Below are 72,089 nucleotides of genomic sequence, written 5' to 3'. Positions count from 1 at the left end.
AAAGCAGAAATAAGGACACAATTAGTAAAAATTAGTAGAGTTGCATGCACAGGTGCCAAAATGCACCACAGACCAAATGTAACTGGCAAGCACAAACCGTCCTGACGTTTCACTGGCGTGACTCACATTCGTAGTTTCCAAGTCTCTTCAATCAAGGCTTCTACCTTCTTCAGAAGTGCCTTCATTGTTGTTGTCTTTTAATTCCTAAAGGAACAACAGCTCATGGCTTGGTATTTGTCATATTAACTGTGGAATTAATTAAATTCTTTCTTAACAATGCACAGAGAACTCAACCCTGGCATTTAGGATCATTTCTGTATGAATCTGCAGAATAAAATTCTTAGCAGAGCGCAGATTTCTGCAGGAGAGACTGAGAGGTGGAATTATGTTACCACATTTGCTATGAAAGTAGTACAGCAGTGGCCATGAGAAATCATACGAACCACCTGTACTGTATCTTCAGCTCTAGCACAGTGTGTTCAGTGTGTCTCTCAGCTGCTTTACTTATAAAACGGATTGAAGAATAAATGCTCCAGGAACTCAGGATGACAGGCTATAGCTGATAGCAAAGGTTGAGTCATACAGAAATTCTCCACTGTTGGAATAAGTCCTCAAAACAGAATCCATGTTCTTTCAATCCAAGAGGCCATGCAGTATTTGAAGAACTTTGGTAGCACATACGTGGACATGGAGGCACTTCACATGGACTGCAACTAGGGACGTTGCCCTTGGACCACAGAAGATGGCTCCTGCATTGCTTCATGCACAACAAATGAATGTAACTAATCTTTTTATAAGACAACTCAGTCATTTCACTGGAGGCATGCTTTTCCAGTACTCATCAAGACTCGTCCTTTCACTCCATGATCTCTATTAAACAAACAAAAGGAGGAAGTGACCAGCCTAGGGCAATGCAGGAAACTTAATGGAATATGACAATTACCTCCAATTCAGCATTACTTCTTCTTGTCCTTAGCATCACCTTTCTCTGCCCTACTCATTTTAGTAAAATTGGTTTATTACTCTGCAAGGACTCATTGGATTTTAGGGAACATCGTCTGTTATTGATTGAATCTTTAATCTAGGCTTTTTGCAGGAAAAGACAGTTTCCAAGAGCACTATGGACTATGATGACCCTTTTTCTATCTCAGCAGGGCTCTTCACATATCGCAAGGAACCAGCTCAGTCATCCAGCCACAGTGGGCAGAACCACTGTAAATGCCTTCAAGTCTGAAAAGGGAGTTATTTTTTTTTTGTTGAGGGTACTTTTCCATCAGAAAGCATAAAGCACAGGCTTTTTGTAGACAATACTACTCCTCATCTCCCAGGAGACATTTGCTTTGCTACATCTCTACAATCGGTGGGAATCGGCAGAGATCCTTTGCCCCAGCCAGCTGACACCCACTGACTGGCATTCCCCCACTCAGCACACAACGGTAATCTGTGGTGCTCTTTCTCCATTCCAGTCCTCTTTCGTACCTCCTCAGCACCAGAAATAACTTTTCCTCCCTAAAATTCAGCTCTGCTTCATTTCCTCTATGTTTTACCTTTTCACCACTTTCATCACTTTTGCTACGCTGGCTGCAGTGTCGGTTCACCTGGAGTCAAGATACATCTGCAGCCTTCACACCTGCTGAGCTTCCACCCTAGGCTCTTCCTCCTCCGGGGACTAACATCCTCTAGCTTTCTGGTTTAGTATCACTGATACAAGGCCATCACTCTTATGTCCACATTCTGGTTTCAATCCCATTTATTTTTCCTACTTTATTAAAATGAGTCAAAGTAAATTAATGACATAAAAAATATTAACTTTCAGGGATGACCTATTTTTTAGCTGGACTGCACTACAGGTTTGATTCAATGAAAATAGTTTCAGGGTGGTTATAATTCAATAATGCATCAAATACTTTTCCTGAGTGCTTTCTTTCCACCACATACATACAGGGATCTAGCTATCCACTATGGATTAAAAGTTACTGTAAATTCACAAGACTGTAATTTAATTTCATAATTTTTAAAAGCATATTGGGCCCTAGATTAAATTTCAAGATACCCCTTCTGACTGGGTGTAAGAGACTGTGCTGCTGAGACCCACCATCGCCACAGCAGATGTTTTGTCTCAGCATTGCTATGGCAGGAAACGCATGCCATCCCCACAGGGAATGATCTATACATTGTTAAGGCAGGAAGATAACACCACTGGCACAGAAGGGATTTAAGGCAGGAGGGTAACACCACTGCCACCGCAGAGATTGGTCTATACATTGTTAAAGGAGGAAACCGACGGACACCATGGAGCAACGGGGGAGGCTGATCCTGCACAACCAAACCAAACCCTTGTGCATGTGCCCAGACTTGGGGTCAGGGGGGTCAGGGTGCCCAGAGGCCCCTGAGGAATGTTGGGCACGTACACCATTGCCGGGTGGAAGGTGTGGTTAAGCAGAACAGCTTATAGCAACTCCATAAAAAATGGAACCAACTAACATGGGACAGAACGTTCCCCCACCGGACTGGGAAACGAATCAGGCTGTTGGGACGCTGCAGCTCCGGGGTGGTAGCTATTGCCGTGAACTCTTTCTTCCCTTATTTCTTTCCTTCCTTTCTCTCACTTTAGCTCTCGCGCTCTCTCCCTTTGCATTTGCAGATTTATTGTTAGGCAAATAAAGTTCCTTGGCTCTTGACTCTGTGTCTGTCTGTGTGTGTGTGTGTGTGTGTGAGTGCGCATGCGTGTGTGTGTCTGTGTCTCTGTGTGTCTGTGTGTACCTGTGTGTGTGTGTGTGTGTGTCTGTGTCTGTGTATCTCTGTGTCTGTGTCTGTGTCTGTGTCTGTGTCTGTGTCTGTCTGTGTCTGTGTCTGTGTCTGTGTCTGTGTCTGTGTCTGTCTGTGTCTGTGTCTGTGTCTGTGTCTGTGTCTGTGTCTGTGTCTGTGTCTGTGTCTGTGTGTGTCTGTGTCTGTGTCTGTGTCTGTGTCTGTGTCTGTGTCTGTGTGTCTGTGTCTGTGTCTGTGTCTGTGTCTGTGTGTGTGCGCCTGAGATGTGCCTTGGTGCGAACTGAGTGCGGAGTCTGGATCCGCGGTTCTGTTTGTCCGTGAGGAAAACAGCCGAAGGACAAAGCGATAGAATTGAACAAGAGATGAGTCTCTAAAGAAGTTTACAAGTGTGACCTCCTGAGAGTGAAGGGCGGCGGCAGGGGTGGGAAGTGGTAAGAGAATTTACAGTGAGGCCCTCTCAGGATGAAATAACCCCTCTTTGGTGAAGTGTGTGCCCACACTTCTACAGATGTTCATGATGTTTCCCCCACTGAAGTATGGGGCGAAGATTTCTATAAACTGGATGACTTTTGGGAACCTATCACGCTCGCCCAGCTGCCTGAGGGTGAGAATGGGCAAAAAATCAGTGGTTCCAACCGCAGAGTATAGTGGGTAGGATCACAATATTGCAGAAGGAAGCTAAAGTTAGGCCTGGCAAGGGAAAGATCCATAATTTGTGCAGTTTTAGGGGCAAGTTTGCAGCAGCCATAGAAGATAGGAGCCAAAGATTGTGTCAAGATGATGCCGTGGTAGATTCCTTGAAAATGGCAGTTAAAACACCGCCAGAGCAGTCAGAAAAGACCAAACAGCTATTAGAGCAGGAGAGAAACCAGAATGCTTTGTTAAAAGACACATTAAGAGAAGAATTGTGGAAACAAAGTGACTCGTTTGGGGAGGTGGAGTTGAAGTTAACAGAGAAAGGGATTAGACAAATATATGCCCGGGGGAAAAAGAGGCAGCAGAAAACCCTCCTCACATGTATCCCCTAGTTAAGACTGAGTGTTTATATGAGACAGACAACGACACTTGTGCCCAAATTGTGCCCAAATGGTTATTAAAGAGGCTCCGTTTACAGCAACTGAGTTAGTAAAATTAAGGAAGGATTTTGCAAAGACTCCAAAAGAATCTGAAACAGAGTATGTTTGGAAAGCGTCCTTGTCAGGAGGGGATGGGATTTTGTTGTCAGAGAAGGAAGCAGAAGGATACTGGGGCCCAGGTGTGTTTCTAACTGCTGGCAACCATCAGGCCCCATGGTCATTAACGCAGAGGGCAGCGTATTGGGCCGGGGGAGTGAACCCTCTGGAAGGGGAGACCCCCTAGCCATAACAGGTACGGTGGATCAGCTGGTAGAAAGTGTACAAAAGGCAGCTTGTCTGCAGATGATGTATGACAGGAGGCTTGAATCTCACCAGGGCTCCCCCATGACGATGCCTGTGGACCCAGAAGGGATGACTCTTCTAATTCGAGGACTTCCTGATTCTTTAAAACCCATTGGGATCCAGCTACAGGGGAAAATACAAAATACCCCCATATCAGGCAGAGTTATGTGAGGGCAAATTGCTCAAGAGCTAATTAACTTTGGGACAAAATACGGTCCCGTTGGTAGGTCCTGGCAAAGACCTGAAATGAGAGCCGCAGAACTGCGGGAAAAGCTGAGGGACGCTTAGCACAGGCTCAGGGAAGGCAGAATTCTAAATCGGTCCGATGTACTGATCCTAGGGGAGGGAGACCCCTAAGCCGGCAGGAATGGTGGCAGCTGGGGCTCCAGAGAGGTATTCACTGGGATCTAATGGATGGGCTCCCGACCCAGAAACTGGAGAAATCTGTACAGACATGGTCAGGGCACAAAGTTAGTTTCAAGCCAACCCCTAGTGCCCCACCATCAATAGGCATCAGGGAAAAAGCTGATGAAGTGAAGAAACTATCCTCCATCCCCCGAAGGTGGGGGGGGAAGGGAGGGTGAATGTTTATTAGGCAACTCACCTTAAATTTGAGAGGAGATTTAATGATTACAGTGGCCGTTGGAACACAGAAAAAAACAATCTTGACACAGGAGCACAAATCACTGCACTGATGCAGAGTGAGGCAGAGCAATGTGGAATTTTGACTTTGTCTAAAACCCCAATTGTCCTAAATGCTTTAGGGAAAACTCAATCAGTACCTGTGGCCTTGGTAACATTATGGATGCCGGGGGAGGCAGACCCAGGTAACACCCAGGCTGCAAAAGGCCCTTTCCCGACAAATCTTTTGGGCATAGATGTACTGAAGGGCAGGCAGTGGTATGATACCCAGGGGAATTCATGGTCCTTTGGCACTCCTCAGATCAGAGAATTAGCTGAAACGTCCTGGGCAGAAGAGCGCCTGTTGCAAGCAGCACCTACCCTCCCCCCTTCCAGGCTGACTAATGTGACAGCCTGTCCCTTGCCATTAGGGGCCCGGAGGGGATAGCTCCTGTGACCGAGGATCTTAAACACCAGGGCATTTTAACATTCACCCACTCCCCATACAATTCCCCAGTGTGGCCAGTTGGTAAATCAAATGGGAAGTGGAGACTGACTGTAGATTATCGTCGACTTAATGCAGACACTGGTCCCTTGACAGCAGCAGTGCCTAAGGGAGCTGAGCTCATCTCACTCGTCCAGGAACAGGCTCATGCGGTGATGGCCACAGCTGATGCGAAAGAGATGTTTGTCATGGGTCCCCAGCAAGGGGAGGACCGTGATCGTTTTGCTTTCACATGGGAGGGACCGCAGTATAGCTTCACTCGCCTCCCTCAGGGATATAAACATTCTCCCACCTTAGCACGTCACGCTTCGGCACAAGAATTAGCCCAAATTCTCCCAGAACAGGGAGTTAAGAGTTTATCAATACACCGATGATGTTTTGATAGGAGGGGATGAAATTATTCCAGTACAGGTGACACAAGGAAAGATTGATTATACAGCACTTAGAGTCTCTGGGACTCCAGGTACCAGAGGGAAAGATACAAACTGCTGCAAATGAAGTGAAATTTTGAGGGATACGGTGGAGAGGAGGTTCCGCCTGTATTCCTCAGGACACCCTCTCAACACTAGAGCAGGTAAAAATTCCAGAAAATCAAAAGGAGCTGCAGCATGCCTCACGCTTATTGTTCTTTTGGAGAAGACACATCCCAGACTTTGCAATAATTGCACGACTCTTATATGGCCTGCTGCGAAAAGGAGCAGCTTGGGAATGGGCTCCAGCCCACGATGAAGCGTTACAGCTTTTGGTGTCCGAAGCCAACACCCACCACGCTTTGGGTCCTGTTCACCCCACTGACCTGTCCAGATTGAGTGGGGGTTTGCACACTCAGGATTGTCCGTTCATCTTTGGCAAAAAGGACCCGAAGGTCCTACCCACCCAATCAGATTTTACTCCAGGAGCTTTAGGGATGCTGAGAAACGGTACTGTAATTGGGAAAAAGGATTGTTTGTAGTGAGTGTTGCTCTCAGAGAAGCGGAGCGAACCATACGCCAACAGCCTCTAATTTTAAGGGGACCTTTTAAGGTAATTAAACCTGTGTTAGCAGGAACTGCACCCTGCACCCCCCCACGCCCCCACCCCCCCACCCCCTCCACCCGGGGTTAGGGTTAGGTTTTTGATTCAGACTATTAAGTACAAGACCAGGTGTTGTCCATGATCAAGTAGTCTAAAAACAGTAAAGCAGCAGCACTGGAGTCTACCCCAAAACAAACCCACTTGTTTAAAAAAGGTTTGATGAAGGAGTATGGCATTATACAGGAAGATGTAGCATTTCAAAGACAGTAATAATATTGGTGAGCTATGGATTTACGCTAATGTATTTATTCAAACAGTATAGTACAAAGTACAAGTAATTAAGCTAATGTTCCAGGAGGTGACACTGCTCTGGTCATTTTCAGCTGTTCACATTATAGAATTCTGATCATTATAATCAGTGATTATTTCTTTTACTTGAATGCCTTTTGTATTGTTGACTTCCATTTATTATGAATTTTCTAGTCTACCAGTGACTGAAAAAGTGTTAATTAGATTATGCTTTCTTTCAAGGAAAAATGAATTATCTGAGAAGAGGCCGATGCTTGTTCATAGTTTTAGCATTTTTGATTTTATTTAAGACTTTATAACAAATTACTAGATATGGCGGACTATATTCGGGTTGTGATTTGATACGCATGAGCAGAATATACTTTCATTTTATATTATATATTATATATTAGACTTCTCTTTTCCTGGGAAGGTAGATTGAAATTGTCATGGATAGAGATGAAGAAGAACTTGAGGAATTGCAATCCAAGTGGTGGTGTCAGCTTTTTGTAAATGCTAAGGTTTTTTTCAGACTAAGCAAAAGTATTTGGGAGGTTATATATCTATTTTCAGCATCCAGTGCTTAAAGTGAGTGGGGGACATAACCTTAAATGTAAACCTCCTCTTGCCAGTTCAATAGAATTACAGGTGAAATGGTTCTAATTTCACCTTTTTATACTACCCAATTTAATGAATACCAAGGTGGGGGAAGTATATCAAATTATTTCAGGTGAAAAGTGATACATGCACTTACTCATTTGGTTCTCTCCAGATTTGGAATTAAAAACTTTACCACTTATTACATGATTCAAAAATCTTTGTTGAAGGGAAATGCAACTGTTTCATACTCTTATGATTCTGACGCTTTTGATAATTTGAAAATGACTATTATAGAAATATTTAAAACTCCGTTTCCAAATCTGGCTAGTTTATGTTACCATCGACTTGTTCCTCTGTTATGTAATTAGTTCTGTGACTAAAAAAATAGCCTGAAATTTACTGTCCAGTGAAATGGATAAGTTCTGGATACCTATTAATTGTAGAACTTGAAGTGTAGCTATTTAGTTATTGGACTTGCCAGCGCTGGCGAGAAGAGCCGGCCACGCAGCCTCTTGCTGCTCAGCTGCTCAGCACGAACCGCATCTGACCGTGCAGTTTGTCTAATCCAGTCCAAAGGTCAGTTGTCCCAAACAGACCCTACTCAGCTGTGCAGCACTTGGAGTACACCAGGGTGCTCATGGCTCCAGGGACTCTGCCAGCGATGAAACCTGCTACTGCTGAGGCGGGGGAGCCCCCAGGCTTGGTGGAGGAGCGAGGAAGAATGGCACTGAGAAAAGAAAGGACAGGCACCTGGGAATTCTTGCTTCTTCCTTCTGCTCCCCCAGTTGCTCTCAGCCTAAGGGTGGCCGCTTCAGATGAGTTCCCTGAAGGCCATCTTCTTCAGTCCTGTTGGCCGTCAGTGTTTCTGGAGCTGTCGAGCAAGAGTGTTAGACTCTCTAGACACAGAATTCTAGAAAGCTCTCAAGAAACAAGCTCTGTTGTACTTCCAAAATAAGATGCACAACATTTTGTGGAATTCTGATACTGTTTTGTGTTTAAATTAGCATGTTATCAGTTTCCTCTTTTCCCCCCCCGTGATAACTGGAACCCATATTCTTTCCTGAAAGGTGGAATTTTAAGAGGTATCTTTTTAAGGTAATACGGACGATGTTGAAGTATTATATTAGTCACTGTTTGTCCACCAGGAAAAATGCTATCAGAAGAAATTATTCTTATTTAAATGAAGTTTTTTCATGCCGTCACAGCTCTATTTTCTGTATCAGCTGCCTTCATGTATAATAGTAAAAATAATACAGGCTTATAAGTATGATACTGTTAAAGCAGAATACCAAATTTTGATATACACTGTACATACCCAGCAACACTTCTGCAGAGTTGTACTGTGTAATATTAATAAGACTCATATGCTTATTTTTAATCAGTTTGCATGGAATAGGAAGCTAGTATAGCGAGCTTTGGTGAAAATGGCATAAATGCTAGAAGAGTTTAATGGGAATTTTTAAATAATCCTAGGTCCAAAGCCTAGTTTTTTGTTGGGTTTTTTTTTTCAGTCTTGGGGTTGATGGAGATTGGGTTATAGAAATACAGAATTTTTTTAGAATAGGATTATTTTAATACCAGCCTTTTTTATTTTCTCTTGTGCATTTTTTTAAAACAATTTTGCAGTATAGAGAAATACTAAAGTAATCATGACAATGAAAGTACCGTATTTCTTTCAAGGACTTTTTTTTTAATAGTCAGTGCTTCTCAGGGCAGGAATTGTGCATGTCTGCATTGCTGAATAGCATCTAGCATGGTAAGGCCTTAACTGGGGTCTGTGGTTACTCTTGCAGTCTAAATAAAAACTATGTAAAAAGCTCCAATGTAAAAACGGTTATACTGATGGATTGCGGCGAATGAAGAGACGGGACGCAGCTTGATGCAAGCAAATGTCAATTTATTGTACAGAAGCACGAGTTTCTATGCACTTTCAGAAGCTGCGCGTTTGAAACAGATTGGTTCCTGAAGCTAAGCCTTGCATACTAGGCAATCCCTGACTGGTGGTTAACTACCAGCAATTAACAGCAAGGTGTTACCTTTCCTTGGCGCCATCCTTGGCGCCATCCGTCTCCCACTCCCCTGTGCTCTGCAAACATGCCTCATCATGTTAATTGTTGTCTAGACAAGCTCGAGCACATTCCCCTCAGCTAACTGATTGCCGCGCATGGTCCTAGCTTCCAGCCCGCTCCCGCAGCATTGTACAGACAAAATGAAAAAAAAGCAAAACAACCAACCCTCAGCATGCACTCGCTGTGTGCGAATAGTGCGTGGCCAGGTACTACGACGCTAGGTAACTGGTCCAGACGCTTAGACAGAAATTATGCAAGATAGACACCTGCACAGAAGATCAGTTCCCTGCTTTATAGAACAGGATACAGCTCTGCTTCAGCATGGTGAGCTCGGGTATTGCCAGGTGTGTTAGCAGCACGTCCTGGTTTCAGCTGGGATGGCGTTAATTATCTTCTTAGGGGCTAGCGCAGTGCTGTCTTTTGGCTTTGATGTGAGGCACTGCAGTTCCTCAGGCCTCGTTAGCAAAAAGGCTGGAGGGGCGCAAGGGCTGGGGAGGGGAGACTGCCAGGTCCGCTGACCCGAACCAACCGAAGAGGTATTCCGTGCCATGGGACGGCACGCCTGCTCTCTATGTGCCTGGGGGCTGGCTGGGCAGGGGGCTTGTTGCCTGGGGACTGGCTGGGCATCAGCCGGTGGGCGGCCAGCAGTTGCGTTGTGCACCACGTGCTCCTTTCTTCCTTTCCCTCTCCCTTTTCATTATAACTATTATTGTCATTGTTCTTGCTATTCTTCCATTTTTATTCTGTTTCAATTACTAAATTGTTCTTACCTCAGCCTTTGAGTTTTGCGTTCCTTTCCAGCTCTCCCCATCCCTCTGGCTGAGGGGGGAGCGAGCGAGCGGCTGCGTGGCACTGGGTTACCAGCCGGGGTTAAACCACGACACCGCACCACTTGCAGGGTAGCTGGGGCTGTTTCCAACAAGCAGCAAGGAGCAGCCACCCACATTTGAGAGCAGGTTTTTCACTGGCAACCAGAAAAGAGACACGTCATCACTGCAGTGAATGACTGGACTGGGCTTTCCCTTGCTGCTGTGCTCGATGTTAACGCTGGTTTGCCCAGCAGCCGGTAACCTCCGCTTCTCGCTGGGAGCCAGCAGTAAAGCAGCATTTACCACTGGCTTTTCTAGGCACACAGAACGTGCAGCTTCTTTGTTTTTAGTCACAAGTGCTTTATCTCTATATCCAGGGAAGTGTGGCGAGGGGTACCTCTGAGGTAAAGGCAGGATGAAAACAGGACACAGGTGGTCAGCATGCTTACAGGATAGATACCAGAGTTAGGTTCCCTCTGCAGAGCATCAGCGGAACAGAGTGGCAGCGATCAGCAATGAATTATAAGCAAACGCCTGGATGTTTCAGAAGTCAGGACTCACTGGGAAGACATACTAGTGCTGCAGCAGCACTACTCAACCACTACTCTGCCACTGAGAAACTGAAAAACTCGTGTTTTGTAGCCACCATTCAACATGGTATTTTCAAGACAGCAAAACCTGGGAAACTCCTGACACATTTGCTCATGAGGAAAAAGCAACTGGCATAATAAGATTTTCTGAAACAGGATTGTTTATTCCATACAACTGATTGCAAAGATCTGCAACCTGCTTGGAGCTACTGACCCCAAAGGGTTTCTAATGTACCTGAGCAAAGAAATCAAGAAACACGCTTGCTTTCTCCTTTGGAAAGAGATCAGGAAGTTCCTGAACCTGAACTTGACTGTTAGGGCACAAGCCAGAGAAAGCCTTGCTAAAGCCAAGGTAAGCAGCACGCACTGCTCTTCCTCTGTCCACTCAGTTACTCACACATCGCTAGAAAGGTACCAGGTTAGTGCGGCATGATTTCACCCTGTGCAAACCCATGCTGACTCCTCCCTACCAACTTCTTGTCCCCAATCTTCGGAAACGGCTTCCAGAGTACGTGCTCCGCCACCTTCCCAGGCAGCACGGTGAGGCTGCAGTTCCCAGCTCCTCGGGCTTGCCCTTCTTGAAGATGGGACAGACATTCCCTGTCTTCCAGGCCTCAGAGCCTCCCCTAAGTGCCCTGCCCTCTCCTGCTTCATCAGGAGTGTCCCCACAGTGACACCGGGGACGGACTTTCAAGCGCAGGAATTGCCTGGCCTTCTCTGTACCCCCCTCACGCCTCACCATAACTGCCATCAATGCCGGTTATGGCAGATGCCAACACCGAATTTCTGCTCTGCTGCTCCACCAGCCAAGAGCTCTCCCCTCTCACTAAGAGCTGGCAGCAGAGAGCGGTGAAGAAACTTGAGCACAGGTCACGTCTGAGTTTATCACAGTGACTGACAACACAACGTGAACGTCAACATGTTCTGTCCCTGCTTCCTCTGTGGAGACACACTAGAAAGCAGCAAAAGCTGAACTTCTCTTTGACCACTCTGGTGCAGGCTGGAGAAATTTTGTTACGCCTTTTCCCTTTGCAGCTACAAATTGGCTGGCTCCCCATGGGATCAAAACCTGTGGGATTTCCCAGCCAGCAGAAGCCCACCTGCTACCTTCTGCCCAAACCACAAGGAGGATTGCTCTAAAATACAGGAAAAGTCTGGGAACTGATCATGAGCAATACCACAACATACACCATGCTGGCCTTTTGCCTGGCCTCCAGGACAGGCTGAAGGTGCAGCGGCGAACAGAGCTGAAAGGAGCAGAGCGCTCTGGAGAGCTGTACGGTTAGGGAAAGGGGTAGAAAGCGATGTCAAGAAGGGGAACGATAAAACAAAGACATATACTAGATGACAAAGTTTATTAAATTTCAAGTTGAAACAGAATATCTGAATTAAATACAGTGCATTAACTTCACAAATATGTATTCATATAAAAAGGAACAGCGTCACAGCAACATTCATTGCTTTCCTCACTGCCTGTTAACCCAAGTCCTTGAATTAGTGGGTAAAACCCCCAAATTTTTCCAGTCTTAATTGATCTCGGGACAACCACTCTTCCTTTCCCAGAACTGGGACTTTGTTCTATCATCTTCTGATCACTACTGACTTCTGTGCACAGGAAATGACAACGCAGATCTTCAGTAACAGGTAACTCCCTGAAATAAGTAAACCTGCTTCTTTTATTGACACAAATGTCCCAGAACACTGGCTACCATCTGGGCTACAGCCACCACATCATCAGCTGCTAGCAGCAACAAAAAGATTGGCTGCCCTATCATACAAGGTTTGGAAAGTACTGAGGAGACTGGAAGTTAGTATTTTAACATTCATTTTTCCCGCACATGAAGTGTTTCAGGTACAGCGCAGCTGCTGATGTAGTAACTGGGAATGTCTACAGCTGCAGCGGCCTTTAACACAAACCCCACGATGAATACCGTGAGGGGCCACGGGCACAAACGGAAACACAGAGGGCTGGGGCTGAACGTCAGGAAATGCCTCTTTCCGATCAGGGTGACTGGGCACTGGCACAGGCTGCCCATGGAGGCTCCATCCTGGGAGATACTCAAAAGCCAGCATGGTCCTGGGCAACCAGCTCTGGGCGGCCTTCCCTGAGCAGGGGAGCTAGAACGGATGACCTCCAGAGGTCCCTTCCAACCTCACCCGTTCCGTGGTCCTGTGATCCAAAACAAACATACCAAACCCACCACGTAGCTCTCTCTGCACTGCTACACACTCACAGTAATGTTAAACCTAAGGCGCATAAGGTGACAGCAACGTGAAGTGCCCCGTCCTCCAGCATGACCACTGGTAAAGATTTCACTTTATCGGCAGAAGCAGTCACGGCATCTGGACTGAAGCAGCAGGCTCAAATCACATCAAATGATGTCCTAAGCATTAAAGTAACACTGGAAACATTAAAAACACACAGGGTGAAAGGATTAAGCAGAACAAAGGGAATGCTTTTGTTAAAACACAGAACATCAGTGGAGAAAAAATAATGCTTCTACGTTGATAAGAAACATTTTGACAATCCTGTCAAGCTCAAGAATCAAGGTGAGTCATTCTGCTAGTCCGACAAAAATAGGTGTGCTTCTTATGGCGAGTGCAAAATAAAACACCTATGCATCAATAAGCCAACAGGCAAGTGCAATGTGCTTGACATCCATTTAATAGAATTCACATTCGGACTGCAATAAACACATTTGCACATCTGAACTGTGGGATGAGAAACTATAGACGCACTATGTAAACAAAATCCTTTCCGGAGCTTTTTTCCCAGCATTTTGTTCAAATCAGGTAATTTTTGGTTAAAACATCACGGTACTCCTGTACTGCCCTGCAAAGGGGATCCTGGTCAACGTGGATACTTTTTGAAGATCCATCAGAAAATACCACGGGAGAAGCTCCAGCAGATCCAGCTTCAAGTTCAGCAGTGGCTAGGGAGAAGAGAAACAAGATTCCGGTGTTGCTTTTACCCTAGACAGGGCCAAATCAGTCACTATAAAAACATTATGGATAACTGGAGAGACTACAGTCCAGAAAGAGATTTAAAAACTTCCAAGGGATCGTAACAATCAAAGGGCTAGGCACAAAGGGAGAAACAATCTTTTTCCACATTTGCCTACCAGTCAACAGTATTTCTAAAGCCAGCGAAAGAAATTCTATAGGCTACACATTGAACATCTTCAGGGAATCCACAAATGACTCCTGCTTACACCAGTGCTAAACTGAGCCCCCCTGCAGACCTCTCGAACCTCCAGTATCTGTTTTCCTTGAATGTTCAAAGCAGTGATTTATTGGAACTCTGCTCCTAAAAACCAGCTTCTGCCTTCTCTGTGACAAACTTAAAAAGAATCCGCCGGTGAAAACGCAAACACCTTTGCAATGCAGTCAGGCCAGGACAAGTCTCCTAGCCTGGCACTTTCTTTGAGGGGCGTCTTTGTAACTCACCCTGGCAAAACCCTCTTTCCTCCACAAAAACACATACTCAATTGACGCAAGCCCACCTTTACTGTTCTTCTCCAGCCACGTTTTTCAGACAAGGTCCTGAAACCAAGCGCACTCTATGACACCTAGCAGACGCACAGTCAGGTTCAAAATGCACACGGATGAAATGCAACGGCTTTGTGTCCATTCGGACACATGGAACGAGCTGTGAAGCTACAGCTGAACACTCTCTGTATTACCAAAAGCATGCAGGAACAGAAGGAAATTCTCGCAGGGGCTACCTGCTTTGAAATAGCACCAGTCACTGCAAAGCAAAGCAGTGACTCTGGAGGAACGACTACCCTGAAATAGGTGGAATTCCTCTTTGGACACCTGGCTTCATCATGCTATGTGTTAAAAGCATTCAACTCATCTTATGTTTGCCTAAGTGCTACTAAATAATTTTTTCCTAAAGAAAGGGTATCTTTCATCACTGATTCTATTTTCCTTGCTTATTCAAAAAAAGACTGCCACATCTAAGCTACAAATACAAGCAATGAATAAGAAACAGCAAAAATCAAGGTCCAACAGCAGAGAATGTGCACGGTATGATTTAGTGCGGAATGCAACTGATGCACATGGAAGAAGCAGTGATGGCTGAAGTCTATAAACATCTTCTCTCAGGGCTTCTTTTACGTTTGATGTTTGTGCTCAAGGATTCACTCTAGAAAAACGTGACTTCAGCTTAAGCCAAGAGCCACCCGTGTAGAGGAAGTGGGTTAGTTTTCTCTGCACTTGTCTTTTTCAGGCAACTGCATAACATTCTACACAATCTTTTGGTAAGCAGGAAGTTTTCACATTCAAGTCTAAACTGGAAAGCTAGCAGAAAAACCTCCCTGTGCTTAGCACAGGAACTTGACAGCTTTCAAGCCATTATGTTCAAGAGTTAGGAACACTCCTCTTTTTCCTTAAAAATGCCCCTAACATAGCGACACATTACCTTGTTTAAGTTCTTTAGCGATTCTTTCATCTAGTTCCTGCCGTACCTAGAATTATACAGAAAATATAGTTAATATTTTAACAGTTACGTTTTTCTAACGTTAAACTTCTAAAACATTCTTAAAACCCACACATAATGAGAGAAAACCTAAAAATATAATTCCAAATAGACACATCTTGGTTTGGGGTTTGATTTCTACTGAAGAGAAACTTTTGGTCAGTCGGGCTGCAGCTGCCTCATTGCTCAGCAACGTTAACAAAACAATTTGTAACTCGCCAGCTGGATTATTACTGGGCATTTAACAAAATACACAGGAAGAAAGCAAGAAAGCCTAGCGCAGTTATTGCGGTGAAGGTACGGCTGAAGTTTATCATCAAACACACGAACAGAACGTCAGCTACACGCCGAGATATGTACAGATGCCACCCACAGGGACAAATCAGCCAGTTGAGGCTGGCTTCTGCAACTTCACAGAGAGAAGGGCTGCACCAGCAGCTGCTGCAGGATTGACATACACCATTTGTATAGAAAAAAGCGTGTGCCAATATTCTTCTTTTCTCCACCTTAAGATGGGAAATTGAAAGAGCTCCTACAGATGATGCCAAAACTTTTATTGTTATTGCAAATACCATGACACACATTTATAAAAATATAAAAGCACACACAATTTTTTCTTGCAAACTGTGTACTAAGACAGACAACCGCAGCTACAGCTTCTACGCAGCGAGTGCTGTGGGGTTTATTATGTAGCTGGAATCAGCCTGGATCACTGCAAAGGAGCACTTACGCCTCTTCTCCCCTAGAAAGTGGGTATTGTTACCAATTAAGTTATTCTCACTTATGATTCTGCCTTCAGAAGCCTTCACAAGAAGGAATCACATCTCTTAAATTAAGAGTCACAGTCCAAGCGCTATATGCTGTTGTTTACATTTGATGATACTTGCTACTCCTACATTTTTCCCATCAAATTTGTGACACACAGGAGTGAATTTCCAAACGGATACCATACAGCTTCCAGGGCTACGATGGCCATGAAGATGCTGCAGGGCTTGGACCTTGTGAGCTCTATGGAGAGGCTGAGAGCTGCAACTGTTTCTTTACTGGAGAACAGGAAAGCTCAGGGGGACCTTATCTATGTGTATAAGTACCTGGTGGGGGGAGTACAGAAGATGGAGCCAGACTCTTCTCAGCGGTGCCAAGCAAAAGAACGGGAGGAGAATAGGCACAAATCCAGATAGAGGAAATTTTAACATAAGGATTTTTATAATTATTATTTCTTAAAAAATTGTAAGCATGGACAGCCACTGGAACGAGTTGCCCAGAAAAGGTTGTGGCGTGTCCATCCTTGGAGCTGTATAACACCTGGCTGGACAGAACAGTGAGAAACCTGCTACGGCTGACCCTGCTTTGAGCAGGGGTGACGCTGGACTAGATCATCGCTAGAGGCCCCTTCCCCTCACTCCTTCTGCGACTCTCTTGATTTTAGTACTGAATTCCTGGGGGAAGAACCATTTATTTTATGAAATGAGCAGACCCACCTAGCAGCGTAACAACAACAACAAGAACGGAAACACTGCACAGGGTACTCAACAGGACACAGAGAGCAAGAGCCTCAGGAAGGAAACCACTCTGCTTACCCTCACAAGAGGAGCAGTAACAGGCAGTAACTGCAAGGGTCAAAGGAGCGGGGCTGTAAACCAGCGAAGCGGAGGGAAGGGCTCTCTCTCCAGGAACACAGGGAAAGCTGGGACCAAATTCACCGGATCCTGCAGGAGAAGCACCCCTCCGTGATACTTCATTGAAATACTCTGTGCCAACAGAGCCGCATGAACAATGGAAAAGGACCCCCCAAATCTCTAATTGTTTTCCAGCAGGTACAAGCAGAAGCAAAATCCCGGACGAGACACAGGTAACAGAGAAAAGCAGGAAAACTAATGCCTAGACCAAAATACGGCCCAAAGCCAGGACCAATCCCAAGCAAATAAGTAGCAGTTGAGGTGTTAGAAGAAACCACTTTCCCTCGTTTCTGGAGTCTTCACAATGACTAAAAGGTCCACAGGACTCTCCGCAACATGTACGAATCAATCAAGAGAAGAAAAAGATCTTGTTTTCCTCTTATTCATTCCATCAACGTCTTTGTGATTCTCATCCGTGTCTGAGGGAAGAGAAACAGGCGGAAATAAAGCCAACACACTGATTTCTGACAAGGGAATGAACGAAGAGCCAGGCAAAATACACCTCCGAGGACCTTAACTTGCCTCCACTTTTCTCCTTCCCCCCAAACCCCTGGGAAAGGCATCACAGCCGAGTGTCCCAAACCTCCTGAGCAGGTACTTCTCACCTCACTGCACACCTCTTCAGGCGGTAACACACCAGGTGTTCATTTGCAGCAGGCACCTTCTCAACAGTTCTTTTTCAGAAAGTGGGGTTGACTTACTACTTATCCACACAGGCTGCTTTAGCGCAGAGTAAGCTGGGTCCTGTAAGACTCCGTGAGATGATGCTCAACTTCAGAACAGTACTGGTACTCCAGACACAACTGTTGTGACCACCAAGAACTTTTTGAATACCAGAACTGGCAAGGAGGGTAAACCAGCCTACTCCCAGAGCTCAAAGAAGTTCCATTGTAACAGATTAAATCCATAGTCTATCATCTCACAGATGGTTAACTACCACAGAAGCCATTGCATTACAAACACATAAAGCAGAGAAGTCCCCTGCAGCAGTCATTCTTTCCCTTGGACAAACTAAAGTTCAAAATATGCGCAGTGTTAGGAAAATGTGAATACATCAGTAAGTTTTAATCAAAACCTAAGAGCATAAATAGACAACATTTCCAGTATAAAAAAATACCACCCAATATTAAACAATGCTGGCTGCAAACCCTGCCATGTATCTGGCTGCAGAGAAGAGAGAGACGGGCAGGTTTTTGATGAAGGAGCTGAAGAAGAAAGAAAAATGGCCTTAAGTTCACAGGTCTTCAGCGAGAAACAAGAACGTGGCCTACATGTAAATGAAGAAAGTAAAAAAGCTAACAACAAAGACCGCTACAAGAGTGCAGAAAGCCAAATCAGAAACGGAACAGAAATTGAAAGATGAAGTAGGAAGCAGACATTTCCCTTCCCACATTAAACTGGTTTCATTTACCCACCGATTCACCCTGGTTGCAGAGTTCACTGCTCTTGTCTGTCAAGACACCCATGTTCATTTTCACCAGCCTTTGGCACAGCTCTTAGGATTTAAGCTTGACATTTGTTAAACCTAACAACAGGACTCCAGTCCCAAAACCTCCTTGCAGCACTTGCAGGAGACATTCCTTGCCTTAGGACTAAGGGAGCAGGTCTGAAATACTGAATTGCTAGTTGCTACGGTCACTGTCTAATGACATGCACAGAATTTGTCAAGTACTTGTAATTTATTCCACATCACTGAAGCTCTAATAAAAATAAAAACCACCAAAAAAACCTGAAGACATTTGCATGGGATTGGGATTCTGCTGGTTAATAAGCTTGTGCCAATATGAACTTTTTGGTATTTTTAAAGATCCTTTTGCACTTCAAGGTGATTCTTTTCTGTCGCGTATATATTTGATAAAGGGGAAGGGGCTATACTGTAATGGAACACATTTCTTTATGCTTTTTTAAGAATAACATGCTCTGTTTTTGCTGAACTTGCGACATGACCATCTTCAACATGTACGGCTCTATGTGTAATCACTGATAGTCATGCCTCATGTTTAGGAAAACGGTGCAATCTTTCAAGCCTTTGAACACCAAATTCCTTAGTTAAGTCTAAAGAAGAAACTGTGTCCACTTGCTAGTGGAGCACTCCTTCCTCTTGTCAGCATCATTTACCAGTGTTTCTTCCAGCAGCTGCAGGACCAATGAACACCATCATTCTGAATAATAGCAGTGTGAACTATTTTCACCTCTTTGCCCCTGAAGCTATTTCAAAGCTTCTGCACAAACGAAATGTACACAAACATCTTCCTCTTCAGAATGGCTGGCATGTTCCCTACTTCCAATAGCCCTTCTCACCTTGAGGAAGCTACTACAAGGAACACCAAATCTGCAGAGAGCTTTGACTAAAAAAAGCGGTGCAAAAGGACTGCCTGAGGCACACTGCAATTTCAGCTTCTTAACTCGCTGTCATCTAGAGCTTCAGTGGCAGAAGCATTTGTCATCTCCAGCCAAGGCAGCACTGCGCATCCTGAATTTAAAGGCAAGGCAAATTCTGTAGAAGGGAACCAGGTTAGTGGGAAAACAAAGCTGAGGCATAACTGAAGTAAACAGTGAAGTGAAGAAAAGGCTTGGAGTCAGAGAAATTCTTCTGCTTTGAAACAGTCTGGTGAACAGACAGAATACCAGGCGGCACAACCAGCAAAGCATTTCAAAGTAGACTAACACTATAATCTCTGATTTCTTCCCTCATGCTCCAACTTGCCTCCTGAATGGCACGGGACCCCTGTGGAAATGACTGCACAGACTGTGCATCTGGTGATTTTGCATTTGGAAACTGATTGAGATTTGCCACCCATTATTGTATGCAGAGGGATACATGCAGTTTTTCCCTTTTGTTACTTCCTGACTTCAAAGTCTTACGTTCCAATTCAATCCTCTTTTCTCAGATGCATGCTATGCACGTGACATACTGCACCCGACTGAGAAAAATTAAGCCCGCAGTTCTAAGCGAAATACTCACTTAGATGCACGCCCTCCAGCAACTACTGCACCTCTGAGAACTCAGTTCCTTTCTTCTGAAGGACTCCAGAGAAGATCAGGTTTTAAGACTTCCCTGAATACACTGAACGTCAGGTGACTTGAGGCTACAAGCAGCGCCACTACAATTAGTCTCAGTTGTTCCCCAACTGGTGATTACAGGAAGAAATATCATAAAGAGATGTGCAGCTGGATTTAGTAACAGGGAGGTTATTCTTTTTTTCCTGTTTCTTCTTCAAAAAAAGAAACCACAACTGTTAAACCCTTTTCTTTTAAACTAGGACAGCTTTTTTCCTAGAAGCGGGATGGTTTCCTCCTTTGCCTTTTTCTTCTTGTAACATCTCGCTCCCATCTCTCTCTCATTTTCCCCTGCCCTCACTTGCTCCCTGCTCCCTGTCCCTCTTGTTCCCTTGTCCTGGCTTTCTCCTTACTTCAGTTTTGCAGTGGATCCCTGAATTTTGCCTCCTTTCTGCTGCTTGCGTGCCGAATAATCCCTGCAGATGGTACAGTACTAATTGCCTCCCATGTTCTTTATGCAGCGTTATGTCCACCCCTCTGACACAAAAACCACATTCGCAACGATACAGAAAAGTTCATCTCTAACTGCCGCTGCTACGCACTACCTACACACCGCTTTGTCCATTTTTGTTTTGTTGTTTGGTTTGGTTTTTTCTTTTTCTTAAACCAGGCACAGTATGCAGACACGCTATTTAAATGGATTCTTTCCAGTGTAGGTGGGACCAGCGAACCGAGACAGACTTAAAAGTGAGCGAATGCTTCTCACATCCATTCAACAACAGAATATGCGAGGGACAGACACTGACTGAACAGGCAAGCTTGCCCATGCCTCAGTCCTATGCTAGGTGGGAAACTGATTACAACGACTGACATCTGGTTTCCAACTCTCATGATATCACGTTTACCATTCTGTGAGGGATGTGCTATCATGCTGACTGCTAATTACAGGGCATACTTTGACCAGAGGTACGCAGAGGTTGCAGCTTTTGTACAAAATCAGAAAGCTCTGTAGACTTCCTGAGGAGCAGTTACATATAACACCACATAGCAGGACCCCCCAAAACAAATGCCTCCTATGCACAGCATACGTCCCGCACTCCAGTGAGAAGTTACGTGTCCTGTTCATGCCATCCTACTTTTGAAGCATCCCTTTGTTGGTATTGCACTAAAACAAGTTCCGGTGAAGAAACTGCTAAAATGAAGATCAGGGAAGAAGGAAAAGGTGTCTCAAACAAAGATGTCTGATGGGATTTTGCACTCATCATGAAGTTAGCTGTTTTAAAAAAGGTCATCCACAGAATGGCTTGGGTTGGAAGGGACCTTAAAGATCATCCAGTTCCAGCCCCCCTGCCATGGGCAGGGACACCTTCCACTAGACCGGGTTGCTCCAAGCGCCACCCAGCCTGGCCTTGAGCACTGCCAGGGATGGGGCATCGGCACTAAATTTTACTGAAGAGCTTATTTGGCAGCTTCCTATGCCACAGTATTCTTTATCACAGTTTCTCTTGCAAAAGAATGTTGTTACGCAGTCCATCATTTAGATCTCAGTATTTTTTGGTCTTTGAGCACTTCTGGAAATTTGTATAACCCTGATGACCAAAAGTCTTCGTTTCTACCACCTAGTTGTGTACTGTTTTGATGAGCAATTTGGTTTGGCATATTAGAGCATATGGTTTGGAACTAGAAATGGATTCTAACTTTAGACTGAAAAGCACAACCTTGCTTACAGATACTCTTCAACACTAGTTGAGAACAGTATTTAAAAACGCTTACCTTAGCCACATAGGCTTCAACTCTGTTTCTTGATGGTAACGTATTCCCGGTCGGGGTTAGGAAGCTTCCTCCTAGATTTAGACTTCTATTCAGTGCCGGATTGTTGCTAATATGTCCCAGTTCAGTTGAATACAGAACTGGACCACTGACAGCGCTGCTTGCAATTAAAGGTTTGCTTCTATGGCACTCCTGAAGGAGCTCAGCGTTGGCTTCTGCTAGTCTCTCATTAGCTCTGAAACGTTCAGAAGCATACAAAGAATTATCTTTGGTAATAACACTTCCACAAAGTTACCCTCCAGGTCTTTGACTATTATCTGACTTCGGAAAGTGGAAGGGATTAAGAGAGTCCAAAAAAATCTCCATAACTGGATCTGGGGGTTTTCTGGAGAGCCTATTTCTAAGTAGTCACTCTACCTGCAAGAAGCAGCAAGAGTTAACCAATACTTTGGACTTCTCAGCATTAAGGCCTCAAAGCAGTCTGTGCACACCGTGGGTTTACATAGCTTTTTCTGAAAGGTACATCACCTGCGTAAGAACTCTGGGCTACCCTTCCCTTCCCAAAGAAAGCTGAAACCTATGACATGCTGCTAAAACGGAAGCCAAAAGATTTTTGTTGTTCTTCTTCATAGCATCAAATGCCGTTCTCTGAAGGGCCTATCCTTATTCAAGCAGTAAAGGACGTGACATTCTCTTTTCTGCCATACTTAGAAGAAGCAGCGGAGATTAGAGACTGGCAAAAAGGCTGCCTGTTAAAACAAACTCAACTTCAAAAATATCCTATTAACGCCCATGATCGGTGGTGTTACTGCTGGAACACTGAAGAGAAGCGAAGATAGTTCCAATGAACAGGGGGGAGCCTTAAGGTACTTTCATCACAAATATGCTACCTTATGCATAATGCTGACCAGATGTAGAAAAGGTATTTAATGAAGAAAACTGCTTGAGGAAAAAGTAGTATCTTATTATCACCCCAAAAGAGCAGGGACTTACCTTTCCAGTTTTTTTGCTAGGCACCTTCCATTTTTAACTTCCTCCAGATACAGGTCTTTGTACTTTTCCACTTCTGCCTGTGCGGATTCTTTTTGAAAAGTACTGTCTCGCTGGGTATTTTTTATCCTGTCTAATTCACGTTCGAGGTCTCCAATTCTGTGTTCTAGCTGGCTTGTCAGCAAAGCATGACGACTGGCTCTGATTTGTTCTAATCTGTCCTGGGAGGCTGCCTGCATCTGAAGTAGATACACACTTTCAACCACCGCAAAGAAAAAGAGAACTCTCCTCGCCAGTCAATTGCACGTACCCAGTTTCAAGGGCCCAGCTCTATTCAGCGAGGCAACTGTGCCTCCTCACTGCCATCAGCGACCAGGGCAGAACCCTGGAACTACCACACTGAATGATTCTTTTCATTCAGAAAGAACCCCCATCTTAGCACTATTACTCATCAAAGCTACTGATGAAGAAACACTATCTCTGTAGGACAGGGCATAGCATTCCTCAAAGAAATTATGGAGATGCCGCACCCCCAGCCCGCACCCTGCAGCTTTGGTGACTTCTTTTCTGAGCGTTGCCCCTTGTGCAATGACTAAGGAAGATGCGTATGCCTGGCTGTGACAACTCTAAGTTGCAATACCCATTCAAGGATAAACAATGAGAACAAGACCAGTGGACAGTGATACCCCTCCAAGAACTGCAAAATGAAAATCCACACCTTGGGCAAGTTTTTGATTCAGGGCCTGCAGGCACACTGCACGCACATGAAAGCATCTTGCCCAACCATATTCCCTTCTCCCACTGCCCTTCAGGAAAAACAGAAGTACAGCGTAACACATGGAATCAGGCACCACCACCACCCCTAAAAATGACAACCAAAACAGAAGTCTATAACAGACACACATAAGAAATTAACTTACCTGCAAAATCAGGTTGACTTCTTGCAGTTTTTGTCTTATTTCTTGTGCAGCTCGTTCTTCCACCTCTCTTTTGTATTGTTCTATTTGGCTGCGATCCACCATGTTAGTCTCCATATGGTGTTTGAGATTAGCCACCTCTTCTTTCAGCTGGCTTTTGCTCTTCTCCAGTTCTTCATGGTTCCCACGCATGGTGGACAACTCCTCTCGCAAATCATGATTTTGTGCTTCTAGCTGCATGCCTTTTTTAGACTTTATCTCCAGCTGCTGGGAAAGTTCATCAACCTGTACGCAGGAAAGGGGAAAAAAACCAGGGAACTCAGAGGGATCTAAAATTAGTCAAATCTGTGAAAATTGGTAAAGGAGTTGGCCATCAACACTGTATTTACCATCTGCTGATTCAGTGTTAAAACAAAAGTGAAACCAGGCTCTTCTTTTAAAACAAGAACAGCTTTCACATAATTTCTGACAGCATTCCTCAGGTTCCCATCCTTCCTCAGTTCTGCAGTGGGTCACGGACCGAGAGGTACCAAACCAGCGGCATGACACCCGCAGGGCTAGGCTGAAAAGCACTAGGGCTATTCTTCTGTGAGGTGTTCATACGATCATAGGAAATCAAACACACCCATACCCAGTTACATCACAGCCACATTCTGGTTTCATCAGAAAAAAACCATGTGTCACGCTTCAGAGGAATTGTCACATGCTGTCACACGGTCAAAGCTTCGTCACAGAACTGACAAGACAAGAAACGGATACCCTTTCCTTCCATTACGCTAATGGATCTGGAAATAGTGGTTCAGAACACCGCTTTTACAGCAGTGGTGGCAGAAGACAGTCTCTTTAGGTCAAAGCTACGGTTTGTTTTCAAAAGATTTCCAGGAAATATCAGACTTCCCATAGGTCCCAATGGTCAACTACAGCTTCTATCCCCTTCTTTCCCCCCCCAGAAACATCCATTGTCTATACCTATTAACCATAAAACATGATATCCCATCCTCTTTTGTTTTTAAAAAAGTGGGGGAAACCAGCAGAGTCAACACTTGAAAGAGTCTCTAAAACAAGTAGAAACTTTACACTTATTTAAAATTGCCCAAACGTAATTCCATTCCCTGTCATTCAAAATAACTCTTCCAACAGGAACACAAACATGCTGCTAACCTGTGAACTAAAAATGAGCCACTCTCAAGGCAGTTGACTCATTCTACAATATCATCTTCTAAAAAGGAGCATAATTTTGAAACACAGCTACTTTAGCAACAAATCTCAGTAATGAGCGGAGAAGCAGATAAAAGGTTCCATGCTACCAAACAGCCAGAGCAACCTCAAAAGCGTTTCTGGGTCTCCAAGACCAGGAAAGACGGACTGAGTCAGCTACTAGTAAGCAATAAGTTACTGCAGTCATTTTTTCTGCATCACCTCACACTGCATTGTGCCCTGGGAAGCAAAGACACCATTCCGAAAAGCAAACCCCCACCTGCCTCCTGCTCAACTCGTGCCCGAGACAGGCTTCAGGGGGTGACCTTGGGCAAGGCCAACTGCACAGAGCTGTTCCGAGTGATGGTGGCGTTACCCCCCTCTTCCGAGAGGGAATGCATCCGTCGGAGCCCGACGATGCTGCCACGGCCTCAAGCTGCAGCCAGGCCTGCGCTGGGCCTTCACTGCTCTCAGCCCTGACCCTCACCCATGGACGTGACGGCCCAGTAGAACTGCAGACCTGCCCATCCCTATGGACCGGCCTGGTGATCTGCACTCTTGGAGCACTCTGCTTACTGTCCCCAGAACTCTTCTGCTCTTCTTGGTGAGAGCCTGTGGGGCTGATCCCCGGCCTGTGTGGTCACAGACCCTGCCAGCCTTGCTGTGGCTCTTGCTTTGCCCTTCCTCTGCACGACAGCCTGCCCTTGACGTGCCCTCGCAGATACTGCTGTGTACGTAACACTTCCATCTTTACCCTTAAGAACTACATCAGTATCACAGCCGTCTACTACTGTGACCATAGAGGGAACATCAAAAACCAGTCAAATCAATTCAGAAACACAGCCAAGAAAACAAAAGTCAAAATCAACAACATGAAAAGAAGTACGAAGAAAGAACAGAGGTTCCAAAAGAAAAACCACCACCACCAAAATAACCCAAACAAAGCAAAGCTCACCTTTGTTCTTAATCTGTCAGCTTCATTGACCATTTCAGAATACCTGTTCTTCATTTCTGCCTGCAAATTAAGCTGGGACAGTCCCCCTCTCTCCTCATACACCCTTAGTTTCTTCGTAGCTCTGCTCAGCAGCCTCTTCAACCTGCACAGCAAATGAGTCACAAAAACAATGAAGCAAAGGAACAAAACTGGACTTTTTCACATACTCTCATGTAAACAGCACAGACACCGCTTGCTTCATCTTTAACGTGCTTGACACACCAGGAATTACCAGGAAAAACCACTATTCCTGTGCCACATACACTTGGGGAGTCCAGATTTCACCTGAAAAGAGGAATGAAAGACTCCCTTTTTCCCAGGAGAACCGCAGGGCAACCTGCAGCTGCAGTTGTTTTGGCAGCTAGTGAAAACTAGGGGCTGATATACAGAAGTACCTTGCAAGAACTAGCACGAGGCCGGCATCTGCTCACAGTTAGGTACACCTATTTTTACACTAAAGTTTAATAAAACATGACTTCTACGCAGGGATACCTCTTCACCATGCTAAAAAGCCATACCTCTTACAGTCTTTCTGCAGATCGAGGTTTCTTTTCATTTCTTGGTCCAGACGTAGTTCAACTGGGTGTTTCAACTCTACCAGCTGCTTTCCTTCCTTTCTTTCACTCTCGCACTTTCAAAAGAGAAAAGAAAGATGTATCACACACACAGAGCACAGGAAAAATACCTACGTACAGTCTGTGCATCTAGCGTTCTCCACAGAGAAGCTGCCGGACGTCTCTATCCGTTAGCCACGTTCCACAGAATGGCATGGGACAGAATTCCTGAGGATATTCCATCCCTTCAGGTTTCACATCAAACAGACCAATACGTAACTACAGAAACAGATGCCCTCGCTGAAGCAAAGGCCATCCTCTTCTAGACATAACAGGTGGAAAAGATGCTGGAGAACACTTTTGGCAGTGCCTCTGCTCACAGTAGGGATTACGTAGGAATGCACTTCATGGGACAACACTGACCCATCTAAAGCTTTCATGGGATCTCCCACCAACCAGCAGGCAGGGGCTTCTAGAGGAATCTGATCTTTTGGAGTTCTTCAACATTTTATGAACTAAGTAAGAAGAATCACCTTTCCTGATCAAAGCTTAGACTTGGATACCTTTTTTCTGTTCTCTGCTTAGATCTGAGGACTAACATCCCGTTGGCCAAAACCTTCCGCAATTCCGAGAGAAACATAACAAACCAGAACAAATCGGTATTCTTTGGTCCCATGCACATAACATACCAGGTGCACTGTAGAAACAAAATAATTTCAAGAACGGACAAACTTTAAATTGTTCTTTCTAAGCATATCCTTTACCTCTCTTTCTACTTTGTCAGTCTCATATTCGAAGACTTGTTTCCTTAAATCAGTACTCTTGGCATTTAAATCCTTGTTCTGCTCTTCTACGAGATAAATTTGCTTTTCCCTATCAGCTCTGAGTTTGTTCAGAGTATCATTCAACCGGTCCTGCACATCATTCACTACTTCTTCTTTCATGATCCTCTTGCTCTGTGCATCTTCCAGCTGCTGACGCAGGAAGAGGTTTTCACTCTGGAGCTGGGCCAATCGCTCCTGCAAGGACTCCTGTTTTATTACAAGTTCGCTTACTGGATCTTTCTCAAGTTGTTGAGCACGATCACATTCCTTTGCCTGACGCTGGGCTTGACTTAACTCTTTTTGTGTCATTTCTACAAGCAAAGTTTTTTCTCTGAGGGTTTGCTCCAACTGGTGAAGCTCATTTTCTAGCCTATTAGCTTTGCTTTCAGCTTTGCACAGCTGCTGAGACAAGCTCTTGTTGGTTTCTTGCGTGTCGGAGAGGTCATGATGGAGCTTGCCTTGCAAGCGATGCCATTCATCACGTTCTCTGTGAAATCTTTGTTCAGCATCCTTTTCTGATGACCAATGACGTTCAAGTTCTTGAACAGCAGCATTCAGGCGGGAATGAAATGATTTGATTTCTGCCTCTAGTCTGTCTTTACTTTCGTTTGTCTGCTCAAGTTTGGAAGTCAGCACTGCAGATTCTGTCTTTAGGAAGTCCAGCTGCGCATTGTACTGAAGAACCGTTTGTGTTAATGCTTCCTTGTTCAGTTTAAGTTCCTTTTTGAGAGCTTCATTTTTTTCTTTCAAGGTCTCATTTTCCTCTAAAGATTTTCCTTCTTCCTCCTGGTGCTTAAGTCTTACTTGATTGATTTCTAGCCTTAGCACAGCAATCTCATCTTGTAGTAACTGATTCTTGTACAACAGATCCTTTTCTCTCTCAGTGTTGGATTCCTGAATGACAGGGAACATGAATAAAGAGCCAATTGGGAAACGAATCTACAAAAAAAGCTTCAGCAATAAACTGCATTTTAACATTTCTAATACTGAAGCGTGACTTCAAAGATGAAGTTTCAGGCAATAAGCTACTCTGTGAACCCACGCGCATGTACAATGTACGTACACAACGGAAGTGTAACATCTCCTTAAAACCTAAGTGAACATCCCAAACACACAATACCCCCTTAAACCTACAACCAAATAATAAAATTATTTAAAACATCTCAAGTGTAAAGCTTTTAAAATGACAGTGCTTTCTTGTATGTGCATGCCTTTATAATATTGCCTTTAAGGTTGAATTACTTGTGCTACAGATCTGATAAAAACAAGGCTAGAAAGGGTATTTTCCTTCTCAAATGTCTTCTGAACACTTATCCTTTTGTGTTACTGGAAGTTAGCTATAAAACTCAATCACCCCCAGAATGCAATAGTCCTGGATATTTCCTCTTTATTGTATGTGTAACTTTTTTCCACTTGAACACATTCACCCTACATTTATTGGGCAGCACAGCCAGGAACAAACGAGGCTTCCAAGCACTGCACATTCTTAGGAAATTCAGTAAACTCTTTTCAAGATCTTTTTTAATACAGTGTTGATGGTTGCTTTTTCTCCTCCAGTTACTCTAACTCCTACAGAGAGTTGAATTCATTGTTGATATTCGATCATAAAATTTCAGTATGTGGAGGTGGAAAAGAAAGGCATACTTGAAGTAAGTAAGTTCAATAAGGGAATAACTAATTAAAAAAAAAAAGCAATGGAAACACAAACACTGTCAAACAACTTTCTTCCTGGTCAACCTTGACATAGGTAGCTAGGTGTCTCGTTGCTAGAAACCCTAAAAAGTGATAATAAAATGTCTGTGAAATGACAAATAACAGATAGGTTACGAAACGGGGTAAATAGTGTGTTCTATTAGTTTCCGACTTGCACAAGTCATTCAGGTCCATACAGGAGTGATGCTGCTTTCCAGAACTTTTAAAGACATAAGAGAAAACAGGAAAGGTATTTACACAGTTAAGTTCCACTGGTAAGTTGTAAATAATCCGTCAAGAAACACGGAAAGTTATATAAGATTTATGATGACTTTAAAACAAACATGGTGAAATCTGACTTATTAGAAAAAAAAATATCTGCTTACCTCTGAATTTTTTCCTATAGATCTTCTTGTCTCTTCTTCTAGTTCCATTTGTCTCCCAAGGTGGTTGTTCAAAATTCCTTCTTGAAGGGCTCTGGCACTCTTTTCCTGAGAGCGCTGTGTCTGTGTTTCATCATGTTCCTCTTCAACCTACAGTAATACAACTGCTTGCATCTCGAGAAAAATCAGAGCTAGCAATACACCTTCCCACTCTCCCCAGAATACTTGAAAAGATTTTTGATTCCCCACAGCTATGATAATCCACCTATAAAGAATAAATTTTAATTTTCTTCTGAAAATATAAGAAGAAGAAATACAGGATGTTTTGTAGTAATTCAGAAAAAAGTCAGGCTTTGCCCGAAATACAAATGAAACCTAAATTCTGAAAAAGAAAAAAAAGGATTAATAAACTGCAAAGCCAAAAAAAAAAAAAAAGAACAGACCAATTGTGAACCAACTGTTCTCTACTGCCCTCAAAATTTGGCAATAGTTATCCAATGCCTCTTCCATGAACAAAGCCCCTCCTTCTCTAGGCATACTGGAATACAAGTGAAAAGAAGCAGAAAAGAAAGTGTTTAATTCATTATTTAATATACCCGTTTCAAGAGCTTTCTCAGTGTTCTTATCTCCATTTCTAAATTCCTTGAGTGTAACTCAAGTTTCTGTTTCTCCTCCCTTTCTTTACAATATTGATCTTCTTTCCTTTGGAGTTTTTCTCTCACTTTCTCACAGAGCACTTCTACTCTGAGTCTCTTTGCTTCTTCTTGTTTCAAAGAACACCTGGGATTTAACAGAGTATTTGAGAAACAAAAGCACTGATATAAAAGTAGATGTTCCACATGATGAACTTGCAGAGACAACTCAAACCATAAAAAAACTTAAATGTTTCCAGATTCCGTATTTTTACTGTACTTTTCAACTTTTTAAAGAATTCTAACTTCATTCCATTGTCCATGATATCAGTTGTACAAGATACGGAAATAAACCATTGATTGATGTACCAGTTTTCTGTAAGGTTACACAGGGAAATGCACACTAGTGTGTACACTTCTATAATAAAAAAATAAATCCTCTTCATATTAAAGCCATTGTGTTGAAAAAGGAGTTTGTTGTCTCATCGGATCAAAGCATCATAAACTTTTACTATGGTTAATATACATTTTCTTGGTATACTGAGGCTACATATTACGGATTCAGTGACTAGAAGCAATACTGGTGAATCAGCACGCCACTTATCTATGGCAGACCCAACAATTTTTCAGCAAGCCTTCTGTAAGGCTGCCCACAGACAGAACAAGCAGCTTCTATTTACTCCAGAAGGATGTCAGTGTTCAAAACCAGATTCAGAAATGCATGGGGTTTAAGCTGGATACGATTAAAACCAGTTTTAAACCTCAGTGGATCTACCTCTGGGAGAAACTACAGCAATTTCATTTTGAAGCTGATTTATAAGGAAAGCCTTATGGAAGGTCAGCTTCTTTACCAACTGAAACAATCAGCAATGAGCACTGACATGGTAAAAAACGGTCCATGGTGTGCCCACGGTACCCAAACAAGAAAGCAGCTTTGTGTTTGATCCTTATTTTGACTATTTTTTCCCATATACTTGCAATGATGAAGAAAAAAATAAAAACCAAGTACCAACGTAAGGAAAGAACTGCCAATTGAAAGCCTGCTTTAGAAATTCTGCAAAACAAGAATCAACCACCACTAAAATTACTTGAAAGACTGACAGAAACATTTGTATTTGAATGGCGTATATTGCAAGGAAAAAGCTTTACATATAATTTCTAGCGTAATTTCACAAAAAGTGTAACTTTTGAAAGTATAAATTTAACGCTGCTTGGAGAATTCACTTAGAATGAAAATACTACTTCTTTATACTTGACAGATGCTTGAGGATTTTGAACACCTGCTGAAGTCAAACCCAGGCCAAGCTGGGACAGGCCTCGTCTTCCTCGTACTCCCCTCCCCCGCGCTGGGAGGCCCAACTCCCCCAGGCCCAGCTCCCGCAGCCTCCCCTCACAGGGCTGGTGCTCCTGCCCCCGCACCAGCCCGGCATCTCCCTGCCGACCTCACACGGGCTGGGCAAGATCTCCTGGGCTGGGCGGCCAAAAACCGGACCCCGGGCTCGAGACACAGCTCAGCAAGCCCTGAGGAGGGGTGGGCACTCACTGCCCCCAGTGCCCTGGCACTGCTGCCCCCCAGACAGCCCAGGCCGCTGCGGGCCGCCCCAGCTGCCAGCTCACGGTGGCTCCTGCTGAGCTCGCTCTCTGCCTGGGCCGCCTGGCCCTGCTGGGCCAGCTCCCCAGCCACGCCATCCCACCGGGGATCACCACGAGGAGATCTCCCCTCCCAGGCCAGGGCTCTGCAGCTGTCCTTGCTCAACTGCCTACGGTGCCTGCTGGCCACCCCTGTCTGACGTGATGTCAACAGCGATGAGAAACCTCACACCTCCGGGTCTAGCTCAGGAGTGTGGGGAAAGGGGCAATCCCAAACTTGACCTTTCCAACAAACAAACAGGTAAGCAAACAAATGCTCTAAGCTCTGGTTTGACTTGCACTGGGTGGAGTTACCAGAAATCCTAGTATTATAGGCCAACTGAAGCCGCGAGGACAAAATGAAAAAAAAACCCAAAACCCAACCATCTCTCAAATCTCTCTTATAAATCCGATTTCCCCATACACACTCTCTTGTCCTCTTCTCTTGCTAGAAAACAAAGTTAAAACATCATCCAGAACATTGTACATGGAGCTGATATCCGGCCATTTTTCCCCTCTCACATTATGTACTTCATAGCATAACTGGCCCACGGGATTCAAAAAACCCAAACCCAAAAGACTGGAAACTTCTCACCCTGTTGCCCGCACCATCAGAGCCTTTTGGAATAAAACCACTGACAAGATAATACATTATCAGACCACAAGTTTACATACTTAAGGCTTTGGATGTCACTTTTCCATTCTGCTTCTTGGTGAGCCAATATGGATTTCAAATCTTGAGTCTTCTCCGCTCTGAACCGTGACTCCCTCTTTTCATCTTCCAATTCCCTTACTTCGCGTGAGAGAGCTGTATACCGATTTGTCCCACATTCTATTCTCTGTTCATATTCAAGAAGTATGTTTTGCAGTTTCAACAAAATAGCAGAACCTGCTTTGAGATAGAAAAGACACAAAGCTGCACAAATACTGCCCAATGTATAAGCTGTTCAACGCTTTGCTGCATTAGGTGCAGGTGGCAGGTCTCGGTAGTGGGAAGGTCCCTCTGAGAAGCAGCCAGGGGTCGCCCCGTGCTGGACATGGACGGTTTCGATGGACCCACCGCAGGGCACAGCTGAGCCTCTCAGCCGTGCTGGCAGCACCTCAGGAAAAACAAATGCAGGAAAGGGCGAAACGGGCAGAGAAGGGGAAAAGCATGTGAAAACCAGCCCCGCAAACGAACACCCAGGTCAGCGAAGGAGGAGGGAGAGGTGCTGCTCCAGGTGCCAGAGCAGAGATTCCCCTGCAGCCCCGGAGAGAACCATGCTGGAGCAGATACCCACAGCGCAGTGCTGCGGAGGACCCCGTGCCAGAGCAGGCGGATCCTTCCCGAAGGACCTGCGACCCATGGAGGGCCCAGGCTGGAGGAGATTTTCCCCAAAGGACTGCAGCCTGGGGGAGGACTCACACTGGAGCAGGGAAAAGGGACGAGGAAGGAGCAGCAGAGAAACTGCTACGTCCCGACTGCCGACCGCAGCCTCCCCGCGCTGCCTGGGGAGGTGGCAGGGAAGGAGCGCAGCAGAGCTTGAGCAGGGGGGGTGCCGACGTGTCCTTCTCAGGTTTGGGGTCTTTGTTTCTCACTATCCAAATGTATTTTAATCGGTGGAGTCTGTTTTGCCAGTGACAGTCACTGGGAAGTGACAGCCCTGCCTTCACACTGACCCACAAGCTTTTTCGCCCCATTTTGTCAAGGAGGGGCAGTGGCAGCACTGGGGGGGGAGTTTGGCCTTCAGCCAAGGTTAACACTTGCCTAATGAAATTTTAGCATAGTTTAAGAGCCCTAGTAAGTGATGCTTATGTTTATATAATGCCTTGTGCATATATGCAAGCATCTTGATTCCTGTTATACATTTATTTATTTATTATTTTTAAGCAAAGCCATTATTTTGCTGTACTCTTTGTCATTAGCTGTTGAGGGGTGTGCTGGTTGTGGCTGGGATAGTGTTAATTTTCTTCACAGTCGCTGGTACGGGGCCATGTTTTGCAGTTGGGCCGCAAACAGGGTTGGTAGCACGGGGATGTGTTCCTTATGGCCCAGCAGCGCTCACACAGAGCCAAGGCCTTTTCTGCTCCTCACCCCACCCCACCAGCCAGCAGGCTGGGGGTACGCAAGGAGCCGGGCCGGGACACAGCTGGGACAGCTGACCCAAGGGATGTGCCATGCCACGCGGCATCATGCTCAGCATATAAAGCTGGGGGAGGACGAAGGAAGGGAGGGACATCCAGAGTGACGGCACTTTGTCTTCCCAAGTATTTGTTATGCGTGACGGAGCCCTGCTGTCCTGGAGATGGCTGAACACCCGCCTGCCCATGGGACGTGCTGGATGAATTCCTTGCTTTGCTTTGCTTGCGTGCGTGGCTTTTGCTTTTGCTATTAAACTGTCCTCATGCCGACCCATGAGTTTTCTCACTTTTCCCTTTCCGATGCTCTCCCCCACCCCACTGGGGTGGAACAAGTGAGTGGCTGTGTGGTGCTTAGGTGTTTAGGTGTGGCTGGGCTTAAACCACATCAAGGGGATATAAAGAAGAAAAAGCTCTTGCTGACTTTTGATGACCCCATTAGAAGGAGCTGAACTGTACTTTGCAAGAAACTGCTTCTCCAGCTCTGACTAGACAGAGAACCAATGATAACGTAAGGCACATCGGCTGGTAATGCAGGCAACATCTCAGGTTAGGTGACAGTTTCACAGCTTTTGAGGGGGATCTCTAGTCACAAAGAGATACTATATCAAAATATGAAATTAAAATACTTAGGAGTGCCTACAAAGAAATCATGTTTTAAGGGGAACTTGTAACAGCTGAAGACAGAGACTTGAAAACATACCCGTATGAACCACGCTAAGCTCTTCCAACACCAGCATAGTCTCCTTGTAGGCTGAAGCTTCTAACCGGACATCCTCTGAAGTTGGGTCAGATGAGTGAGTTAAACCAGGGCCATCAGTTACTTCCGTTGGTATGCTGACCTACAAAAAATACAGTACTTTCTGTAATTCCACTGTCTAGGATTACAGACCATTACAAATGCAGGAATGATTCATTCTCTCCTTCACAGCCCACAGATTTGTCTCAAATACAATAAAGCTGCATACCAGCAGCAATCCGTACATCTGGTTGATCACTACATAAACACTGCTCCCATCTACGTGATTAAAAGTTGACAGAAACTGTTTATCAAGAACTTAGTTTACAGTACCTTGCTCTTTTCACTCCCAGTTGTTGCTGCAGGTCTAGAAAACAGAAATATATTTCAGTACTGGAATGCTTACATTGCAGTATGAATAATACCTGAAGTTCGTTTGAAAACTTCATTTCAGAAGTGAATTAAATGAAAATCTAGTATAGTAACTTCGCTAGATATAGATCAAGACTGAAACAATTATTGTGTACTATTATGTCTATTGGAAGGCTATTTTTTCCGCAAGATATTAAGCAAATAGTTGAAATAACTCTTCTCTCAGCTTCACACAAAGTGACAGAAATCTTACAGCTACAGACATGGAGCTATACGGTTACGTGCATTCCCTGTTTAACACCAGGGGTTTAGCTCTCTTCAGTACCGAGAATCCTTCTCCTACAGGTCAAAGAACTGTAATTTTGGATTCTCTGGTGTCCTGGGTCTGGCTGGGATGCAGCTTATTTTCTTCACAGCAGCCCACACAGCGCTGTGTGTTAGATTTCTGACCAAAACGGCGTTGATAACACACCAGATTTTTAGCTAGGGCTGAACAGTGTCAACAACTTCTCTTTCTCACTTTGCCACAACCCACACAAGTAAGTTCAGGGTGGGCAAGAAGTCAGGAGGGTACACAGCTGCAAGAGAAAAGGTGGAGCGGGGAGCAGGGCAAAAAATCCCGAGACACCTGCAGTGAAAGAGTGATGTTGCTTTTCTGTAAGTCTCGCCTCACCCTTTTTAAACACATAAAATACTTCTATGCCTGTGCACACACTCATGTAATTAATCAGAATTTGTGCACAGTGACCTTATCATTAACTTGGCCAGCATGCTCAAAGCACTCTAAACAAAAGCAAAGTGTTTGTCAACACAAAGTGCACCAGGTAGTGTGGTCACAAGAAAGAACAAGAATCTTCATATGCATCAGGTTTACAAAAAACCTCAACACACAACAAAAACCCAAACTTGCCTCTAGCTCTTAGGTCAACTTACATCATTAAGTAAGTTTTTGTTTTCAGCATTCCTTATATGCATACCTTCCTTCATCCTCAGATGTTTCACTGGAAGTGCTCTCATCCCGTACTTGACCATGATTGCCACTGGAAGAGCTCATCTGCTGATGAGCCTTCTGCTTTGAAGGCTGCCTTCTACTTTTCTTTGCAACTTTGGCATTCAGGGCCATTTTACTGCATTAAACAGAAAGGGGGAAAAAAAAAAAATCACCAAGTGAGTAGGCTTACAAAAAATATCTCTGTGAAACAGACGTAAGATGATGTCCAGAAACGACTGAGACAAAAAATATCTACTATAAAAACACAGACTTGACTGCAAAGATCGTGGAAGATACCCAAGTACTTAAAACACCTGCCCCTAGGAGTGGGGGGGACACGTGGAATCTGAGCTAGATCCAGGTTAAGCTGGAATACCCGTAATATCCATGTTACAGAAAGCATCTAGAGCAGAGATTCCTTTGAAGGACAGATAGGAAGAAACTCCTGCTTTAGGTTTACATAAAAATACGTGTGCCTTCTTTAGGCTTTTGAGATTGGTTTGGTAATATCATCTTTTCCCCTCTCCCGACAAAGGGCATATTAACTTAATGAAAAGGAAAACACCAACTGCACGGAGATCACTAAAATCACCTAGAAAAGGGAGTAGCAGCAAACCCCAAGTTCCTACTTTTCTTTTCTAGGTGGCCTTTTCCTACAAAAATAACTGCTTTTTCCAGTCTTCAGTTCTGGTTTTGAAGATGCATTTTGCCTCAGTATTGACAAGGAAAACACAGCAATTTGGGTGGGGGGTTTATTTTTTTTCCCCTTTTCTTTTTTGTAGAGCAGGCAATAAATTTGAATATCGTGAGCGTCGTGTTTTCTAAAAAGACATTTTCTTCACTTTTTGAGAAGCAGTGGACTACTCACTATGGCTTTCACCACTGAGGAAACTACTTCAACTACTACAATATTAGAAAACCTAAGACACTTACGTAGTACTACAAATAAGAATTAGAGATTATTTCCTTAGCTTACCATTTCATTGGCATTTTAATCAATTTTGAGCTCTCCTCAGATGAAAAACTCTTTTTGTCTTTTTCTTCTAGAGTGTTTTCATTCTCCATTTTCAAACAGTCATTCTTCCTTACAGTAATCTTTTCTTTCATTTGCCGACTAGTGATGTTGTCTGATGGTATATTTAATTTACCAAGACATTCCTGTTTTGCCACCGCCTGCACTTTTGAAATTCTTCGTTTGCTTTTTTCCTTCTCAACCTATAAAAAGAAAGTTAAGCTTCATGTATTTCTTAGTATTTCTAAAAGACAGAAACACCACATCCAAGACTGATTAATTCAGGGTTTACCCCTGAAACAATATAAAATTAGAGAAGCATTTTCACAAAATTATACTACAAAGCATATTATGTCATTGAAAGTACTTTGAATTCACTCATGATTAAAGATAACAAGAATACAGCCCTTAGAAAGAAAACAATGGCGTCTCTTAAAACATGAGAACAACAAAAAAGGGAAAGCATTACTGATGGACAAAGAGTTAGGAGGACTGCACAATGTCAGTTGGAACACCGCCAGAAAAGAATATCAAGTGGAACTGTACTGGGCTACTGCTCCCTGAACAAGGGGAGGAAAGAAAAAAAAAGATCCCAAACCCACAAACACAAATGGTTTCACAGGAAAGAGGAATTTTAGTGAAAGGCAATGAAGACACACCATGCAGATATCACAGCACATGAATTATTAGTCAAGACCCTGTTCAGAAGCTATTTTCATTCTTTGACTCAGAATCAGAACAGACAGAATTGTATGGATTTCTTTTTAAGGCAATGTAGTGATAACTACTTGCACTGGAACCAAGTGCCACCTACTGTTACACTGGAGCAATAATGCATTCCGTTTTCCAAAAATGGGGAAAAAGACAACTCTCCACTGCTCCCTTTGTTCACCAGTCACCTATTTCCATTAGAACAAAACCCAATTTGTAGGAAGCATCCTCCTTTAATGATGAATAGCTAAAGTGAACAGGACCCTTGATCCAGAGCGAGATTAAAGAATAAAGAGCAGCAGGTGAACTACCTCTTCTGGCAGCTGTACCTTCTCTTTCTCCAAAGCCAGGAATACTATTTGCAGCATTCCTACCTTACCCTTTAATCTTCCCGTATCTTGTTTTAGTTCTTCATCAAGATTCCTTTTCAGCATGACGTATGATTGCTGAGCATTTGCAAAAAGACTTCCCATTTCTGCTTCTCCTGTTTTGTTGATAAAGCAGTCCCTGGGATCATCATCACTAAATCCAGAGTCTTTTCCAAGTTCCCTCTCTGTTACAAAAAGTCCATTTTCACCACGTGGAGAAACTGTCTTATTGTAGGAATAATATTAGAAATGTCATCCAAAAGACTGGGTTTTAAGCTGTATCTCGGGGAGTATTCAGGACCTCCCACTACGTTTCTACTGCTTCCATTTGCTAGAGGCACCTTCGTATCATCCATATTATACGTGCAATCTTCTTCATCTGTACTCCAGGTATCTTCCATGTTTGCATTTCAGTTATCTTGATCAGAAAGGACACCAAGACTCGGATTACAGTTTCCATTTTGGGTACTTTTCCACCTAGCGTAAGTTTAATGTCTCCAAATTCACCTTTACTTTCTAAGCTGTTACTTGATTCTGTTGCATGAGATGAAACAACATGAGAACTCTTCAACTCGGCACTGAAGCCATCTTCTGACATTTCTTCCACAAGGGAAGGAGTTTTCCCAGTTTCATTAATTTCACCAAGTAGCTGCTTTAGTTCTGCTGTAACGTTTTTAAAACTTGTTTTCAATTCCCCCTTCTCATTTTCAACCCACATTCTTGCATCTCTTTCTTTCCAAGGTTTTGGACTTAGAACTGCTTGTCAGCACTGGGCAATTCCTCATTTTCTGCTGTGAAATTTCTGATGTGAAATTTCTGCCTTATCAGTGTGGTTTTCATGTGCTGTTTTTTCTATCAAGTTGATAGTTTCTAAAATATATTTATCCTTAAGTAAACAGGTACAGACAGAAAGATTATCAAGAAAAAAAATATTACAGTTGATCTATGCAACTTCTGTTGCAAACTCATCATATAATAGAAATAAGGCATTTTGAAAGCCATTTTTATAAGAACAATCAAGGGACGCTAAATGAAAGGTTCACTGCATCACCATCTTCTTAACAAGAGAAGGACTCAGAGACAACAGTTTCTTGGGTTAGGTTTGCCTAGGCATTAGGGTTGCTTTTACCTTTTAGCCTGCTGGCTTTCTGTAACTGCCGGCGCTTGTCACAGAGCATGTTTATTTTTCATGGTTTATTGCTGTAATACCGTTTTTCATTAAAACTGCCAACATTTTTCTCACCCACCCTCCTCCCTCCATCGCGCTCTACCGTCTGGCATTGCACAGTCCCCGGCCACCTAAGCTAACCCAACGGGAATGAACATGACAAGCTTTTTACCGTTCACCACACAGAGAACTGGCTAAGGGAGGATTATTTCTTCACCCAAGCTTCAGAAATAATAAATTCCACTCCAAGGTGCAAAGGAAAGGATTTATTAGGGAAACCTGCCTGCTCCTGCCCTCATCCCAGGAATCAGGAACCCAAGCTCGCAGGAAAACCGCACCACGCCTTAACCCTACCCAGCCCCCTCAAGTCCCTGTCCCCACGCTCTGTTTCTGCTTCTGCCCCGTGTCACAGTCCTGCCCACACGCCTCCTCGGCTCGTGCTGCCTTCTGAACAGGGCCTGCAGCCTTGGTGTCCCAGCGGGCTGAGACCGTCACGCTCCTCGCGCTCCTCTCGTCAGCCAGGCCCTGTTCTCCCGCGGCAAAGACCCCTCCGCTCACAAGAGGGAAGGAGCACCTCAGCCAGACACCACCTGTCTCACCCTCCCCCTTCCCAAGCTCACTGGCCAACTACTACCACCTTGCAACAGCCTTAAGTCCTGCGCTTTGCCTCCTAGAATTAGGCACGTCCCTCTCTCGTGATGCCCGGCTGTGGGGTGGAAATCATTTGCTACGCTGTCCCTTCGGGTGTTCCAGAGGACGCCAGACCCCTCTGTGCAGCCCTGCCCCGCACGCCCAACACAAGCAGGACGCCTGCCTTATTCCCCTCTAGGATACCCTCTGAGAAAACCCTTTTCAAACACTTCACGTGGCCAAACAAGAGCGTATTTTGCAGAGGCTGGGGAAGCCTCAGAAAGGTCACCACATTTCAAGGTGCTCTCTTTGATCTTTGTCTTACAAAGAGGAAGACCGGCATGTTTCATCAAACAGATCAGCATATCACAGACAAATCTCCCTCTTCACTTGAATGTGCATTTTGCACAGGCAAAAAAAAACCCCACATGTGGCCGCACATTTGTTTCTCAGCAGTGCACAAGAGGAAAAACACCCCTCAAAATTTAAGCAAACCAACTGAAAACAAATCAGCATAACAGCAAGCATCCGACATAGTGACAAGGATTTTACCCCACCATAAGACGACTGTATCCAACTTTCCTTCAGACTGTAACGCAGCCTTCACCTACAGGACTCTCCCTTCAGCATTATTCAGACTGGTAAGTTTTCTTTACCTTAGTGTATAATACAACTTACTGAATCAGACTGTAATCCAAAAATATTTGGGCTTACATACCTGCACCCCATAATATTCAATGGCATCCTTCACGTTGTCTTTTTCAGCTGATGATGACATATGAAAGGTAGATCCCGAGTTCTCACCTGCAGTGAAAAACCACACATTTTTATAACCAGCATGACTTAATACTACTTATTTACACCTAGAGTGCATCTTGAATCATCCTACTTGTGACAAAAATCTTAACATAAAATAAATCCCCTCAAATTTGTGCACTCCGAGAGAGAAAATTATCATAATACAGATTTAAGATGCATCTGGGTGAATTCCTGTCTTCCAAGGCATTCTACCTTTTAATGTATAAGGGAAATGTGCTGAAAATCACTACACATTGTCACAAAGAGGCCATTCCTGTTTCTTAAACATGCACAACATCTCTCTCTCATACGTAGATATACACCTCTGTATCTCTGACACACTGTGCGCCACACAGTATTCCTCCCGCAATTTCAGTTTCCCTATGTGTTGCGCACAGAAAATCACGAACAACAAAGCCACAGGCTTGAAATCTTGAAGACCCCAGCTTTATTCCTTGCACGACACAAATCTGTCTCTAGACATGGATCTAGACAGAGTATTTCAGTCAAACTGCTGCCCCATCTGTCCCAGAAGACATGGACGGGCCGCTGAATGAAAGACAGGCTTGTGAAATGTGGAGAAATCACCCACGATCCGGATGTTTTTACCGTTGAAAACTGGATTCCATCCTTTCCTCTCTCAGAATTTCTACGTAATACTGGACCGGTCACAAACTCCTCGGAAGCAGTCACTCACTCAGTCTGGGCTCCCCATTCTGGGGTGCCTACCTTGAATCTCTGTTATATCTGAGAACTGGACTCCAGATAGTTCCAGACACAATTTAGAAGCAGCAACTCATTGTATTGTTTGTGTGGAAGGCACACGGAACATTTTGAAGGAACAAGTATTCAGAAAGAAACAAGTCCCAGCAGGTCAAGTGTGGCATCTAAAACCAGAGATGGATTCTTTTCACCTTAATCACTCTGCATCTCCTTTCCTGCTCCATCATCCTATGGCTTCTACCTAATAGCCTTTCAATACACAAAGCTTCGCTGCTGGAGAGGGACACAACATTCTTCCCACAAGAAAAGCGAGCAAGACAGGAAGAACATAGATAAAATCACAAAAATACAAAAGGGTCCGCTATTTATGAGTCACAAGGCCAACCTCACTCTTGGCATTTTCTCCTGTAGGTGACTCCTTTTACAAACTTTCATTGTCTACGTGCTACTCCTAGAAGCCTCTCCACCCAAGTACAGCAGCGGGTGGTCAGTCGGTCAGACAGACGGGGCTGCTCCTACTCTGCTTCCATGAAGGTACGCTTACCACATTTCTTCTGTCACTTCACCAATGTTCACTCAGGTCACAAACAGCAAAAAGCAGGCAGCTTCCTACCATACAATTTGATATGCGCCATCACCCCCATCATGTAACACGGGCACCACAATTTTGCTTAGAAGATAGACTTCAATATTTTGTGGATGCAGGAGAGCTGTGACACCTCTCCGGTCTGCACAACACAGACTGAATAAGCTTTTCTGCTCAACTGTATCTGCCTGAAAACTGGATAAAAGCAGACCTGCGAGCACCCAGAGTTTTGTACTGCCCTTCTAAGGATGCAAGTCACATTCTCTGTTCAGAGTACGTAGGCGTCTTCGTCTTTTGGATTCTGTTTCAGAGTGCAGTCACTTTCAAATTAGGCACCATGCTGCTAGAATGAAAAGCAACCCTAACTCCTGTTCAGCCTTGCCCATCACGGTCAACAGGAAAGATTTCAGCAGCAGCTATTTGAGTCTGATGTCTCCCTTTTGAGGTAAGATTTTGATAACATTGGAGCCCCTAAGAATCCTTTTCCATAGGGTTTAATCAATCTTGACATTTCTGTATGATGGGTACAGAACAAGGAAGAAGCAGGAAAGGTGAAAGGCTACAGTGTTCTTCTACCTGCAAAATTCCAGTTCTCATTGCGTCAGTAACTCTAGTCAGTAATTATTTTTCCAACCACTGGAAAAATAACTCAAAAAACATCAACTAAAAAGCTAAGGACTCCTCCCATTAGCTGTTGCAAGTAAAATTTCTTCTTTTCTTGGAGCAGTAATTCACGAGTCTATTTTCTGTGTTATTGGCTTCTGTCAACACTGTGAAAGAGGATGACTCCTCATCGTCAAGAGTTCTTCACTTTTAGCACAGGGAGAAATTCTGAGTTAAAACACTGGTAGAACCCTACTCCAAGGCTTCTGAAGAGCCCGTCATTCAAAAAAATGTATATAAAAAATTCACAGGGTAAACCAGATTCCAGTATTTTTGCCTGTCATTCCCCCACCTTTTACTCTGTCTGCTCTCTAGCTAGCACTGAAAGATGACTTCTAGTCATCATCGTTCTTTCCACTTAGTCTTTACCTCTCCACTCTATTCTGAGACTTCCCTCTTCATAAATTGTACATAATGTACATAACGACTTTTTGCAGATTACAGTGGACAGCACCTACTTTGCTATACAGAAAACATGAGAACACCGCTATTTTGTTTTGACTCAAAAATAATTTTAAGAATGTATTCCTATGAGTCAGTAGCAAAGTAAATAGAATGGGAAATTCCATCTCTCATTGGATATTTAATTATGCAAGATACTGTACCTGTTCTCCAGATTTATCAAATAAAGTTGTCACGGATGGCATTCAAGCCCTTTAGAGTCAGAAATATTTGTGCTGCAGGAATCAGGATGCTTTGCTGAAGCAATCTAAATTGCTTAAACCGAAATCCCAACATAAAATGTTTGAAAGAAAGAAATTTTTACATCTACTTCTTAGCACCTGACCTTCAAGATAACATATGGGTAAAAACCAGCATGACGCAAATGAATAAAGCCACACAGGAAAAACAGCTGACATGAAACGAGCCATGAAAAGGCAACCTTTCCTTTCTGTGTTTGTAAAATTGTAACGTACTGGTCCATTATGGGGCTACACTCCACATTACTGTGGAATACAGACATAACCAAAACTCACGTTTTAACTGAACAACCTCTAACAATATCTGTGTGTCTTACCAGAACACCGTCAGTGCAAAATAAAGGGCAAAAGGGGACCTGTTGCTTACCCATTGCAAACACATGAAAGGGAGAAGAGCGAGAGGAGAAGGAGGGACATACTTCTAGAGAGAAGCTGCACCTCTATTATTGTCAAAAGATCAACAATCCTTTTTTTCTTTCTTCCCCTAAAGCGAAGATGCCAAAGAACTTGGAACTATTTGTATTCTATACTTAGAAGTTACAAGTCCACTTACTTGTCTACATATCTGTTCACCTCTCTCTGGTTTATATTGTCAATAGCCAATTGTAGAAACTCTAAAACCTGAGTGGCAAATTGTTTCTCATCTGATTAACAAGTGTGATTAATACAAAATCCAACACAAATCATCAAATATGCAAATTGATAAACATGAGAACAAAGACATTAAAAACCCATTCAGGTTACATATCCTCTCTCCAATACATAGCCGACCAGCTAGCCGCTTCAACTTTGGCCTTGTTTCCGAAGAAAAGAGAATTCCTGAAACACGCTGACACTCATTTCCTCCCGTCTTGTCTCTCTTCCTCACTTCCTTCCCCTGCCTCTGAGCCTGCTGGTCATTTTCCATGAAACAAGAGAGGGAAGCCTCGGAGGAACGTGTTTGTACATGATTCAAAACAACTGCCAGGCAGGTAGAGAAAAGCCAGGCAAGTAATAATTCCTGCAAACTACAGCTACGGCACGAGCCCAAGAATTACCCTTTGTGGCTCACCTGCAGCTCCTGGACAGCCTAGCCTACAGATCCCTAGCCTGGAATCAGCCACAGCACATGCTCAGAGACCCAGGAAAGGCAGGAAGGGGGGGGTTGAGAAACTGAAAGAGAAGCAAACTTCAGGACTGCCTGAAAAGGGGAAATGACAGCAAGTACGGTGTAGGAAGCGTACATCATGGAAGGGTATGGACAGTGCGAAAAAGCAGACGAGAGGAGGGAGCAAACACATACACCGAGGTATATTTCAGTAGACCACCTGCTCCCGGGATGCCTTGCTAGAGCCATTAATTTAATATTAGAAAGAAAATTGCAAGTACAAAGTGTCTGTCCATAAAAGAACACTACAAAGAGATTGTTATGAATACCTTCAACATCTTCTGCATCTCCTAAGCCGAATTCCTCCAAAAGATCTGCAAAACAAATCAGATGCCTTAATAAATACTCCTGTCTAGAAAGATTACGAAGCTAAACCCAGAACCACATGAAGTGAACATTACCTGATTTCTGTTGCTTTTTGTTAGGAGAGGTTTCACTCCTTTCCAAAACAGATTCAGGGGCCTTCAGCTATGAAAGACAATCCAATGACAAAAAAAAAAAAAAAAAAAAAAAAAATTCACACTTAAAGTAACTCTATAATATTTAATGAGCAGAACAAGTAGTCAGTCTGACATGAACAAATACTTACCTGGGAATTGTTGGGTTTCTCCAAAAAGCCTGGAAGTGAAAAATGTTTCAGAAAGTGTTATTTTATTCAATTTTTATTTAATGTATAAACTTTTTACTCCATGCAACATCAGTAGTTTCTACAACTAAGTATTAGTTGCAAGCATTATTTCATCGAGACTGCGATACTTAACACTCAATTTACCTTATCCTCCAGCATTGGTATCGGTATACAAGAAAGGGACAGTGCATGCTTCCCATCATGCACCTTGGATTTAAGAAATAATACTCACAGAACTAGGACAATCCATAGGAAGCAATAAGGATTTGCTTGTTAACAAAACAAGATCAAAATACTTATTTGGAGGAGCTGAATCCTGCTTTCTACAAAGATTATTTCAAAAGCCAAAGCTGGTCTGCTGTAATGAATTATCATAAAAGAACACTACGAATTATATAAAATAACAGCTCTATGACCGTGATGTTGAGGGATATTTTCCTTTCCATCGATAGGACAGAGAAAACATGGGTGCAGACATAGAAATCTCATACACATCATTCAATGAGGAAGAATCAAACTAGTTCTTATCAGGTTGTTCTGGTTCAGCTTGCAAGAAAAGAAAAAGCCCAAATGACAATTGGTTGTAATCTGCATTTATAGCACAGTTCCAAATAGTTTCATTTTTTTTAAGATTCTTTTCCAACATTAAATCACTTACAAACCCACACAATCTACTGGCCCACCTATATTTTTCAGGTCCTCTGCTTTAGCCATCTTACAGTTTGAGTCCTCTCATGAAAGAAGTGTATGGAACGTTATTAAGAATGGCTCCATAGCAAAACTTTTGTATTTAAAAAAATAATTAAAAAACAAACAGCATTTGATTTCAGGAAACTTGGTGGTCTAGCAGTATGGAAATACCTTAGCAAGATTATCATAATCACCTTTTATCCCCTTTTTACACTGATTTTAAACTCATCTTAGTAGATTCATACAAAGCAGACTTTCATGACAACTACTCGACAAGTAGATTTACAAACTCCCAGGAGCTTTTAAAGTTTTGCTTCCAGCTTACTGGATTAGCTTCTTCAGCTATTCTATTGTACTTACACTACAAGCAGGACTGACCATCTAGTAAAAAAGAAATCCTTCAGATGAGAGTTCTACCCCAACAGCAAAACTTCCCTGCCATTCTACACTCCAGATGCTCAAGAGACAGCATCACAAAGTACAGGCAGAAACCCTGAACTCACATTTTAGCTCCTAGGCAAAGCATAACAGAAAGGTATAAAAAAAAAATTAAGGCGGGGGGAAAATATGCTTGGCCAGATCGTAGCTTTCTCCTGCTACATCATCATCCAAGGATGTTTAGGTGTTCAGACAGGTCAGCCCTAAACCACATACACTTTCATCACTATGCCACAAGAACCTGAATCCAAAAAAATACAGACACATCCAAAGAACACACATCATGCAAACAAGGTAACTTCCTTTACAAACTTGCCAGCAAGCGCCGTGAGAGCTGGTGTTAATTAACAAATACTAAGCACTTCACTGCTATAGCGCGCACCCACACCGTAAGCGCATTCCTAAGGCAGACATCGATAAAAGCTCACTTCAGCCTATACGTGTTTACAGACAAACATTTAGTCCACCAGGAAGTTACCAGTCTGGCGCTCCCCTGAAACAATCCGCGAGCGTGCTCCGTGTCTGTCTGCAGCTGGAAGCAACACACCAGGTGATCCTTCTTCCGGGCTTTCAGAATCCGTCTGTGTAACATAACACACGGGCGTGAGCATCGGTACAAATTCTCAACTCATTTCTACGCAAAATGTTCCTGCTAAGCCAACTTGCACAGCATGGAATCACAAAAGCCTTTGATAAGCCCCTTGGAAAGGGCACGTCAAGACACAGTCTATTGGAAAATCACAGCAGACTTGTGTGTTTTCAGATCTTAGGCAAAAACCTCACAACTCATCTAAACTCTTCTGTCACGTTGGCAAACTGCACAGCCGCAAGAGAGAATTAACACGGTAACTCGAGCTGTGGGTTGTAACTGCAGGTCTGGGGGGGACCCAACTTTCGGACTGAACTGGCACCCGACACTCAAATTTGTGCTGATGTTCCCCAGGCACACGTCCTGCAGTGGGGAGCGAACACGTTGCTACTCCCAGTTGCACGGGCTGAACAAAGACGAGCAAGACAAAGCTTACAGAAACCAAAGCTACCTAAACCCCCCCAATAATATTTTAGCCTTGTATTTTTAAGAAGCGGGTGGGGAAGAGTTCCTTCTTCCTCACAAGAAAAGTCAGAGGGGGTAAGCTACAGACTCTGCTCGTTTTCTTCTAACCCATTACCACAGACAGGAAGAACTAAAAGGGCCAACACAGCCAGCACGTGCGGTATCTCTGTTGAGCATTACTTTCAAAAAGGGCCAAAACGGTAGAAAGGCTCTTTTCCGAAGCAGCTCATCATCTAGGCTGCAGACCCTAAGGGCAACCACTGAACACGTCAGCGGAATAGAGCTGTGTGGTGAAAAAGCAACAATCCCGCCAGCCCCCGTGAGGAGCTCAAGAGTATTTTAAGCAGCAAGAAACTTCACTGCCGCAATACTGTACTAGAAACCCAACTGCAAGGGCCAGTTGCCTTGAGACCCAAATCATTAGCTCGACCTACCAGCATCCCAAGCCTCGCTGAACAGCTAGCACACAGCACAAGTATTTCAAGGGCCCCCAGTTACAAACATACAGCAGAACCAGGAGAAGGGGAAATAAGCCTCAGCCGCGGCCGGGCCCAAGCTCCGAGTGCTTCTGGATCTCACTCCCCACCCCCACCACTGGGAACCCTGGTCTCCTTCACAGGAAATACCTCAGAATCCCAGGGAGATTCAGCATCTTCCTCTTCCTCTGCTCCCACTGCTGTCAGGGCACCTACAAATGCAGGAAGAGGGGAGACACTGAGCCCTTCTATTTCACTCTGCTTTTCCCCATCACCCCTGCCCCCAAAAGATGCACAGCGGTTCTGTTGCTGAGGACAAACTAAGGAGTGAGTGTTATTCAAGGGTTTCTTCACACCCAGCACACAACATCATGGTATTTCCTTTAGATCGCCACCTCTCTTGCCTCCTCTCCAGCAGAAGATGGCTATGCACAACAGCTGACACAGCTACAAGCAGCACTGAAGACGTGTTTGGGTCACACTCAGGAAAAGGCTCCAGCACGCTGCAGCCCTGTGGCATACGGAGTTTAGGTCACCTGCTCTCCAGTCCACAGCTCCAGAAATTGCCATTGACTACCACCATCCACTGTGCAAGAAGTACCATAGAAACACCACCCGACATCTTCATGCTAAAATCACCAAGAAACAATGCTCCTTTTGTAGCACTACCAGAAAAGATCTTCCTTGACTAGCAGTTTTTACCCTGCACCTTCCCAGAAGGTAGACACCTAAGCATTGCCATTTAAAAAGAGGAGAGGCTCACAGCCCAAAAACTCACCCCAAACACACAACTTGTCTCTATCTCAGGGGCCAACATCCCAATCTCTTCTCTACTAGACACACGCAAGGCTCAGTCTCAGTAGGTTCCTGGCCAGATTAAACTATCTTCATTTCTCTGTTTTAAGCTAGTCCGTTAGGTAAAACTGATTCAGGATTCGCTCTCGTGGAGACATGCGCACAAAAAACGGGAAAGGAGCTAGAGACCAGTGAGGGCACCCGTCCTAGCAGAGGGGAACTGCTGGTTCCAGCCTCAGCTAGGACTACTTACACTGTGCCAAATGCAGGCTTATGGTAAAATGCACCGACAGAAGAGCATGTATAGGCACAACACCTGGAATACAGCAGGTTCTGCCAGGCCCGCTCTGTAGCATTTGATCAGCAGCTACACACGCTCTGGTAACATCTACCACACCACTCTACTCTCTGGAGACAGACAATGCAAAGTGTGCCTTCTCCTCCTGCTCCAAGACCTGAGGTGAGCACCAGAGTGCTCAGCCCTGACTGACATGGCAATGCTTTCAAGCACACTCAAGCGTGGCACTGGAGAGACTTTCTACGTTTTAAAACTGGACAAGGTGAGGCACTGGAACAGAACAGCTTTCTCTCAGATTGACTCAAATCTTTCCCAGGCTTCAGCCAAGAGCAATCACAACTTTTCAGTCTGACAGCACGGGCCAGAAAGGGCAATACTACTGTCACACCAAGACACTCTAATCGTCCTCTTTTTCAACTGTGCATTTTGTTCTGATCGCTTCAGGGAGAACACAGCAACAAAACCAAGAATGACACCTGCTCCATTTAGCATCGTTTGGAATCCAAGGCCACAATTTGTTCTTCAGGAACGAATGATAAGGAACAAAAGCTACTTTCCTCCTTGCCAATGCCCACTAGGGTTCACAGGCAAGGGAAAGACTTACTGTTTCAGAAGTCAAGCACCATTTCAGTTCATTTACTGTGCATTAATATTTATAGAGGAAGAACTGGGAGCAGTATTCACTAACTCACTTCTCTCACCAGTGTTGTCTTTGGAAGCACTGTGGACTTGATGGCTATCATTACAAATAGAGTTTTTCACACCCTCAACAACTGCAGTTTGTAGCTCTTCACCAGTGTCTTCCTTTTCCTGCTCCTTCTCCTCTTCTTCCCGTTCAGGTGATTTTTCCTAAAAGAGATTGACCAAACAGCTGGAAATAGCAGAAACAAGCACCTTCTTAGCCACCCATCGACAACAACTTTAAAAATGCTTCTCCTGTGTAAGACAACAGGGAAACTTTGTTGAGCTTTGTTTTACAAGACCTTCAGTTTTTCTGGGAATCTCTGAGGAGACAGCAATGACATTAGCCCTAAGTCATTAGCCCTGGCTCTGCAAAGCTCCTGAGAAGCAATTCTTCCTGTCAGCCTAACTCTAGCTTTCATTTCAGTTACATTGTTTTGGAACACGCTCCTTTTCCTCTACTTTGCTCCAGGAAAATCACTAACTTCCTGCTCTCAATCTGACTCAAACTTTTTGGTTCCTCATTTTCAGCCATCGCACCAAGTATTTTACTAAATGGCAATAAATCTTGACAGATAAAAACTGTACATACAACTGAGAAAAAAATTAATTTATTTCAGAAAAATTATACTGCCTATTTGTTTTCCTGCAAAACCACTGCAACCAATAAAAAAAAACCATTGAAAATACTGCCCAATCTTATTCTTATACCTAAGAAACTGCTTTGGTTAGGAGTAAAGGCATTTTCTATTATAAAAAAAGGATGATCAAAAGATGGATATACGTGAAATATTAACAGAAATCCAGTTTACCTTTTGGTTCTTACCTTTATCACCCTTAGAAAATACCTTTGTGATTGAATCATCCTTATACAACTTACTTTGGTGCCTGAGTGAAACGCTGCTCTTACATTTTCGTCATGCCTATTCAAGCACAAGTGTTCCCTTTCTTGTTTCAGTGCTTCACAGACTTTATTATCTACTTCACATTGCTCTTCTTCTGTATCTTCATCATCCACTTGTTCAAGACAGACAGAGTTTGGTCTTTGACTTTCAAGCCTTGGGCTTTTTCCTGCTGACAAAGAACTATTATCACTTTCAAAGCCATTACTGAAGCTTGACTTTTTCTCCTTAAGACCACAACTATCTGAGAGAAGCTGAGGTGTCTCTTTTTTCCAGTTTGTCATCTTAGATTCTGCAAAAAGGGAGTCATCATTTCTGTGAAACTTCGCCTGAATCATGCTTTTCTTGTTCCAGCTTTCTTGTTTATCTTGCAAATTATTTAGATTCTGAAAGACAGTTTGCTTTGGTACCGACTTGCAAGATACTTCATTATTCACCGTCTTTGGAGACATGGCACTTATGTCAAAACAACAAAAGGAGTTATGGGAATGGCAACAGGCATGTTACCAGATTAACGGAGTAATCTGGGAATGTCTGGAAAAGGAACCAAGTCAAGGATGGGCAGGATGGAGGAAGGACTTGGCCAGGGACAAAGGCTTAGGAGGGGATTAATACCTTCATTTTAACAACATGACTTGTTTTTTCTGAAATGCCTAAGTGCTGTGTTTTCAAAGTGCTACTTCTCTCATTTACTACAGGAAAAGAATTGTTTAAAAAACTACTTAGCAAATCTACTTTTATATATTAGTATACTATGCAATCTTTTCCAAATAGCTTACTGTTTTTCCTGAACTGCTGGGAAACATTCATTAACAATGTCAAATTTGGCTTCTGCAGCTTCTGTAAATAAATGATTATTTTCTTTTAGAACACTAATGACAACAACAAATCCTTTGGTCACATCAAACCTTGAACACTAAATGTAATCAGGCTGTCCTTTCGACAGTGGTCAGGTGCTGGCTCCATCCTATACTTCTAACTACAAAAACACTCCTCACATATGCAATTCAGTGAGTATTTCACCCCCAAAATACCATGCAGGCACCCTTCTGAAAATTGTTTCCAAAACTATGGTTACATGCATAGCAGTTTGAAAAATCTGGGTTTAATATTTGTAGTACTTCAGTAAAACTCAGTTATATTTAAGATCGCAGCTTCTGGATGCTTACCTGCAAGTGTGCACAAGGGAAGTAACTGTTAAGAACCCTAGGTTTAATGCATTAATTAGTCCCTGCAAGTACACTTACCAGAATATCCTGAAATTTCAAAAACATGCCAAAAAATGCATAATTTGTATTTAAATCGGTGCAAGAAAATGAAATCATGTTAAAACTGAACATGCTTGCACCTCCAGTATTAGAGTAGGTTGAACTAGAACACTGGTTCCTCATCGCTGCAGAATCCCAGAGCAACAGAACAGATGCTCCAGACATCACTGCAGAAGTTAATAATGCTTCAGAACACTAGCAAAAAAAGCAGGCCTGAGAGCTTGTAGCTGACAAAAAGAATACTACCTAAGCATTCAAAAAAAGGAGGGAAAACATGCAGTGTGAGATTGCATGCAAGCACAGAATGCCATCTCAATAGAAGAAAAAAAGATGACCCATTTGAGTAACTCATCGGCTGAGCACTCTTGAGTAACCTGATGAGGAGGAAAGGAGAACTAGGTGATGAAGGATTTCAGTACATCTTCATTAAAAAGTGCCCTTTATCGGTTAGGATTCTATCACGAAATTTACAGGAAACATTAACAGTGTTTGGGGAAGAACAGAACAGGTTATATTAGTAACTTATAAACTTAAAATCTGACTCAAATGACCAAGAACAAATAAAACTGTGGCGATTTATCTCGTCGCCTACTGCTCTTTTGCCTCAAACCACAAATCTACTGCATGATCTGCCACAGCTACAGGTCTTTTAGGAAAAACTCACAGCAGAAAAAAGGCTGGCAGGTCAGAGAGTGCTTCTAAGGAGAAAACAATATTGGCTAGAACTGCAGTTTCTTTCAATCCCCCAGAAAACTTGCCTTCAGATCACTTATTTTTACAGGACATTTACTGTAAATACACCGTACCTTGGGAGTAAAATCGAGTTCTTCCTCAGAAGTATGCCAACTGACATCGCTCCCCTCTTTCTCCAAGCTTCTTAAAAAGTAAAGCAAAATGAGTACCGTGTCTCTCCAATCATTCCTCAGGTATGTGCTGGGTATGTTTAAAGTCTTACCCAATTGAGTCTCCTTGCGACAAGCCGTCTATCGCTGTTCAAACACGAATTGACATGTTGAAATTAGATTTGGCATGCTAAAAATTAACCAGCACATACAAACATTTAACCTGGACAACTCTACATGTCATAACAGAATGAAACTTTGGGGAGTCAACTTAGCGTAAGACAGCATGAATGAATGCATGCATTTCCAAACAACTGCTTTTTCAAGCCACACTGAATTGACAAAACAAAAAAGACTAGAGTTTTAGATCCTTTGAACTTTTATACCTAAAAGTTTAAGAACTACCTCTAAACTAAAAAAACCCAGCATAGCATGAATATGCTGTGTTAATAAACAGTTAACAAAATACTGGTGCTTTAGCAAGACGGTAAATAAATGAACTGCTGAAGTACTCATACTGCACACACAAGCACACCCTGTTGACAGAGATTTTACTGGTTTATATACTATACTAGCTGGTGCTCTACCCACTTACACGTTATCCTGAAAAGGTAAAAAACATCAAAAAGCATAACCAAGATCTAAAGCTTATCCTCACGTAGAAGAATCCCCAGCAGTTCTCTACGCTGCACCAAAAAGGGTATTCAACAGGCAAAACAGGCGTACCCAGGGCACCCTATACTACACTCCAAGCTTTCATCCATGTTAAGACAGCAACTGGCACATAGGATCACAGGATAAATCAGGTCACAAGGGACCTCGGCAAGTCTCTCAGCCAACCGCCTCCTCAAAGCAGGCTCGGCTCTGAGGTCAGATGAGGCTGCATAGAGCTTTATCCAGTCTGATCTTGAACCATTCAAGGAGGGAGACTGCACAACCTCTCTGTTTTACTGTTCTCACCATGGTGAAGCTGCCCACATTCCGTTAGAAATTCTCTTCTTTCCATTTATGCCTCTTGTACCTTTGCTTCATGTGACACACCACTGGGAGGCACCTGTCTCTGTCTTCTCCTCACACGTACTGGAAGCTGCTGCTGGGTCCCCTTCAAAGTCATCTCTTCTCTAGACTGAACAAGCCCGGTTCCCCCAGTCTCTCCCCCAAAGGCAAGGAGTCCTGCTCCTGGCAAAGCTTGATGGCCCTCCACTGAACTCGCTCACGGATGAAAGACCACTCTCTCTTGCACTGGGGGCTCAAAATTATACCCAGGGAGCTGGACACAACCCAGGGACTGCCAAGAAGCGGTGTACAATCCCCTCCCTCAGTCTCCTGGCTATGCTGCTCTTCATACAGCCCAGGACACCGTTAACCCTCTCAGCCGGCAGGGCACCCTGCTGGCTCATTCTCAGCTCACTTTCTGCCAAGACCCTCTGGCTATTCCCAGCAAAGCAGCTCTCCAGCCAGGCAGCTCCAGCACGTGCTGCAGCAAATGGTTGTTCCTTTCCATGTGCAGGACTTGGCATCTGCCCTTGCTGAATTCTGTTAAGACAGGCCTGACAGCCCATTTACCCAGCTTGTCAAGATCCCTCTGAACGGCAGCGTGGCCCAGATGCACATGTTGCAAACTCAACCATAGCGCACTCTAGCACACCACCGATGTACTAAAGAAACCTGAACTCTAGGAATCCAGCCTGAAGACTGCGAAAACCTCTCAATTATCAACACCTAAGATGAAATAAAAGGCTTCTTCAATTCCCAGGACAGAAAGGAAAAAACCAAACAGAGCCTCCACATCGTATCTATTTCAGCATTCCTCAAGTCCTCGATAATTAGTTCTCGTTAACTATCATCACAAAATGAAGTTGCTTATAAAGAGGAGATTGGTGGCCTTCCATAAAGTTGTATGATGACAGCCAAACCGAGGTCTTAGACAAAATCATTAAACGGAAAAGAAAACAAAGGGCATATCATGTTGAGTAAGTTATCTGAACTTTTGCTTTCCATGGATAGTAACTTTAAGCAAGGATCAAAACCAGTTCCCATTCTCCTTTAAAAAAGCAAGAGAGAAAGTTTATGAGCTAGTTTTCAGACAGATCTTGATGCCCTACTGTAGAAACGGGATCTAGAAAAGTAGTATCTAGGGATCACTTGTTTCTACTTTAATTGAAGTCCATTTTCATTTTGGAGTAACAGAAGAGCATATATATTTTTTTTTAATATTATTTACTATCACTAATGACACAAAGCAATCACTCAATTCAGTAATTAAGGACCCGTGCAAAACACGCAAACAAAAAGCACCCAAAGCCTGCTCTCAAACCTAATTTATAAAACCAAAACCATCAGAATAGAGACCTCCAAGATAATAAACATCACAGGTGTGTTAGTATTTGTACATCACACAGCATGTTCCATAGTTGAAATGCTACTGTATAGAATACCTTTCTTTGGTTTTCCCGTTCTTGATGTCTGGCTAGGAGATTGTGGCATTCCTATATCCATTTAGGGAAAGGCGTGTCAAGGACAGACCAAACAAGGGCACCAGAATAAATGTGAATCCCCCGAAATTTGGAAAACATAACCAGCACATTAACAAAGCTATAGCAATGGGAGAATGTACTGTGACCATCAGCCTACTCTACAGTTACAAGAAGTAGAAGCCAAACCTATCACAACCTACAGAACTCTACTCTTAAGGGACAGTGTCAAACACTGTAACTTAATTTACTTGCTCCACTGTAGAATACCTATATTCCAATATTTTGAAACACTGAAACAGATTCGTGGCAGTTTACTGTACTGCCAACTTTGCATTTCTCTCAGCTTGACTAGTCCTTGCCCAGCACTGACTGCCAATGCAATTCCTTCATATTTGTAGAGTGTTTTATACGTACGGCACACGTAAAATCCCTCCGTCTAAGCATCCCAAAAATCTGTAGGTGCCAACAAACTTTGGAGGTACACTAGCCAGTTGTGTCAGATGGTGCCTGATGCAGACACAGCCCCCTCCTACCTCAGTTTGAAGGTAAAAGCCCTGCATATATTGATTTGACCATGCTGAACTGCTCACGTAGAGAAGCTACGCCACCAGCCAGAACGCAGGCTTGACAAGCAGTCGGAGTGAATACCCTGTTCCCCCAGGGCTATAGGGCAGGCCACAACTGGACCAGAATGGGTGCACTGACTGCTGTGAGTGTCATGCATGTGTGCTTGTGTGTGTACGCGTGTCTATGTGCTGTGGAACAGAAGCTTTAGAATACAAATCACCATCCACCTGCTCTACCCATCCTACTTAGTAAAATGTTATTTTTTATATCAATGAACGGTGTGGTTCCGTTATTGCAGCTACCCAACACCAAATGCCTGTGTGACAAGGCCGTAACATTTGCCTCAGAGCAACAGGGCGTCCTGCTTATATCGATGTTACCACAAATACATGGAATGGATGTGGCAAGAGGACTCCTATCAAAAATACACATGTAAGAGTTAAAAAAAGGACCTCAAGATTGTTTCTCATTCCTTCTCCATTTCTCAGTTTTCTTAAAAGGTGATACAGCAGATAAAAAGCACACTGAAGCACTTGTTTCTTTTCCAAGAGCTCTATGACGAAAAACCAATGGTTTCTGTAGGAACAACACACCAATACGCAGTGCAGCAGCTAAAAAAAGCTGCCACTGAAGACATACTAGAAATCTGAACCCTCGCTTTTAGAAAAAATACATAATTACTTTTTGCCAAAGAAATTCCAACTTCAAATCTGAAAAGTCTGTCATTCGATATGCTAGAGGTGGAAGCCATTCATTTGGAGGTTTTTGCCAGTCTGTCTGTAATCAACAAAAAGGTTCATGTTCTGACAAAAAGTAAACACTCAAATAAGCATGAGCCAACTTCTTAAATGTACCGACTTGCTCACTAGAGGCGAATATTTTGAACAATGTTCAACAAGTGCAAAAGTAGCAGCAAAAGGAGGAAGGACTACATTGAAGATCCCAGAAAAACAGGAATGAAGAGCAAGATTAAAACAAAGAATTCAGAGTGGGTATTCCTCCGTTGTCCCACGATCAGTTGAGCTTCTCCTCTGACAGGGGCTTCAAAGCTTTTACTGCAGCCTGTCAAAGGGACTCATGATGCAGGACCTGCGCTTTGTGTGTGCAAGCAAGAGACTGCAGAATCAATGCCACTAAGCGTTCCCTGCATGCTACTAATCCCTCTCACTCAACAGGCCGGGGTCATTTTCCAGGAAACTGAGCACAAGGAGAAAAAGATTCGTACTACTCAAGAAAAACAAGCCCTACTATAAACAGTTTGAGAACACAGCACACTCTTTCTCCTCCCAAGTCCTTAACCCACATAAATATGCTCTTCACACTTCCTATGCCTCTTCAAGTGAGGATTTCCCATAACGTTGTGGACTTATGCTAGTAGTATTACTGTCTTCAAGGAACTGAGCAAATTACTTGGTTCAAGAACCCATATTTCCCTGAGGGCATATCAATTTTGGAATCACACAACAGTATTATTCTTCAAGCCACATATTTTAAAATAACCCGGGCCTGTCAGTCATCACAATGTGGTACCACAGCAATTATCTATGTGCACAGGAGGCAGCCACAGAGTGCTGCTTGGGTAAAAGCAACATTTTGTTGATTAAACTACCTGTACCAAGCCCTTTCCAAAAATAAAATAAAATATAAAAACCTCCGCATCTTCCTTCAGTCTATCAAGAAACTTTACACATCGCTGACTAGATCAAAATAACTAGTCCTAAGTCAAAGGAACAAAGTTTGGCTCTAAACTAAATTCCCCTACCTGGGAAAAGTGAACTCGGAAAAATATCCCACGTTTTGCTCATATTTCACGACATATTTTAAAAAGGAGTAATAAACTGTGTTTGAACGCTGTCTGCTGCCCATTTGCCACAAAGTTCTGATGTAACACCCTTAAAAAAACCAGAAAGGATAGAACTTCCCACTGTAGGGCCTGAGATGTAAAGTACAAGAAGTTCGATCTATATTAAAAGATTAGTTTTCTAAGATTCCTCTACGGCTATATGAGCTCATAAGCGTAGACTGGATCTTAAAAATTAAGGAGTTGTGGTTTTTTTTATTATTATTTTAAAATGAACTCACTGAAGGAGCTAATTTTTTGATAACAAGGCAATTCAATTGTTTTTCTGGATCACAAGTTAATATGGACTTTTTAACGTTTATTTCATACAATTACTGGAAGTAGAAGTGTTATTTATTTTTACTGGAATCAAACTATGTCCATGAAGATACAGTACACACAGAAGCTGCATTATTGTTCCTAACCAAGTGACTTTTCCAAGACGATTTTTCCTAAGTATGTCTCTACAGCACCTACACAGAAACAATCGTAACTGATGCTGAGAAATAAGACAACTCACTAAAAGCAGCTTAGTGCAGGTGAAACTATTAATATTAAAACACCACTGCACAAACTCAGTGGCTATCAACAAGACATGTACAGTCCTGCTAACTCATCTGTTGCTTCCCAGCTACAGGAAGATGCACAACTACTCAGGATGAACCTACTGCTTTTGCAATTCATTTTCACAATCTGAATGGCCATCTAAGGTACAAGTACACACCCCAAAACCAAAACCACTCTCACCTAGTTCCTTCCCTGTCCCCCTTCTCTCTCGGTATGAAAACCTATACAGATGGGCAATCTGGCAGGCAGAAGGCAACAACCCGGTACGTGGGCCCGTAGCACACAAACCGCAGCTGCCTTCACCCCTGACAAGAAGCACCTCCAACCAGCAACAAGTCAGCATATTCACAAAGCTTCTTGCGCTACCCCACCTGATGCCTCCACTAAAGTCAACGGTGAACACAGCGAGCGCTGACAACACAAACCCCCTAAAGAAAAGGCCACAGTGATTTTCCTCGTGAGCTCCTGCGTGATTAAAGATCCTACCTCCTCTGTCCACAGCAGGTGCACCCAACGTCAAGCCAGCAGCTCCGGCCCGGTGAGGAATGCCAGGTACTGTGTCGCCTTGTGCACCACCTTCGTCTCTGTCTCCCCGGAATGCGTATGCCACCAGTTGTGTACAAAGACTATATAGGGAAAGAGAAGAAACGTATTTGGTAAAAACAACCACATACTTGCTTATACAGTTTAATAGAACAGTTAACAGCCACTTATCCACCCTACACGTATTCATAGCCGTAGGAATTCATATGCTTGTATGCATTCACTGAGAGTAATACACACAGAACTTACTGCACGGCTACTACCTACTTCAATATTCACTACAATCATGTTCACTCTAGAGGTGCATATCCACACCTACGAAGCCATTAGCTCCAGCTCGGCACAGTATTTTCAGCCTAGCTGTTAAGCACACATAACCACCTTAGAGAAGGGATACGCACAGGTACAAAGCTATCCATAAGAGGGGTGAAACTGCTTAAGACTTTAACAAAAGGGATATGTTAGATCTCTGAAAGAAAAGGCTGGTAGTTCCTGCTCATTGTAGTGGAAGTCAGTAAGGACAATGGTGCTGGTCTGAGGAGAGGACCGACATGCATTTCAGTTTGCCACGTTCTACCTCTGGGTAACTGTAGGATACAGACGTGTTTTAGAGTTTGTATTGGGCAGGTGCAAGTTTAGCATCAAAACTTGGCATCTAACAGACCATTCGGGGCGGAAATTTTCTTCAACATCCAGATTAATACTAGACACAGGGAACGATACGTATCAGAAGACGTCACTGAGCACAGCTTCAGGACAGCTTTCAACACACCATTAAACCTTGCTGCTATTACCAAAACCATTCAAAAGCCACACTGACAACTGACAACCTATTCTAACAATAAAGTCAAAAATTTACCTAGAATATCCATGAGTAACAGCATAATCCTCAGCTGTCCATCCGTTAGTGTCTTTATGGAAAAGATCAGCACCATATCCAAGAAGAACTTTTATTAAATTAAGCTGTCCACCAGATGCTGCAGTCATAAGTGGGGTTCTGAAACACCAAAAATATGTTACGAAGTAGATCATTTTGACACAGACACTGTAATTATTTTTATTCCTGTTTGCTCTCAAAAACTACTGTCCTCATTACTGAATGAGCAAAAGAAAAAGCAGTTTTCATTAAATATTAAGAGCAACCATAAAATGCAAGAGGGAGTCAAAACAACCAAACCTTCAATCTTCAGACAAAGCTTCCACATAGACAACACTCACATACAAACTATGCCACTATGCAAGAGATGTTTTTTTCAAATCGAGGCAGTGCTGCTGAGCTAACAGCATGTTTCCTGCCAGAAGGGACACCACAGGCAATGCCTTCTTGTAATCCTCAACGAGGAAAGCACCCACTGAGGTATGACAACAGCCAAGCGCAGATGTGCTTTCACAAGCCACACAGAAATAGCTGCTATGTGGCTCCCTGGTTTTTTTTTTCAGAGCTCACTCTCATGCCTCTGATTAATCCAACCTAAAGAATACTAAAGAGACCCATGCAGAGTTTTGACAAACCACTCACCTTTCACAGTGATCTCGAGCATGCACATCAGCTCCTTTCTGCAGAAGAAACTCTGCTATATCTTCATGATGTTCAGAGATAGCAAGAATAAGCGGAGTGTTTCCCTCCTGAAAGGGCAGATAAATAAATTTAAAAATAAAAGTAAAAAAATAAAAAACCCTACAAGAGAAATACTAATACAACTTTTTGAAAGAACTTCTTCAACAAATACAAAAATTTACCTTATTCCGAGCATCAATATTGGCATTATGCTCAAGTAACAGCCCCGCTACGGTTGTATTAGGAGATCGGACAGCAAGGTGAAGGGCAGTGTTGCCGTCAGCATCCGCCAGATGGGGGTTGGCACCGTGCTCTAGCAGAATAGCTACACATTCTTCTTGCTGGCACTGTACAGCCTGGGAACAACACGCAAAAAAGGAAGAACTGCCAGCACTCTGTTACAATTGCCCCAGCTTCCCAATGCTGGAAAATAAGAGCACCTTCAAAGCTGAGCTAACATATGCCTATTCCACGCTGATTACCAGATGCATGCTTCTATGCAGAGCTGTGTAAAGAATCCTTCCAGCCACCTCTCATTTAATGCACAGTTGACAAGCCCCACTTGAAAGAGCATGACATATTCCACATACCTTCATCAGTGGCGATCTGTTATCACTGTCAGTAAGATTTAGCTTACACTTGTTTTCTACGAGATATGTAACAACATGCACATGGCCATTCGCAGAAGCAAGATGCAGCGGTGTCCTAAAAATTAAACATATTAAATTAGCACAGACAACTAGAGAAATAATTTCAGTCTCTGATAAATTGATATGACCACAAGTTTCACTTTGCACAAAGCAAGCTTAAGAAACGATTTCTCATTCTGTTACCAGTAACAGCAGTTGTGCACCAAACACCCGAGACTGGCCAGCAAAACCCCTCCGCAGCATCTGCTTAGTAAGGTGCCATTTCCTTCACTCTAGAACTTAATCTGCACAGATTCCCGTGCCCAGGTGGTGGTCACTGCCTCCAGCAGGACTACACCTGTGGCACAGCAAAAAAGCTTGGGCATCTGAGAACTATGGCAAGCAACCCTCTAAGTTCTATAATTATTCATGTGCCAGAAGTATCAGAGATGTAGATGGGCTTTATATAAAGAGTATCAGCGTTTCCCTGCACTTTGAGGATTTCTGCTTTTTCTCTAGCCTGCTTACTACTGCAACAAAACCAAGTACTCACTTGCACCAAAGTGCCCCCCATCACATGCAGCAAACCAGACAGCAGAACACTGTAATCCTGAGTACAGGAAAGTAATACCTGATCCTTCAGATATGTATAACTATGACAGTCATAATAAGCCTACTACAGAGGAAGTCCTCTCCAGGGACGGAATACTGTGTTTCCATAATACACGACCAGCATAAGAAAATGAAACTCTTTTCTTCAAGTTAAAGCCTTGCCAGAGGAAAAAAAAAAAAACAAACCACAAAAAACCACCCCAAAAAACCCCTCCTTCAAACCACAGATCATCTTAGGTCTGATGTCAATTAACCAGCCTACTTATACTGAAAGAAATTGCCCAGAAAGTCCTTGCATGTGTTTCCCCCTAAATCAGAGGCACAAATCAGCACAAGCTTCACTCTGTGCAGAAGCAAAGCACCTGCTGCTCTGCAGGACACCTGTCCCAACAGAGCAGAAGACAAGCTAGAAAACAGCTGGGACCTTCCTCCCTTGAAGGTGATGCAGTAACAATCCCACAGTTCCTCAAGAACTGAGGGGAACACCAGCACTGGTTCTGAACCACATCGCTGCAGGTAGGTCCTTCTCTGTATTTAGGAAAGCTCAACTAGCCTTGCAATTGTTTGGGTACCTTGCTGAGACAGGAGCACAACAGCTCCCTGGCTAAGGGGGAATGGAAAGGGAGAGGTACACAAATGCAGTGGCAGGTGATGCAGAAACACAGTAATCTGTAACACAGATACTTGCTACAGGGCAGCTGACATCCTCCTCCACTGCAACAAAGATGAGGAGGAGAGAAATACAGAAAACTTCAAAGAATTTGTAATGTCTTGCTACAGACAGGGAACAGACTGGAGCACTGACAGAGGAGTAGCTCAAGAGCAACTACCACCACTTTTTGAGAAATTCCCATGGAAACATGCGGGATTCTTCATCTCTGAAGAAACGACTGACTGAGATTATCTGAAAGCTAACCAGGACCGGTTATGAAGGAGTCCACAATCATCTGAAAGCTGCTACTACCAACCGCCAGGAAGCATGACAGACGTGAAGTAGTCACTATCAGCTCTGCAAACAGAAAAGCCTTCAGAAAACTTGTGGACTTGCTGCTGTCCTCCTCATCCAAGCCTCTCAGTCCGTCAACAGGAGACGGCTCTGCTTGGAGCAAGGCCTGCTGTGCTGCACAGAAGATCCACTTCAGGGAACAGGCTGGCAGAGAACACCAGGGCTCAGGGTTGCCTGTCCCTGCAAGAGGCCTCCAGTAACACCGAAGTTCTTCCGCCACCCAGCCCTGGGGACGCTGCCCAGATTCTGTTCCTGCTCCTGCTGCTGCTACGCTGATCACCTACAGAGTAGAAGAGAACTGCTGATGCCTGAGCAGCCACGAAACAACCCCACTGGGAAACAGCAGGTTGGCAGTACACACTTTGAATGGCCCTTGAGCCGACAACCCAGCAGCTACAAGCCAAGCAATGAAAGCGCTGGAGTTCAGTCTGACAGGCAGCTGACAGGGTCAATCTCCCTTAGCGATGAGCTCTGACCCAGGATCCATGACTAGCTGGCATTGTGCCTGCAGTGCTTCCAACTCTGTGCTGACTTTTGCCTGTCTCTGTCAGTGAGGCTGAAGGTTTTGCTAGACCACCTCTGAAAGCTGCCTGCTCCTAACTGATGCTGTATCAGGCACACTTTCGGGAGGTCTCATGGGCTACAGGACCCACTTTATGGAAGGAACCTGTTGGTGTGATCCTTGCCATGCTCCTGGTGCAGGATTTTGCTTTTGGAAATCCTGAGCAGCAAAACTGAGATATTCATACAACCAACGCACACATTGTTGCCGTTACTTTGCATTATTTCCTACTCTTCACCTCTATTTCCAATGATACCAAGTCTTCCAACACGAAGCCCTGAAACGCAACTGCATCTGGTGGTCACTCACAACACACATCACACCCACAAGCACTAAGAGGGCACAGGTGGCCTTGCAACCCTCATGGCTGGTACAGAGGGCAGTGGCTGCAGCAAGTAGGCAGGCTCTGGCCACCAAATTGCTCTCAGCCTCGCTTTTCAGCACTGGGCATTATCACGGCAAAACCACCACCGTGCTCATCATAGTATGCTGCCTTTTCTTTCTTCCCTCCCTCTCCCCCCCCGCCCCCGGCTTGGTTTTTTACAGTTTGTGACTTTATTTGTCCTGTTATAACACTAATAATTGCCTGGCACACAGAAGGAAACCCTTCAGAGGAAAAAAAGCTTTCTAGACAAGATGAACTTGAAACGCAAAAACTAGCGAAAATTCATACCAGGGTCTGCTAAGAGCTGGTGACTGACTGCTGACTGAATCAGAAAGCAGTAAGAAGAAAGAGAGAAAGGTTCCAAACTATTTCCATAAATGCCATCGGGCACCTTGACTCTGGCAGCTGAATTATGCACAAAAGTGCACTCAAGCCACCTTAAATGGCACCCCCCACCTCCAGCTGCATAAACAAATACTGGCTGGCAACACTCAGGCACACAGCCCACATGCTGACTGGCTGCACTCTTCATTGCCTTCCTACAAATCTAGACAGTTTCAGGTGTTTTCAGGGCAATAAGCTAGCTGGCTGGCAAAAGTCCAGTCTTCAGAAAAGACAGCCCAGGATGCTGAAGTACTCTGATTAAACCAGCATCTCCTCTGAATGTCATGGATGTTTTGACTCAGTCTTTTCAGAAAAGGCATTAACAGCTCGACACATCCAAGACCCAAAAACCTCAGCTGATTCCCTTATGCTTACGGTGGACCATGAGGAGCTATGCTGCAGCCCAGGGCTTCTCCCTAAGATATAACTGCCAAGTACTTGCTGTGCTTGACTCAAAAGCACACATCCTACCACCTGCCAGAAGCAGCAGCTTCCTCTGCATGGCACTGCCCAGATCTTCCAAACCAAGGCACTAATTAGCTGTACCAAGGCCACAGAACAAACGGCAAAGTAACTGCCACCTAAAATCAGACTGATGTTGCTCTGGCTGCAACATCACAGTCACAAAAGGCACATCAGGCAACCGTCCACACAGCACCAATACACAGCACACTTACCCTTTCCTAAACACAGCGCTTACCCCTCTTTTACTCCCAGCTGAGGCAGTGCAGCTTGCTCAGCTCAACTACTAACCCCGCACGCCGAGGCCTCCGAGGTGCATGCACTCTGCCTTCCAAGCCTGCCTGGAGAATGGCCCTGAGGCTCCTTCTGCAACCCGCCCTGGCCAGGCTGCTGCCGGCCCCCTGCCGCTCCTGCGCCCCCAGGCAAGGCAGCACCCCCGGGAACGAGGGCACGGAGGGGGCCGGGGCAAGACGGGGGATGCTCGGCCGACTCCAAGGGCTCCTGGCAGCACAGGCCTGGCTCCCCGCCCAGGCTGAGGCTCCCCGCAGCGATGCTGCCGTTCGCTCCCAGCGCCCTTGAGCTGCCGGCGGCTGCAGCTGCACCTGCGGGTCCCGGCGCTGCCCGCAAGCCCCCCGCACCCCGCCCCAGCACCGCCCGGCGCTGCTGCCCCCCGCCGCTTACCGCTCCGCCGTGTCCCGCTCGTCGATGCCGCATTTCTTCAGTCTCTGCCGCACCTGACCCAGGTCGCCACGGGCGGCCGCACGGTGCAGCTTGCCCAGCTCCTGCAGCCGGAGCTCGTAGGCACCGGTGGGGAAGGGCTTGGCGGCGCTGCCGGACGCTGCCGGCTGCCCCTTCTTCTTCCTCCCGAACCCGAAAAACCTCTTCATCCCGCGGCAGGGGCGCGGGCACGGTCCCGCCTCAGGGAAGGGACGGCGGGAGGCAGCCGGTGGGCCGGGGCAGGGACGGGGGATCGGGGGGGCCCCCGGGGCAGGGACGGGGGATCCGGGGGGGCCTCCGGGGCAGGGACGGGGGATCGGGGGGGGCCTCCGGGGCAGGGACGGGGGATCGGGGGGGGCCCCCGGGGCAGGGACGGGGGATCGGGGGGGGGCCCCGGGGCAGGGGGATCGGGGGATCGGGGGGGGCCCCGGGGCAGGGGGATCGGGGGGGGCCCCGGGGCAGGGGGATCGGGGGATCGGGGGGGCCCCCGGGGCAGGGGGATCGGGGGATCGGGGGGGCCCCCGGGGCAGGGGGATCGGGGGGGGACCCCGGGGCAGGGACCGGGGGGTCGGGGCCCCGGGCAGCGGCCCGGTACGGCTGTCTACGGAGCGAACCACCAGAGGGCGGGAAGCCGAGCGCACAGGCTGCTCCTCAGCGCGGCAGCGGCGGACAGCGCCTCCCTCAGCGGCGAGCGCGGCGGTTAACCGGCCGGCGGGCTCTGCTGGCGGGGGCGGGGTCTGCTCCGGCGCGTGTCCAGCGCGAGTGACGTCACTTCCTGCCCCGCGGTGCCCGGCGGCTCCTGCGCGGTGCCCGGCCGCGGCGCTGCCGAGCGGGGCCGGGGGCAGCGAGAGGCGCGGCGGGTGGCGGCGGCGCTGCGCCCCCCGCAGAGCACTCGGGCCGCTGCCGGGAAGCCCGGGGGGTGCCGGCGTACCGGGCAGCAGCAGCTCCCCGCTGGCCCCGGCGGGGCCCGCGCTGCGAGCTCGCGGGGCGGCTCGGGCGAGTCGGTTTTAAAAGCAAATGGCTCAAACTGGGAAAGCGCTTGTCGTTCAGGGCAAGGGCATCTCGTCAGGGAGTTATGGCCAAGACAGTTCTCCGACAAGTCTTAGGGTTAAGTCTTAAATTTAAGACCTAGGGTTAATTCTTAGGGTTAAAATCTTTAAGATTAAGTCTCAGGGTTAAGTCTTAGGGTTAAGTTTTAAAGTGAAGTCTAAACGTTCAGTATCAGGGTTATGTCTTTGGGTTAAGTCTTAGGGTGAAGTCTTAAATTTAAGTCCTAGGGTTAAAGTCTTAGGGATAAGTCTTATAAGGTTAAGTCTCAGGGTTAAGTCTTAAATTTAAGTTTTAGTGTTAAAGTTTTAAGGTTAAGTTTCAGGGTTAAAGTCCTAGGGTTACTTCTTAAGGCTAAGTCTTAGGGTTGAGTCTTTCTTAGGGTTGAGTCTTTCTTAGGGTTGAGTCTTTCTTAGGGTTGAGTCTTAGGGTTTATTTTAAAGGTGAAGTCTCGGGGTGAAGTCTCGGGGTTCAGTTTTAAGGTTAAGTCTTAGGGTTAAGTTTTAAGGTTAAGTCTTAAATTTAAGACCTAGGGTCAATTCTTAGTGTTAAAAACTTTAAGTTTCAGCTTTACTTCTTAAGTTTAAGTCTCAGGGGTCTTAAGGTTAAGTCTTAAGGTAGGATTAAGTCTAAGGGTTAAGCCTTAGGGTAACAGTCCTCAAATGCATGAAGAACACGAGAACGGTGGTGCTGGGTCAATGGGTCTGTGCTTTCCTCTAGTGCTCTCCTTGCTACCACCTAGCACTCAGCTGGCAAGTTCATGGCCACAGCCAGGACCAGCCCAGCCTCTTGTTTTCCAGGGAGCCGATCACCACACATATGGGAAACAGACAGTAGACAAGACATAGTTCTTCATATCCTTTCCGTTGTTTTGCTAGAGAATCTAAAGTTTGATATACCTTATTTTGTTTATATTTACATTGGCACTTCAGTGGGTCCAGACTAAATGGCAACTCTCTACCTGACTGCTCCAAAAATTGGTTTGAGCCCTCGGTTAGTAACCAGCCGTTGGTTAACTTTGTCTTTGAAATACAGCAACCTATCGTGGAATAGGAAACTGAGACAGTTAGGGACATCGGTTGTATTTACTCGAAGGAGGTGAAAAATTTTCTAGGGAAATTTTTCAATAGTGTTAGCATAAAAATCCTGTATGTGGCACATGAGCGACTGCTCTAGGCAAATGGCTTTTTAGAATAAGAAGCCATCCCTGCCTTAAGTGACACATTTAGAAAAATGTGTCACTATGTGAATAATAAGCTCACACAGCAAAGCTGCAGCTACCTGATAGCACAGTATTTTTCCTGGTTTGGAGGATTTTTTTATTCATCTAAAACTTTCCAACGGTCGTCACTGCTAGTTTACTCCCTGTATGACAAATAAGTAGTAAATGAAGGTGTTTTCATACAATGGAACAATCTGTGTGTTTGCATATTTTTAACAGCTGTTGCAAAGATATACTTGAAACCCTGAAGAGCTTTTGCTTTTTATACTACTGAAAACCACGCTACACAGCTTTTTGCAAATTTCCAGTTTGGAGAATCGCACAGTAATTGTTGGTTTGTTTCCGTGAAAGAAAAAAACCCAACACATCTTCCTTTAGAGGCAATATTTTGCTGCAGATTTTAGATCTATCTTTTCTATTTCATCTACCTCTTCTCCTTTTCTCTACTTTTCTCTAGCTCAGAAAGGTCTACTTCTTTAGAAATTCTTTTCGTTTGATATGTTAGAACATCTCTGTGTATTAGTGAAAAAGGAACTGGACCTGCCCTTTGTCTCACTAAATTCTCATTTCCATAATACATGCAGTTTTCCTTTCCTTATTAAAGAAAATTACCAAATCCCATACAGCTGCCTGGGATCATGGATCAATCTGAATATGCGTGGCCCAGAATTACTTTTTGCAACTGATCTAAAATTCTGTGCCAAATTCGATCATAACCCAGGAATGGAAATAATAGGGATGACGTACTTTGCATATCTTCTCTGCAGGTTGTTATGACCCACTGCAAGTAAATAAGAAAAAATACACGCAGTGGACATTCCTAAACAAACCTCTGACATCTGAAGAAGTCATTTTGATATCAGATTTATTCTCACCATACTTTCTGCATGGAAGACCAGAAGAATCTATGCTTTTAATACAATTTGTGCAGGAAAGCATTGGCAAAAATACTAGAGTACTTGTTACGTTTGTTCCTACATCAAACATGCTGAGGTGAGGCTTAAAAGCCCACCAGTGAATTCACATTTGCCGCAGTGCTGTTAGTAAAAGCTGTAATTATCCGTATTTTTTTGAGAATGCTTAAAATGAAAACACAACCTAACTCTCAGTTATAGAACAGTGTAGCACAGCAAAGATGTTATCATCTAATTTTTTCATTATAAGATGTGGGTGCATAACCAAGAAGAACACTAACAATTATTTCTTAGTAAACCTTTGCAGCATAAAACCATTTAGTGGGGCAGTGCAAATCAGAACATACTCTGCCTTTAACACGAAAGAACACTTCTGCTGTATAGGTAGACAAAAAAATTGACTTAGTGGGATATTTTCATTCTCCCAGTGCTGTTTCCTCTCCTTTCGTTGTCAGTAACCTAGCTACCCAGTGATTTTTGTGGGACACTAGGGTTAGCATAGATGTTAGGTTACCTTTAGATGCTTTACATGTTAGAGATGCATTCCTCGTGATTCTGCTCCACGCACAAGAAAAAGCCCGGTTTGCTTTTGCCTGGAGCGGGACTCAGTATGTTTTCAAACAGTTTTCTGCAAGGATACAAACACTGCCCCGCTATCGCTCACAATGCTCTGGCCACAGCCTTAGCACAGATCACCATTCCACCTGGCCTCACAGTGTATCGATACATTGATGGCATCCTCAGCGGGGCAGAAGGGCCACAAAGCATTACAGATGCAATGAAAAACATTTGGGCAACACTAATCAAGTTGGGACTGGAAGTCCCAGAGTCAAAGTGCCAAGGGCCAGCACGAGAAGTTAAATCCCAAGAAGTCTGGCGGGTTGCAGGAGCAGCCTCTCTTCCACCAGACTCACTAGAAAAGAAAGAATCTGGGCACAGTCCATCCAGTACGCTGGAACTACAAGAAGTTCAAGGGACTGTGAAGTACTGGCGTAACCATATTACTGCCTTTTCTGCCATTGCTTGTCCCTGGTAGAATTTGTTATAAAAGGGAAAATCATGGCAGTGGACATCTCATCAGCTCTGTGGTACCGTCCAGTTCCCCTTCCTGCAGGAGCATAACAGAGCCTGGCCGCGGGGTCTCCACTCCGCTCCAGCCTCCGTTACTCCTGTCAGCACGTGCTGAGGTTGCAGGCTGCGTTGCTTAGGGAGCCGTGGCAACACACATTTAGGATGGTGAATGCCGGCCATCCTGAAAGCGACAGCTGTCTTTTACCCTAAAAAGCTTCCTGTAATACTATGCTTCTCTGAGGTCCCAGGTTTCTCGAATTGCCCCCACCCCAAAGCAATTTCCCCACAGGGTCCCTAAGCAAGGCAGTGGCTCTCTCAAACTCCCTCCCAGCCCTGCCCTGGCTGAAAGAAGGCAGAAAGAAGCCTTCAAATGAGGGAAGTTCTGGCTGCAAGAGAACACAAGCTGATCAGGTCTTGGGATCCACTGACATCAACAGAAAATGAATTCAAAATAGGACAGAGATAACTGTGGCAGTGGGAGATGGTGACCTCTAACTGAAATAGTTCTGCCCCAAAGAGGCCAAAATCCCGCTTGGGGAGCATGCGTAGTCCGTAAAACACTTCAGCAGTGCTACTGAGGATGCGTACACATTTGCATTAGAAGCCAGAAACCAGTCACCAAACCTGTGTATGACACATGACTATGCAACGTGTGGCGCTCTGAGAAAGGCCCTGAACCCCTTCTCAGTGTTCCAATTGGACCTAAAAACTTTGCATGCACTTTTTAATCGCTGCCCCCAAAGTGATTTCCCCACAGGCTCAGTAAGCAAGGGGGTGGCGGAGTGGCTCTCTCAGACCCCCTGCCAGCCCTGCCCTGGGTGCCGGTGCCTCCGGCCCTGCCCCAGCAGACGTTGCTGTGCTGATGGAGGGGCTCCCTCCCTCTCCACTGCATTTGCAAAGGGAGTGGCTGGCTCACCCTTTGCTGCCCACGCAGCCAGCCCTCACCTTTAGCTGCTGTCATTCCCAGGGGCGCCGGCTCTCTCCCAGCACCCTCACACCTTCTCCCTGCAACACCGCGAGAGAAGCGTTCGCCAGGCACACGGGTGCCATCACTGCCCTGCACAGCTGGGCACCCCAGACTGGCACTGCCTGACTGCCTCCCTCACCAAGCACCTCCACCTCCACAGTCTCAAGCTCCATCCCTTTAGACGGAAAGGGGATCACTATTGAGAAGTAACCGTTCCTCATGAGGAACACAGTCTCTTCAGGAGGCAAAATACTTTAATAGCACTTAGAAACAAAGCTGCGGCATTTGGGGGGCCACCTCATCACTACTCCAAACAATGTGACCTTTGTGGAGGAAAACTGAAGAGCTAGAAAGTTTCCAGAGGACAGCAAAACCTGACCTGCTGAGAGCTTAGGACAGTGCACGTCATGTTCTTCTTCACACTTAGTGCACGTTTGACAAGCTGCGAGATGATGGTAAATTACTTCCTTCAGAGAGGACAGCAAGACACTGTTGCCAACTCAGCTTAGGTTTTTTTGGTTTTTTTGGTTTTCTTCTGGTTGGCCAAGCAAAGAAACGGAGGCAGTTTCGAAGTGCACAGAAGCACAGCTGCAGACATAATTCCTGCTGTCACGCAGGCAGCAGGAGTGAACTTCATCCCTTTGGGTCCTTTTGAGAACACCAAGCACCCAGATGGTGCTGAAGGATGTTTTTTTTACATAGGGGACCCTCGGAGAGAATCAGACATGTCCAGTTTTATTCCCTGGGAAAATGCCCTGACACTGTCCTGCCCCTCAGGTGGCGCAGGACAATTAAACGTATTAGTAAGCATGGGCTGATTCCTGGCCCACCATGATTCGAACAGCAGCCCACAAATCCCTCAACTAGTTTTGTTCTGCCGGTACTTATGACAGTTACATTGCTCTGTGTTGTGGGGGGAAGAAGATCACACAGCTTGCCCCTTTGATGCGCAGGGCTGCGTTTCAAAGAACTACAACAAGCCCAGAAGAGCACAGCACAGTACGGCTTACGAATCAAGTAAATATTGCATCACAAACCATAATGCATGTGTCTGTCCAAGAAAACGGGGTTTATGTAGGCACGTGGGAAGTGGGTCTCTTGCTCAAAACCCAGCAAATCCTGTTTAGAAAAGTTCATATACTGAAACGATAAGGCAACATACTTCTGGATTTCTCTCTAAATCCCCACGGAGATGTAATTCCCTCACTGCCATCTGAAATCGTACAGCTTGAGGCACTTTTCATGTAAAGCCAAGAAAGCTCAACTCAGAAGGCAAAGATCCTTCTTAAGGGAACGGATCATCTGTAACTACAAGACACCTTCCTGCCCACTGAAACATAGCAGCAGAGTTAAAAGCAGTTTTTAAATTCCAAGTGGAGACATTCAAAGTTTGAAAAGTACAGGACATTCTCTTCCTAGCACAAAATAATCAACTTTTTCCCACTTCTCTGCAAACCTTAACCCCAGTGCTTTGTATTTTTCACGCTACAGCACAGAAAGCCAGTACCCACAGTTGCACAAGGACTTCCACTGCCAGAGTGCAAAGCATTGAGGAGTCTGGGCTCAGTCCTGGCAGTACAGGAGTGATCCACCTCAAATGCACTGCACAGCCTGCATCTGGGGGTATCACAGGTCAATAGTTAATCACTGCTTTTCCTCCCAGTGACAATAAAAAGAGAAAAAAAATAAAATCTCCTTACTTCCACGGCTCTTCTTTACAGGCTAGAGGTTTATGGAAGTGATGACCCATTTCATCCAACATACAAGAAACCTTTTGAACAATTTTCAGAGCTGTCCAAAAACCCCCAGATCTTATACAACAATCAGTCCAAAGAAAGTACAGAGGTCTCTGCGCTACTGGACACATGCAGGAACACTTGTGTTTACTGGACACCATTGTAAAAGGGAAAAGGCATTACACCAGCGTACCAGACCCTTGCCCAAAAGACTTTTCAAACCACCTGTTTGTTGATGCAGTCACTGCACTTCAACCCTTCCACCCATGACAACATCCTCTCAGGGGGCAGACTTGCCTGCCCTTGATTACAGAATCAGTCAGCAGAGTTCATACTGAACCAAGCTAAAAACCGGGCCCAACCTCTACGTTCACGGTTGGGATACACGGCTCCTATCACAGGGCACACACGGCGGTCCCACCTGAGTTACGTATCTGAAGTTGCATTTCCCACGGGTCAAATATTCCTCTTCAGATCTGCCTTGAAACTGAGGGCTCATGGTCAGCGAGAGAAGGGAGTTCCTTGCCTCCTGTGCAGTCAGGTCACGTTCCCCTGCTAAAAGCAGCCTGCTCAGGCCTCCCATTTGTGTACAATCTGTTA

General features: G+C 44.6%; 1 protein-coding gene and 1 long non-coding RNA gene across 2 annotated transcripts in view; both read right to left on the bottom strand.

Moving 5' to 3' along the window:
- Window positions 1-13,325: 13,325 nt before the first annotated feature.
- Window positions 13,326-64,766, bottom strand: LOC129734644 (ankyrin repeat domain-containing protein 26-like). The gene is given in 34 exon segments (XM_055698279.1): window positions 13,326-13,616; window positions 15,107-15,152; window positions 21,616-21,847; window positions 22,606-22,841; window positions 23,523-23,804; window positions 25,672-25,813; window positions 26,229-26,341; window positions 27,029-27,982; window positions 29,167-29,313; window positions 29,760-29,943; window positions 32,100-32,313; window positions 34,246-34,384; window positions 34,615-34,648; window positions 35,631-35,780; window positions 36,621-36,859; window positions 37,679-37,959; window positions 37,962-38,183; window positions 38,186-38,489; window positions 38,492-38,533; window positions 38,535-38,621; window positions 40,252-40,337; window positions 44,421-44,465; window positions 44,553-44,619; window positions 44,741-44,769; window positions 46,386-46,488; window positions 47,588-47,649; window positions 49,223-49,379; window positions 52,188-52,257; window positions 57,776-58,300; window positions 59,077-59,214; window positions 59,737-59,843; window positions 59,958-60,131; window positions 60,366-60,480; window positions 64,497-64,766. Coding segments are annotated over 34 exon segments (6,081 nt in total). The 5' UTR covers window positions 64,703-64,766; the 3' UTR covers window positions 13,326-13,467.
- A 6,888-nt stretch (window positions 64,767-71,654) lies between these two features.
- The window catches only part of LOC129734601 (uncharacterized), a 4,667-nt gene continuing 4,232 nt past the window's right edge, over window positions 71,655-72,089 (bottom strand). Inside the window, exon 3 of the long non-coding RNA XR_008730127.1 lies at window positions 71,655-72,083. This is a non-coding gene — a long non-coding RNA (uncharacterized LOC129734601). The remainder of the gene's footprint in view (window positions 72,084-72,089) is intronic.

The sequence above is a fragment of the Falco cherrug genome, chromosome W, assembly GCF_023634085.1.
Source record: "Falco cherrug isolate bFalChe1 chromosome W, bFalChe1.pri, whole genome shotgun sequence".
Classification (NCBI taxonomy): Eukaryota; Metazoa; Chordata; class Aves; order Falconiformes; family Falconidae; genus Falco; species Falco cherrug.
The sequence above is the reverse complement of the archived record's forward strand: the minus strand, read 5'-3'. Positions and strand labels throughout refer to the sequence as shown.